The sequence below is a fragment of the Ammospiza caudacuta genome, chromosome 17 (genome assembly GCF_027887145.1).
Source record: "Ammospiza caudacuta isolate bAmmCau1 chromosome 17, bAmmCau1.pri, whole genome shotgun sequence".
Lineage (NCBI taxonomy): Eukaryota > Metazoa > Chordata > Aves > Passeriformes > Passerellidae > Ammospiza > Ammospiza caudacuta.
In genome coordinates, this window is record NC_080609.1 from 16,085,450 (window position 1) to 16,136,439 (window position 50,990).

The window sequence follows — 50,990 nt, forward strand, 5'->3', positions numbered from 1 at the left end:
TTACACCAAATTTTCCCAGCGCTGACTCATTTCTAATTGCTAAGAACGCGAAAAGGCCTTACACACTATCAGTTTATTCCAAAAGGTTGATATTTACAGAGCAAAAATAAAAAATATTATATTGTAATTGCGGTGGCTATTACAACAGTCAGTGCTGCTGTTTGCTTTCCGGCGGTGCTGTAGTCCCGTGTCACGACACACAGTTCGCTTTTCGGCAGTGCTGTAGTCCCGTGTCACGACACGCGGCTCGCTTTCCGGCGGTGCTGTAGTCCCGTGTCACGACACGTGGATCGCTTTCCGGCGGTGCTGTAGTCCCGTGTCACGACACACAGTTCGCTTTCCGGCGGTGCTGTAGTCCCGTGTCACGACACGTGGATCGCTTTCCGGCGGCGCTGTAGTCCCGTGTCACGACACGCGGCTCCCTTTCCGGCGGTGTTGTAGTCCGGTTGCACAACACACGGCTCGCTCGGCGGCAGCCATGGCGGCGCGCTTCAGCGGGGTGCTGCAGCTGACGGATCTGGACGATTTCATCGCCCCCTCGCAGGTGACAGCGCCGGGGAGGGGCCCTGAGGGGAGGCGGCGGTGCCGCCTCAGCCTCTGCCCCTCGGTGTCACCGCACGGGACCGTGCCCGGCCGTAAAACCCCTCCCGCTGCTGGGGGGGAAACGAGGGCTGGGAGCTGATCCTGCCACAGGGACGGGACAGGGCTCGGGGACACCGCGGGGACACTGCGGGGACACTGTGGGTCACCATGGGGACACCGCGGGGACACTGCGGGACACTGCGGGGACACTGTGGGGACATTATGGGACACCACAGGGTCACTGTGGGGTCACTGTTGGACACTGTGGGGTCACACCCGAGATGTCAGTCCTGGATTTGGATCCAGATTCATACCCAGGATTTCTGTCCTGGATTCATATCCAGGATTCACACCCGGGATTTATATCCAGAATTCATCCCCAGGATTCGTATCCAGATTTCTGTCGCGTATTTCTGAGAAGCACAGCAGAAGAGCCGAGCTGGGACTGTGGGCAGGGCAATAGCGAAGCCCAAAATGGTGAATTCTCCCTGGGTTTGGGTTTGTAAGGGAATTCCTCAGGAAATCACCAGCCCTGCCTTTGCTCTGAGTGCAGGATCTGAGTGCAGGGTTCCTGCCGGGGGATCCATTTAGGGGAGCCTCGGAGTGCTCAGAGGAGCAGCAGGACACGGAGCCAGGGGGACTGAGCACCAAAATCAGGATGAAATCAGGATAAAATCCAGAATCCCCCTGGGACTCGTGCCGGGACAGCAGGGCAGGGTGGCACGGAGCCCCTTCTGTCCCCAGAGCCAGCTGGGCTGGGCACTGGCACCTCCCTGCAGCTCAGCTGGGACCTGTCCTGGATGTTGGAGAGGAGGAGGAAGAGGAGGAAGAGGAGGAAGGGGCTGTTCCTGCCACAGCTGCAGAGCCAGAGCTGAGCTCAGGAGCAGCAGAGCCGGGCTGGGATGATGCTGGAGAATTGTTCCTCCTGCTCCCAGGGGGTGAGAGCCTCTGCCTGCCACCCCTCTGCAGGGCTGGGAGAAACTGGGAAATTCCAGCCTGGACTGGGGGCAGGATCCAGAGCTGCTCTTTGATCCCTTGAGTTCTTTATTTTTTATTCAATCCCCTAGAGTTATTTTTTATTTAATCCCCAATATTTTTTATTAAATCCCCTAGATCCCTATTGAATCTCCTATATTTATTTTTTATTTAATCCCCAATATTTTTTATTAAATCCCCTGGATTTATTTTTTATTGAATCTCCTATATTTATTTTTTATTTAATCCCCAATATTTATTCTTTATTCAATCCCCTATATTTATTCTTTATTCAATGTCCTATATTTATTCTTTATTAAATCCCCAATATTTATTTTTTATCAATCCGCAATACTTATTTTTTATTCAATGCCCTATATTTATTTTTTATCCAATCACCTATATTGATTTTTTTATTAAAACCCCAATATTTTTATCCAGTTCCCTAATATTTATTTTTTATTTAATCCCCTATATTGAGTTTTATCCAATCCCCATATTGATTTTTTATTCAATCCCCTATATTGATTTTTATCCAATCCCCTATATTGATTTTTTATCAATCCCCAATATTTATTTTTTATTAAATTCCCAATATTTTTTTTTTAATCAATCCCCTCTTCCTTGCTCAGCTCCTCACCTCCAGGCTCTGCTGCTCTTTCAGGAATGCATCAAGCCTGTCAAGGTGGACAAAAAGCCTGGAAAAGCAGCAGCCAAGATCAGGATTGAAGCTGATGGAAGCTATTTCCAGGTCAATCAGGTATGTGGGGTCTTTGTTCACTGTAAAAACCCAGAAAAATCAGTGTATTTTAAATATTTTAATTATCTACATCCATTTAATGCCACAAAGAGATGCTGTCAGCATTCCTGGTTTTTTTTTCTTTTTAATTTATAATAAATAATTCAAATTTTGTGCCACTTCTATGCTCTGAAACACTGGCATTAATTACTGATTATTAATATAAAGACAGATAAGCTAAGATTCTATTAAACTTTATCAGCATTTTAATTTATAACTTCTTTTCAAAGCAGTCACTTTATACTCAGTAATTCCAATTTATGCCAGTTTTTTATACTCTGAAACACTGCTATTAATTGGTGATGATTTTCATTAGAGAGCAGATAAAATGAAAAGTTTATTTATTTTATCAATATTTAAGGATGGGCAGTTCCAGGTTGGTTGTGACAATGTCCTTGTGCTCACTCAGAGATTTAATCGAGATATTTTTAATAAATCGTGCTGGATTTTAAAAAAATAATATTTCAAATTATTTCTTTAAAAGCTTGAAGAATTCAGGCTGAGTTTTTCCTGTTTTCACCAAAAAAAGTTGGCACAGCTCAGTTAACCAGGCTGGGAATCCCTCTGGGAATGGAACTTGGAACTTTAGGCAGATTTTGGTTTTAAAAAAGGAGGGCACAGCACTTCCTGAGGAGCCTGTTCCTTATTTTAAAATGTTAATAGTGCCTCATTTCCTGGTCTATTCCTGGCTATGATTGGAGGAGAATCTCTTGGGAAAATCAAATTATTCAGGGCAGGTAGAAGGGAAATATTCCCTTCCAGTGTGTGGGATGAAATCTCCTTTGCTGTGCCAAATAATCCCATTAAAAGCAGCCAAATTCTGGTGGCTTTGTCATCATCTCATTAAAAATAAAGATTTAAAAATCAAAATAACAACACCTTCATTATTTGTAACAAAGTGGGGAAACAGCTCCTTTAATTCTGGGCTCAGAACTGAGCCTGCTTTGGGATTTTTGGTGGTTTTTTTTTGTAGGATGGGGAAGCCCAGAAGCTGGAGAAGGCCAAAATCACCCTGAATGATTGCCTGGCCTGCAGTGGCTGCATCACCTCGGCTGAGAGTGTCCTGGTGAGCCAGCAGAGCCACGGGGAGCTCTGCAAGGTGCTGGCCCAAAACAAGGTGGGTTCCCCTCATCCTGCAGGAAAAGGGGAAAAATCCACAGGAAAAGGGGAAAAAATCCACAGGAAAAGGGGGAAAAATCCGCAGGAAAAGGGGGAAAAATCCACAGGAAAAGGGGGAAAAATCCACAGGGAAAGGGGGAAAAATCCACAGGAAAAGAGGGAAAAATCCACAGGAAAAGGGGGAAAATCCACAGGAAAAGAGGGAAAAATCCACAGGAAAAGAGGGAAAAATCCACAGGAAAAGGGGGAAAAATCCACAGGAAAAGGGGAAAAATCCACAGGAAAAGGGGGAAAAATCCACAGGGAAAGGGAATTCCTGAGCCCTCAGGGATTCCACTCCTCTCATGGGGTTTATTCTCATTTTTAAAGTTGTGAGGGTGAGCCTGGGGAGCTCTGTGGTGCTGCCAGCTCTGCCTGTGCCACACTTTGGGGTTTATTCTCATTTTTCAAGGGTTTGGTGTAAATTCCTGCCATGGGGTGAGCCCTGTGGTGCTGCCAGCTCTGCCACTTTGGGGCTGTTTGGTGTTTTCCAGGCGGCTGCTGCCCACGAGCAGAAGCTGGTGGTGGTTTCTGTGTCCCCCCAGTCCAGAGCCTCCCTGGCTGCAAGGTGCAAACTGGGTTTGCTGGAGACAGCCCAGAAGCTGACCACCTTCCTCAAGGGCCTAGGCAAGTGTGGGGTTTGCTGCTCTCTGGGCTGAGCTCAGGTTAAAGGGATTTAACCCCCACAGGGATTCCAGACTGTCCAAAACTTCAGTCACACAGTGAGCTTGGAGGGAGGGGAGGAAAGCTTGGGAAAAGCTTGGGAAAAGGAGGGGAAGGGATTTTTTGTAAGGGCAGGACAAAGGAAGGGATTTAAACTGCCAGAGGGCAGGGACAGGTGGGATTTTGGGAAGGAATTCCTGGCTGGGAGGGTGGGCAGGCCCTGGCACAGATTCCCAGAGAAGCTGGGGCTGCTCCTGGATCCCTGGCAGTGCCCAGGGCCAGGCTGGAGCGCCCTGGGGTAGTGGGAGATGTCTCTGGCTGAGCTTTGAGGTCCTTTCCAACCCAAACCATTCCATCAGTCCATAAAACCTGTAAAGAACCACTGGAAACAATTTAACATTTTGCATTTCCACCTCTCCTGTCACCTTTCCTCCTTTCCCCTGCTGAAAAACACGCCCTGCCAACTGCAGAGCCCTGTACCTGTGCCTGAGCCTGCCCCTGGTTGAAATGGGAGGATTTTTGCTGTGTTTTGCTGTGTCCTGAGGGTTCTAACCCAGCTGCTGTCCTGCCCAGGTGTGCACCACGTGTTTGACACAACCTTCTCCAGGAACTTCAGCCTCCTGGAGAGCCAGCAGGAGTTTGTGAGGCGCTTCCAGAGACAAGCAGAGGACAAAAAGGCCCTGCCCATGCTGGCCTCTGCCTGCCCAGGTATGCCTGCAGTTCCAGCTGCAATCCCAAACCCAGCAGCTGCTCAGAAAGCTGCAGATGGATGTTCTGACCTGCAGGATGATTCTCATCACAGCACAGGTTTAGGTGCTAAAGCAGTGGAGAGACACCTTAAAATCAGTCCGGGCTGACACTTGCTTTGCTTTTTGTGCTGAAAATGGCACCAAACCTGGGTTTGGGGAGGATGGGCAGAGTGAAGGCCTGATTCTTGTTTTTGTAATTAATTTTTGGGTGATGTTCCTTGCAGGCTGGATCTGCTATGCAGAGAAAACCCATGGCAGCTTCATCATCCCCCACATCAGCACCACCAAATCCCCCCAGCAGGTCATGGGCTCCCTGGTCAAGGGCTACTTTGCAGAGCAGCAGGTACAGCTCTAAAAATGCTCTTCTTACTCAGAAACTCCTCCAATTCAACCCTTCAGGCTGATTATTTATAAATTTGCTGTAATACATACTTAAGGGTCAGTATTGTCTTGCAGAAGGCAGAAATCTTCCTCACTTCTGTCTTACTAATGAGTAGTAATTAGGGTAGAACACTAAGCATGGGCTAATTAAATGAAACCTGAATTATTTGGGAGAGCTGAGGAACTTTTATTTTTATTATTTTCAGTGTCTTTGTGCCACTGTTGTTTAAAGTTGGTGAATAATTTCAAATAAGTGACCCAAGCCAAGGCTGCAGTGGGGGCTTAGGTGCAGATCCAAAGGTGATCCCTCATTCCCAGCCTCATGTTCTGCTGCTCTCCTCAGCCTGGAACCTCTGGAATCTTCCCAGGGGGGAGTGGAGATCCCCACAGCCAGCAAGGGGCTGGGATTTCTCCTGGGGGTTGCTGCTTGTGACACTTGCACAGGGCAGCTGCAGATTTGGGACAAAATTTGGCAATTTCTGGGAATATTTGGCACAAGAGACTGAAACAGGAGCCCTGGGTCAGTGACCTGATTGCTCAGCCTGTGTTTATTGCTTGGATGATCCTGAGGTTTTGTGAGATTCCAGATCAAGCCCTGAGGGGCTGGGAGGGAGTTTATTCCCTAATGCCTTCATTAGGGATTATTGGCTTCTCTGCCTGACCTTGGATCATTGCACCAGAGCGAGGGAAACTTCCAGGAGCTGAAGGAGAGATGGAAAGGGATTATTCCTCCCTGGGAGGGTGGGGAGGGGCTGGGATGGGATTCCCAGAGCAGCTGTGCCTGCCCCTGGATCCCTGGAATGCCCAAGGCTGGATGGGGATTGGAGCACCCTGGGACAGTGGGAGGTGTTGGAGTTTAAGGTCCTTCCCACCCCAAACCATTCCAGGGTTCCATGAAACCTCTGAAGCTCCATAACTGCTGTCACTGCCTGCAGCTGAAATGGAAATAATTTCATTTACTCATAAGCATATAAATACACAAATACTCATAGTAGGGCCATTTCAGGGGCACAGTAGCATTATTTCCCCCACTCCTTGCCCCTGGAATGCTCTCCCTGGGGCCAGGGGGATTTGGGCTGCCCCAGCCTTGTCTCCCTTGCAGCACCTGCCCCCTGACAGGATCTACCACGTCACTGTCATGCCCTGCTATGACAAAAAGCTGGAGGCCTCCAGGCCAGACTTCTTCAACCAGGAATTCCAGACCAGGGATGTGGATTGTGTCATCACCACAGGTAAGAGAGCCACAGGAGATTCCCAATTCCAGCAAATTCTGGGAGCCTTGCAGTGTTCCCTGGCTTCACTAACCCTTTGTCTCTGACAGAGGTTGGATATTGATCTAGATTTACATTTAACAGTGCAAATCATGCCCTGGTAAAATGCAGGGGCAGTTTAGGGACTGCTCTGTGGGGTTTGTTTGCCTGTATCCCAAAAATAAGAACTCTTTGTGCCTGGTTCTGCTCTAGGAGAAGTGCTGAAGCTGCTGGAGCAAGAAGGAGTGTCCCTGTCAGATGTAGATCCTTCTCCCCTGGACACCATGTAAGAGCAAAATCCCATTTCAGTCCTGTTCCTTTTCCTCCAGGATTTAGGGAGTTCAGAATTCCCTTTTTCCTTGTTCTCTTTCTTCCAGGATTTAGGGATTCCAGAATTCCCTTTGCTATGTGTGCCCCCAAGCCCTGAGGGTGCTGTGTGTGCCCTGAGGGTGCTGTGTGTGCCCCCCAGGCCCTGAGGGTGCTGTGTGTGCCCCGCAAGCTCTGAGGGTGCTGTGTGTGCCCCCCAAGCCCTGAGGGTTGTTCTGTGTGTGCCCTGAGGGTGCTGTGTGTGCCCCCCAAGCCCTGAGAGTTCTCTCTGTGCCCCCCAGGCCCTGAGGGTTGTTCTGTGTGTGCCCCCCAGGCCCTGAGGGTTGTTCTGTGTGTGCCCTGAGGGTGCTGTGTGTGCCCCCCAGGCCCTGAGGGTTGTTCTGTGTGTGCCCCCCAAGCCCTGAGAGTTCTCTCTGTGCCCCCCAGGCCCTGAGGGTTGTTCTGTGTGTGCCCCCCAGGCCCTGAGGGTTGTTCTGTGTGTGCCCCCCAAGCCCTGAGGGTGCTGTGTGTGCCCTGAGGGTGCTGTGTGTGCCCCCCAAGTCCTGAGGGTTGTTCTGTGTGTGCCCCCCAAGCCCTGAGGGCTCTGCGTGTGCCCTGAGGGTGCTGTGTGTGCCCCCCAAGCCCTGAGGGTGCTGTGTGTGCTCTGAGGGTGCTGTGTGTGCCCTGAGGGTTCTCTCTGTGCCCCCCAGGCTCGGCAGGGCTGCAGAGGAGCTGAGCTCTCACCGCGGTGGGGGCTCAGGAGGGTTCCTGGAGCACATCTTCATCCACGCTGCCCGCGAGCTCTTCGGCATCCACGGCGCCTCCATCCACTACAGACCCCTCAAGTAAGGAGCTGCAATCCCACTGGAAACTCTGGGTTTCTCAAGAATTCTCTCCCTGTTGATATGCTGAACTTTCGGGGGTTTTTCGCAATGTTAAAGTTCACGTCCGGGCTGAGATTGGCTGTTCCATCCTCCAGCTGCTCAGCAATAATTAGCCAATATTAAATAAATCAGCCAATATTAAATAAATCAGCCAATCCAGGGAGAATTCCAGCCCCTTCCTCATCCACACCCTGAAGTTTGGCCTGGTGGATTTTCCCACTGATAATTTTTAGAATAATTATAAAATTTTAGAGTAATTGAAAAGGCAGAGCAGAGATTCCTCACCTTGGATCAGGCCAATCGGGGAGATTTGTCACTGATTATTGATCCCAAAGAACCTTGTGGGAGGGTTTTGGGGCTCTGTTTAACTGGAGTGAGACGCAAAATTAATCACTGAGTTTGGGCATTGAGGTTCATCCACCTGAGATTCCTTCTGCCTTCCCAGCTCTAATTTAATGTATCCTTTAGAATTAATTATATCCCTAATGAGCAGTTTTTATGTTTAGGATTCCCTGGTTTAAGAAGCAGAAAAAGCAGTCTCAAAAACTTGATAAAAATCAAATTACTTACTTTTTTATCAGGACCAGGTATTCCCACTAACCTTAGAAATCTGGAATCCTCAGTCAGGGTTTGTTCCCGTGTTTTATGGTCCAGCAGAAGTCAAAAATCCCCAACTGCTGTTGGCTGAAGGAACTCAGGTCTGTCAGGGAGGGGCTCCCTATGCTGAGCTTTTCAGGCTTTATCCAGCACAGGTGTCCTCCTGCAAACTCTGCTCAGGTGGCTCCAGGAAGGTTCTGGAAGGAATTCCTTCCTGTTTTCCTTGGATGGCTCAGAACTGGGACAGCTTTTCAGTGAGACTCACAAAGAATTTGGGTTTTGCTCTTTGAAGCTTAAAATAGATTTTAATAGATTTGGAGAAGCCACTTGCTGTGCTCTGCTCCCTCAGGAACAAGGACTTCCAGGAGGTGACCCTGGAGAGGGATGGGCAGGTCCTGCTGCACTTTGCCCTGGCCTATGGCTTCAGGAACATCCAGAACCTGGTGCAGAAGCTCAAGAGAGGGAAGTGCCCCTATCACTACGTGGAGGTCATGGCCTGTCCCTCAGGTGAGGCTGCTGCAAATCCTGGGGGAGCTCCAGGGCATTCCAGACAGGAGAAAAGGGAGATTCCTCACCCCCTTGGGCTGTGGCAGCCACACCATCACCTACCTCTGAGCCAGAAATTCCTCAGGATTTAAAGAATTGCAGCTGAATTCCATCACACAACATTTGCATCATTCATTAATTAATTGCTTTTAAGGAGGATTTCCTGAGCTCTGGTACCTGAGGGGATTTTCCCCCTGAAATTGCCCAAACCTGGCATCACACTGACAGAAAATGCTGCTGTGGCTGGTGGAGGAATATTCAATATTTGATTCCATTTTCCCTGTGCTGCTGCTGGCTCCCTTGGGAGAGGGGCAGCCCTGAGGTTCCCTTGGAGCTGCTCCTTCCCAAGGACACCCCCAGAACTCATCCCAGACACTTTTCCCTTTGCTGCAAGGCTGGGCTCACTGGGCTGGGCTCAGGCTCCCTCCTGGGGGCAGCAGATAAGAGATAAGAGCTGGCAGAGCCCCAGCTGGAGGCAGCCCACATCTCCCTGCTGCTGGCAGATAACTGGGAGGGCACCTCCGTCCCTGGGCTGTTTCCATCCCTGCAGCTGTTTGACCTGGAATTTCTGAGGATGTTTTCCCAGCTAAAGTTATTGAAGTTATTAATCTATTTTGTGTTTTTCCCCCCAGGCTGTCTGAATGGAGGAGGGCAGATCAAACTGGAGGGGGAATCCAGCAAGGAGGAGCTGCAGCAGGTGGAGAGGCTGTATGAATCCCTGAGGGCTGAGGTGCCAGAGCAGAACCAGGCAGTGAGGGAGCTCTATGAGCACTGGCTGGGGGGCTGGGGCTCACACAGGGCCCTGCAGGTGCTGCACACCCAGTACCACGCTGTGGAGAGAGCCAGCTCTGCCCTCAGCATCAAATGGTGAGAGCCTCGGTGCCTTCTGACCTCCACTGCTGATCCTCCAGGGACTCTGGGCAGCCCCTGCCTCTGGGGAAGGGCCTGGCACTGCTCATTCACCCCAAATCTGCCTCTGGGGAAGGGCCTGGCACTGCTCATTCACCCCAAATCTGCCTCTGGGGAAGGGCCTGGCACTGCTCAATCCTCCAGTTGGAGAGTGAAGGGATGGGAATAAACCCCAAATGTGAGGTGAGGGCAATAAACCCCAAATCTTCCTCTGGGTAAGTGCCTGACACTGCTCAATCCTTCAGCTGGAACTGATGGGAATAAACCCCAAATGTGAGGTGAGGGCAATAAACCCCAAATCTGGCAGGGACACAGCAGGAGAGGCAGGAACACCTGCCAGGCTGATGGGACAGCCCCAGAGCTGAGAGTTCAAGGATTCAGAGCCCAGCTCCAGGCTGAGCTTTGTGCCACAGCCCAGTGTTCCTGCCCAGGCCCTGCTGGGCTGTCACAGCACCCAGATCTGGGCCCGCCCCTGCTGGAACAGCCTCAGCCCATTGGAAATGCTCTCCTGAGCCTGGAGCTCTCCCTCTCACTGGGTCTGTGGCCCCAGAGAGGGGATCCAAGGCCTGGATCATCCCTGGGGCTGCAGAGGGACTGGAGGGAATGCTGGACAAAACCCTGCGATTCCTTTTCCTTAAATTATAATAATTTATACCAAGGGCAGCTCCTTCTCTGTGTTTTCTTCCTGAACACTCAGCAGGGAGTGACAGAAGTGTCACCCTTACCCACCCTCAGCAGCCACTTCCTGAGGGATAAAATCCCTAAATCCAGACAGAACAGGCACTTACAGCTGGATAACATCCTGAAATTACCACAGAAAAACTCCTGACCTTGGGGCTGGCAGGAACCAGAGCCCCCTCTGCACTTGGTTCCAATGAATCCACAGAGCAAACGGTGAATTTTCATGTTTTTAATTAAAAGCTTTCCATTTTTCAGCTGTTGCTGATCATTCCTGACCTCACAGTGTTCTAAGGCATCAACCCCCCTCTCCTTCCTGAGGAGCAAATTGGTGCTTCCAGAGAATTCCCTTTGCCATGCAGGGGCTCCAGGCTGGGCTCAGCACATCAGCCCAGAAATGCACAAAATCCAGAGAGGCTGAATTGGCTGGGAATGAAACCCCCAGGGCTCTGCCCTTGGGTTCCCACGTCACCAACACACACAGGGGTGACAGGGCCACCCTGGGCTCCCCGTTTGGCACCAGAACAGCTGGAATTGGTCCCCATTTGGGCTGTGGAATTGAATTTGTCCCAGGCTCAGGGCTGGGTCACACACACAGGGACATCCCTGCTCCCAGGAGAAATAAAATCCCAAATGGGACATCCAAAATCCAGCATTTCATGGGAACTGAGGAATGCAGGCCATGGTACCATTTTGCAGCTGGATAAATCTTTTCCCTTTCATGCAAAGGAAATACAAACTATAACTTAGTAAAAGGGAAAACAAACAAATAAACAAACAAAAAACCAACCCAACTAGGTTTGTAGCACAGGAAAAAGGCCCAAACCAGACTCCAGTGGCAACAAAGAAATTCACAGTCCACACATGAAAATCCCTGAAATAACTCTGCCCCAGTGCTGGGAGCTGCCATCAAACACTCATTTTCTTCACAAAAATAAAAAAAAGGAATGACTTCAGTGGTGTGAAGTGGCTCCCCACAGCTGCAAATAAAACTCTGCTCCTTTCTCAGGCAAAAATAAATAAAGCACAGCCCTGGATTTGCACAAAGGGAGGGCTGGGGAGGCCTGGGAGCCCCAGCTGCTCCCTGGCTCTTGGCAAGGCAATGTCCATGGGGTTGGCACCGAGTGTTTCCCAGGTTTTATCTTGGAAAAAGCAAAAAGCAGAAAGGGATGCATGGCAGCACTTTGTTCTGGGCTGCCTGAACTCTGTCCCACCTTGGGAAATCCTCCTGGGGCTGACCCTGCTCCACATGGACACCCCACAGGGACCAAGGGCTCCCCAAGGCAGCCATGGCCACAGATCCCTGTGGGACCTGCTGGAAAATTGGGAAAATGGGGGGGAAACCCACCCAAACCCTGCTGTGATGGATTTGTCAGCACAGGGCTGGAGCTGGGTGGGTTCTGGTGGCACCAGTGCCACCAGTCATGTCCCAGCGTCCCATGGGGGGGATCCAAGTGTCCATCAGCCAGGACACTGGGCCAGGAGGGCTCCAGGAGTCCCAAAGCCCTGGGCTGGGATGCAGGGCAGGCAGGGGCTCCATGGGGCACAGCACCACAGTCCTGAGCATCCCTGGCTCCTTCCACGACTGTCCCCTGCTCCAAGCCACGTCCTGACCCTCCGCCAGCCCCCCAAGGGGGTCCCACAGCCTGGGATCCCCCCAAAGGGATCCAGGAGCTGCACAGGAACCCCAGGAGCCAGGGGGGAGCAGAGCGGAGCAGAGCAGCCTCACACAAGCAGCCTAAAGACAAAATGCAGCCCCAAAACCCAGCTGGGAGCCAGCCTGAGCTGTGCCCAGCCAGGGGGAGCCCTGGCACCTCGGGGTGTCACTTCTTCTCCAGGAAGGGCCCAAAGAGCCCCCAGTCAAAGGCCAGCATGGCCTGGGGGTTGGGCCTCTCCTTGGGCTTCTTGAAGGTGTCCCTGTGGGAGCGCAGAGCCCTGAGCACCTCCACGGGCTCTGTCCTGCCCGTGAACCTCTGCACGGCCTCCTCCCTGCAAGGGACAGCCCTGTCAGCCTGGGGACAGCCCTGGGGACACAGGGGACACAGCCCTGGGCTCCTCCCTGCAAGGGACAGCCCTGTCAGCCTGGGGACAGCCCTGGGGACACAGGGGACACAGCCCTGGGCTCCTCCCTGCAAGGGACAGCCCTGTCAGCCTGGGGACACAGGGGACACAGCCCTGGGGACTCCTCCCTGCAAGGGACAGCCCTGTCAGCCTGGGGACAGCCCTGTCAGCCTGGGGACACAGCCCTGGGGACTCCTCCCTGCAAGGGACAGCCCTGTCAGCCTGGAGACAGCCCTGGGCTGGGATGGGCACTGGGGCACTGCCACCCTGTGCTGGCATGGACAGTGGGCACACGGTGGCTCTGGGGTGACACCAGGCAGCCTCCTCTGGCCCCGGGCTGGAATTTCCCAGCAGGGTTTTGGGAGCAGGGATGGTTCAGGAGGGTTTGGGAACAGGGATGGTGCAAGAGGGGAAGGGGAGCAGGGGTGGTTCAGGAGGGTTTGGGAGCAGTTTCGGGAGGAGCCCGCAGCGCTTACGTGACCCGCAGGAAGGGGTTGTACAGGAACTCCTCCTGCAGCGTGGAGGGCACTGTGGGCAGGTCCTCGTCATCCCTCTGCTGCCAGGGGACAGAGATGTCCAAATCCCGCTGCCAGGCCACCCCCTGGCACCCCTGGCACATCCCATCACTTACCTTGGCCCACGCCAGCTTCTCCTTCACCACCTCATTCTCTGGCTCCACCTTCAAGGCGAATTTGAGGTTTCTGACGGTGCATTCGTGGCCACAGAAAACTTTCTGTAGGAGGCAGCGGGCATCAGACCTGCTCCCAGGGCAGGTCCCAGCCTGGGATCCCTGCCCCAAATCCAGAATCCCTCCCCTGAGCCCCAGATGCCTGCCCTGAGCCCAGGATCCCTGTCCCAGCCCCAGATCCCTGCCCTGAGCCCCCTCCCGGCCCCAGGAGCCCCCAGGCAGGGAGGGGAGGGCTCTCACCGTGTCCTTGGGCAGGGTGCCCAGGATCTGGGTGAGGTTGGTGTACATCTGCTCCGCTGTGCCCTCGAAGAACTGCCCGCAGCCCCCCACGAACAGGGTGTCACCTGTGGGACAGGGGTGGGCACCAAGGGACACCAGGAATGGGGGTGCCAGGGTCACCCCAGCAGTGCTGAGTGTGGGGACAGGCGGCACACAGGGAGTGTGTCCCCAAAAGCAATGGGGGGCACGTGGGTACCTGAGAAAAGAGCTGGAGCATCCGGGGAATCGTCCTCCCACATGAAGTAGCACATGTGGCCCGAGGTGTGGCACGGCGTGAAGAGACACCTCACCCTGATGGTCCCAAACTGGGGGGACAGAGGGTCAGGATCCTCCTGAGGGGGACAAACAGACCCCCCAGACCTCCCCACGCCTGCCTGGGGCCCAGCAGGTCACAGATCTGAAGGGGCTTTGGGTGGGTCCAGCTGTGTCTGCCCTGATGGCATTTGGGATCTAGGAGAGGGTGGGAGCCTCCAGCACAACCCCAAATAGGCTGGGGTTGGGATGAGCTTCCTGGAATCTGTGGGGCCACATCTGCACCCACCCCAGGACACCAAGAGCTGAGCACGGCCCAGCAGCACCAACCCCACTGGGGACAGTGTGACCATCCCAATGCATTCCCCACTGGGGACAGTGTGACCATCCCACTGCATTCCCCACTGGGGACAGTGTGACCATCCCAATGCATTCCCCACTGGGGACAGTGTGACCATCCCACTGCATTCCCCACTGGGGACAGTGTGACCACCCCAATGCATTCCCCACTGGGGACAGTGTGACCATCCCACTGCATTCCCCACTGGGGACAGTGTGACCATCCCACTGCATTCCCCACTGGGGACAGTGTGACCATCCCAATGCATTCCCCACTGGGGACAGTGTGACCATCCCAATGCATTCCCCACTGGGGACAGTGTGACCACCCCACTCCGCTCCCCACTCCCCCCCATGGGGACCCCCCACCACCCCATGCAGCAGCAGGAGCCGTGTGTGTCCCCACCCGGTGTCCCCAGCCCTGCAGCCCTCACCGAGAGCTCCTGGCCGTGGCTGACCCTGTGTGTGAGGGCCCCGATGCGCTCGTCAGCCCCGAACACCTGCAGGCCTGGCAGCAGCTGGGCCAGCTCCTCATTGCCCCTGGCGTGGTCCCTGGGGCACAGCAGGGACTGGGATTGGGAATGGGACTGGGAACGGGCACCGTCCCCGTGGGGACACGGCCGCCATCCCTGTGGGGACATGGCCACCCCGAGCGGGTCACACCTACCAGTGGTGGTGGGTGGTGAGGATGGCCTTGAGCACCACGTCCTCCTTCCTGATGATCTCCAGCAGCTGAAAGGGAGCAGAGCAGCGGTGAGAGGGCACGGGAGGTGACACACACCCACACAGTGACCTGTCCCCTGTGCCACCAGGCAGGGCAAACCTCCAAAAGCACCCGCTGAGGGTGAGACACAAAGATGTGACCCTGCCTGGAGCAGGGGGATGGCACCACGGCCTTGGGGGCAGTTTTGGCCGGTGCTTTCTTAGGGAAGGCACAGAGGAGGGCACGGTGCCACCGGCACGGCAGGGACACGGCGGCCGTGCCACCCACCCTGGCACAGGCCACTGCCAGCCCCGCTCGGTGCCAGGAGGCTCCGGTGCCAGCTCAACACGCAGGGCCAGGAGCAGCTCCGGCTCCGGGAGGAAGGAAATGCCCGAGTCAGCCCCGAACGCCGAAAAGCCGCGACAGGGAGGGCTGGGGACAGCGGGACAGCGACACGGGGGGCACAGCGGGCCGGGAAAGGGGGTGCCCATGGGGTCACCGTGCACAGGGCTGGCTTTGGGGAGATCCCGCTGGATGTGGGGGCCGCGGCTCGGGCTGGGGGCGGCTCGGGGACCCGCAGGGACAGGGCAGGGCAGGGCAGGGGTCCCAGCACAGCCGGGGCATGGGGGGCTCTGTCCTGCCCGGGGATGTCCCACGGATACCCCGCCATGGAGCCACCGCCACCCCCGGACCCGCTCACCCGCTTGGGGACCGCGGCGTCCACGGCCAGGGCGTGCCGGGTGCTCTCCTCGATCACCAGGTACATGTAGTTGTCCTCCAGCACGGAGATCACCTTCACCTTCATGGCCCCGGGAGGCTGCGGGACCCCGGCGCGTCCCCAGCGCCACCCCCGGGGCGGTGCCGCGTGTGCGGGGCGGGACACGCAGCGTGGGGCGGGCACAGCCCGGCCATGGGGACAGGGGGGACACGGGGACAGCCCCAGTGCCAGCCTGGGCGCATCGTGGCACCCCCGGCATGGAGGAAGGAGGGGAGCCCTCAGCTCTGTCCCCAAAATCAGCCCCTGCCTGTCCCCAGGGCCAGCGGGGACAGGGGGAGGGATGGGGGGCTGGCACTGGAGGGACACACCAGCGGGGACAGAAGGTGCGGAGCGGTGCCGGACACTGGAACTGCTGCAGGGGGGTCCCGCAGGGTCTCTGCCCCAGGGACAGGGTCCCACCCCGAGTGCAGGAAGCCCCAAAGGCTCAGGAAACAGAGCTGAGCTTCCCCAGGGCTGGCCATGGCTCCCACATGGAATTATTGAGGCTGGAAAAGTCCCCCGAGACAGAGCCCAACCATTCCCCCCAAAAACCAGTGTCCCATGTCCCCAAGTGCCACATCCACAGGGCTGTCAATCCCCTCAGGGATGGGGACCCCTGCCCTGGGCAGCTGTGCCAGGGCTGGGCAGCCCCTCCAGGAAGGAATTTTCCCAAAATCCCACCCTGAGCTGCCCTGGCCCAGCCTGGGGCCGTTCCCTGTGCTCCTGTCCCTGTTCCCTGGAGCAGAGCCCAACCCTCCAGGCTGAGCCCCTTCCCAGCTCCCCCAGGAATTCTCCAGCCCTTCCCAGCCCCGTTCCCTTCCCTGGCCATGCTCCAGCCCCTTCATGTCCCTCTTGTCCTGAGGGGCCCAAATGCCCCTCCTGAGGAAGGACTGGCACTCGCAGGCAGCAGAACCAGGGCTGAACCCTCTCTGTGTTCCCTTCACAAAAATGCAGCTGCCACTGAAGCCCCTGGGGTCCCCACAGTGCCACCCACTGACCCCAGGATTAGGCAGAATGACACTCCCAGCTGGTTGACTTCAATCTCTAGTGCAAACCCAAGAAATTCAGGAATCTGTGAGTTAACAACCTCTGCTTCCAGCTGTTCTTTATTTCCCCTCTGCCCAGCCCTCAGGACAGTCACACTCAGGTGTGGCAGCACGGCTCTAGGTAACACTTTTCTCTCTGAACCACAGAAAATAACAGCATTTTAAAGCAAATGGAGACCTGGTGCCACCCCCCATCCCTGCTCACCTGGGGACAGGTAACAACTGCTCAGCTGCCTGTGACTGCCAGGCCTGCTGCAGGGCTGCCACCACCCTCAGGGGGACAGGCACCGACCAGGAGTGGCTGCTCCTGCATTCTGAGGCACCAGCCAGAGCCTGGCACAGCTCACACACAGGGGACAGCAGGGAGCAGCTTCATGCAACAGCTTGGGGCTCAAAGGGTGCAAGCAGAGCATGCCTGGGGACAACAGAGCAGCGGGATGGCCCCAGAGCCACCCCCAGAGCCAGGGCAGCCCGTGGGGCTCCCAGGGGACACCCTGAAGCAGCACTGGCACGGCAGGTCTGTCTCTGGAGGACACCCAGAATGTTGAAGTAGCAGCATGGAGGAAACATTGAGATCTTCAGCTCCTGTGTTTGGTCTCTGCTTCACACAAAGACATCTCAGTCCCACCTTGTGCATCCACAGCAAGGACAGGAGCTGCTTCCTGAACCCCCAGGCTTGATCCTGCCCAGCCTGGGGTCTCACACCAACACTTGCACAATGATCTGCAGGTGACACGTGACAGCTTGAGAGAGCAAGAGGAGGATAAATATTCTTCATCATAATATAAATATGCTGTAGAACATCTCAACAAGGGCAAAGTGCTTTTTTTTTTTTCTGAATTAAAACAAAACAAAAAACCTAAAGAAAACTTCAACCATGACAGAAGATTTGACTCCTAAAACATCTGAAAGGTCTAAGTGACACCTGAAGTGACATTAAAGTGATGCAGGCAGGGCTCAGTCCCTGGGCACTCTGAAGTTGTCCTTCTCTTTCCTGATGGCGCCCATGACCCGCACAGGGTCGCTGTCCCCAACGTGCTCCTGGACTGACTTCTCCCTGCCAGGAGGGAAGAGCAGGGTCAGGGTGGGATCCTGCAGGCACCAGGTCAGGGCTCAGGGCTGCACTTCAGCACCAAACACTGGCCTTTGGCACAGCTCCCAGCCTGGCCTGCAGGCTCAGGAGGAAACGGCACCTCTGTGCCCCAGCAGGATGAGGGAAGCTGCTAGATGAAGGAACAGACACACCAAAGGCTGTTCTGCCTCCTGGGTCAGGGAATGAGGCTCAGCACAACTCCCAAATGCAGGAACCCTCTGCCAGGACAGCCAGTGGGAGCCCTGGAGGCTCCCAGGCAGGAATGTGGGAGGCACTGGGACGGTTCCCTACCTCACTCTCATGAAAGGGTTGTAGGTGAACTCCTCAGCGATGGTGGAGGGGATGGTGGGCTCTCCACTGTCGTACTGGGCCTGCAAAGAGGGACACAGGGCTGCTCCACCAGGAATTCTGGGGAGCAGGGAGGGTCCTGGACACAACAGGAGTTTCCAGGCAGGGAACTTCTCCCCCAGACAGCAAACTGTGGGCACAGGCAAACCCTGCTCCCCTGGAACAGAGCATCCTGGCTCTTAACTCCCTCTGTTTTCCCAGCCCTGTCTCCTCTCCTGCAGCTCCTGAGCAAGGCTCTGTGTGCAGGGAAGGAGGAGCAGCTCAGCTCACCTTGGCCCAGGCCAGCTTCTCATGGATGTTGGGGTTCCTGGGCTCCACGTGCCGAGCAAACTTGAGGTTGTTGATGGTGTACTCGTGGCCACAGTAAACCCTCTGGAAGAGAAGGGACAGTGACACAGTGACACTGGGCACTGCAATGGCACTGCCAGGTGCCAGCAGCACAGCAGGAACAGCACACTCCACCCAACACCCCCAAATGGAGTCAGGCACACGTGCCAGGACTCAGCAGGCAGGACAAGCTGCCAGCTGAACAGATGAGAGCCCCATGTCCCAGCCCAGCAGCCTTGAACCACCAGCCCCTGCTCCTTCCCCACACAGCACAAACACATTTGGGGCAGGCCAACCCTCCCCAGGGCCCTGCAGCACCACAGGACTCCTGTAAGCATCCATTCCAGTCTCTGTGCCCAGCAGCACCCTCAGGGTGTTCCTCTGCCCTGGGTGCTGCTCTGGGCTGCTCACTCACACAAAAGCAGAGGTTTGTACCGTTCTGGGGTCCAGGCTGCCCAGAATCTCAATCAGTGCCCTGTACATCTCCTCTGGGGTGCCCTCGAAGAACTTCCCGCAGCCAGCCACGAACAGGGTGTCACCTGCAGGGGTGACAATGGCATCAGGCCACAGCAGGCTGCCCACACCAGCCTGAGCCCCAGCACAGCAGCTGAGCACGGGCACGGCCACAGCAGCACTGCTGGCACACGTGGGAGCCTCACCAGGCACCTCCTGCCAGCACCTCCGAGCTGTGGGCAGCCCCTGTCCCCTGCTGTCCTTTCTATAGGGGACAAGGAACACTTTGCTGTGAAACTGAACAAAGATGAGTCACCTCTATTTTCTGCCCAGTGCTCCCTAAAATCTTAAGGCTCTTTCTCTTCCATGCAGGAGCTTCTGGAGAACACAGGGATGAAGCAGAGCCCCAGGGAAGGGGAATCCTTCTCCCCAAAGCAGGATCCAGGCCCCAAACCAGCAGTGGAGCACAAGCCCTCCCTGACTCCCCTACTCTCTCCTCTCTCTGCTGTCAGACCTGAGCACAGATATATGGAAAAGCAACAGGGTTTGGGATCAGCCAACAGGATTTGGGATCAGTTTGGCCTCAAACAGGAAACCAACAGCTCTTTTGTCCAGGAAAAAAAAAAAATGCTGGATGTCGGACTCATGCAGGGCTCGCTGCTGATGCTGCCTGCAGGGTGTGCAGCCCTGGCTCACAAATCCACAGGGGCTTCCCCAGCTCCACCTGCTTGGAAAGGGGAGCAGGGTGTGGATATCCTGGCAGGAAGGGAGGGAGGGATGCACATCCAGAGGCACCCAGGCAGAGGGGGAGCTTCTGTTTTTTGCAAGGGAACCTCCCAACTCCTCACCTGTAAAAACTGCAGGTGGCTCGGAGCTATTTGGCTTAGTCACATAATAACAGATGTGGCCCGAGGTGTGACACGGCGTACTGAGGCATTTCACACTCAGAGATCCCACCTGGGAAGAAGGCAGAACACTAAAGCTGAAGCTGCAATGGCATGGTTAGAGAAGAATTGCTACTCTCAGTGCTCTAATGGCCCTAAATGTGCCCCAGGCTGGCAGGAAGCAGCAGCTCTCTCCTGGGAGAGCCCGGGGGGGAAGGGAGGGCTGGCACGGAGCTGTTTCCTCAAGCAGGTGTCCTGACAAAGGGAACTGCCACATCCTTTCATGTCCATGCACTCAAAGCCTGGCTGGCAGCAGGAGCCAACAGAGAATCCTAAACAAAGCTGATGGAGCGTGGAAAAAACCCCAAACAGAAATGGAGCTGAAGGGGAGAAGTGGATGAGGAAAAGGCAAGGATTCAACACAGCCTCATGTGCCCCCCTTCCTGTGCTCCCTCCTGTGCTGTGCCCCTCCTGGGGTGCACCCCAGCCCTTCATGCCTGCCTGCACCTGTCCCAGCAGCGCTGTCACCTGTCCCAGCTCCCTGCCAGCCGGGGACAGCCAGGCTGGCACTGCTGTGCTCAGCCCATCTCCCAGCTGGCATCCCACAGGAACAGCTGGATCTGTTCTCCTGGATCTCACTGTGCTCCTGGCAAAGCACTGTCCCTGCCCTGTCACACTGACCCTGCTCTGTCACACTGTCCCTGCCTTGTCACACCGACCCTGTCACACTGACCCTGCCCTGTCACACTGACCCTGCTCTGTCACACTGTCCCTGCCTTGTCACACCGACCCTGTCACACTGACCCTGCCCTGTCACACTGACCCTGCTCTGTCACACTGTCCCTGCCTTGTCACACCGACCCTGTCACACTGTCTTTGTCCTGTCACACAGCCCCAGCCCAGTGTGACAGGACAGTCACACTGTCCCATCCCACAATCCCTGCCCTGTCACACTGTCACACTGCCCCTGTCACACTGCCCCTGTCACACTGCCCCTGCCCTGTCCCCCAGCTGCACAGGGACACCCAGCAGGTCCCAGGTGTCCCAGAGCTGTCCTCACACAAGGCAGAGGCGTTGCAGTCCCAGGGCTGGAAAATGGTGAAAGCTGCATTTCAGATACCCCCATGTGCTGAAAGGCACCAGAGGTGCCCAGCCCAGGTGGGACAGAGCTGTGCCACAAGGAGGGGACACCCAGAGCCCCGCAGTGCCTCCCTTTACCTTGAGAGATGTCAGGTGGGACACTCTGTGGGTCAGGGCCCCCACCCTGCTGTCCCCTCCATACACGTACAGCCCAGGCTCCATCTTCACCAGCTTCTCATTGCCTCCTGCATGGTCCCTGCAAGGGGAAAAAGGGGTTTAGGGAGGGATGAGCACAGGTTTGTGGTCACTGGGAGGGCAGTGGTGAGCTCCGGGTGATCATTTCTGATCCAGCCTCTCCCAGGATCATCGCTCCTCACAGCCAAGGACAGGCACAACAACAGGAGTGGAGATCATTTCTGCAGTAACTGGGGCACTCAGAGGGGGAATCAACCCCTGACAGGTCCATCCCAGGTGGGAAACAGCAGCTTAGGGGCTCCCAGTAACCTCTGCAGTACCTGGGGCAGGGAGGGAATGGGAAAATGGGCACTCCAGCACCCCACAAAACACCAGGGAGCAGGCACAGAGCCAGCCCAGAGCCCAGCACTGCTGTGCTGCTGCTTTGTCAGCTCAGGGCTGCTTGTTTCACTCTCCAGCCACAGGGGTGGCTCCACTCTGACCCACGCACAGGTTACTACACAAAACCTTCATGTTAGACCCTGGCAGAGCCAATTGGTACCTGTGTGATCCTCCCACAGTGCTGACTGCAGGACGCCTCACGGGCCTGTCCTGGCACCTCAGCACAAATTTGCTCCCTCCCACACCCACAGCTGCCTCCACACCCTGCACTGCACTGGCTGCCTGCAAAAATCACCATTTCAAAGGTGAAAGGCACTGACACACAGCTCAGAGCAAGGCCAAAGGATGAGCTCTGGTCCTTCTGCCTCAGCTGCTGCTCAGAGATCACCCTGGATCCTGGCTGTGTGTGTGTGAGGGACCAGGACAGGGTGGTTACCAGTGGTGGTGGGTGGTCAGGACAGTGGTCAGCCTCACTCCATGCTTCTTGACTGCATCCAAAACCTGCAGGAGGGACACAGGAGGAGAGTCACACCATGGGATGAGCTGGCAGCACCCCTGGTGGCACCTGGGCACAAGGAGAGAGAGCCACAGCAGCCCTGCAGCAGCTCATCCCACACGGGCTGGAGGGAGAGGACAGCACACGAGCCCTGACCCAGCCCCAAGTGCCATTTCCCTTTTCTGCCCTACATCAAATTAAGGCTAAAATCCCAAAACAGGCCAATAATTCCGGGATGGAGTGAGGGACACAGCAATCCCTGAAATGAGTGAGGGACACAGCAGTCCCTGGGGTGAGTGGGGGACACAGCAATCCCTGAAATGAGGGACACAGCAGTCCCTGGGGTGAGTGGGGGACACAGCAATCCCTGAAATGAGGGACACAGGAGTCCCTGGGGTGTCCCCAGGCTCTCCCTGTGCCCAGCCAGCCCTTCCAGCCTTTCCTCCACACCTGAGGCAGCCTGGGGCTCGTTCCCTCCTGCAAGGCCACCCCAGAGCAGGGGGGTGTTACCTTCTGGGGCTGCACGGGGTCCACGATGGCAGCCTCCCTGGTGTCCTGGTCGATGAGCAGGTACATGTAGTTGTCAGTGAGGGCGGGCAGGATTTCCACCTTCATGTCGGCCTGGCTCACTGCCTTGGGCTCCCTCAGCTCGTGCTCGGTGTGCAGGAATCCAGCTCGCAGCTGTGCTGCACCTGGGCACCAAAAACAGCCAGAGCTCAGCCCTGGGAGGGGACAGGAGGGACAGGGCATGGCAGGGGCCCCAGCTCACAGCACAGCCCAACCTGCCCCCTTCAGACATGAGGGGAGAGGCCACCATGGGACAAAACTCTGGAGCTCTGGGTGCTCCAGAGCTGCCCCAAGAAGGACAGGACACTTTGCTTTCCATGCAGGGACAACTCTGCACTTGCACCAGAGAGGAGATTTCAAGGGGCAGGAGAGCAGAATGGAGCTGGGCAAAGGTCAGCCTGGGACAGTGATTTTGCAAAAAAGGCACAAAGGACACGTCAGAGCCAAAAAACCAAAAGGAAGAAGGGCAAAAAAAAAAAAAAAAAAAAAAAAAAAAGGGAAATACAGAAATACACTGCTCTAACAGAAATATCCAGTTTGTATTTCTGGGGGAAATGTCATCCTGCAGTGTACATGGACAGCAAACAGGCTCTCCGAGGGAGGAAGGGTTACCTGGCCAGGTAACACAGGGCCCTTGCTCATGCCTGCCCTGATGCAACACCAGAGCCTCCATGTTTGCTTTGGGTTCAATGTTTAATCAGATCCAAGAAGCAAACTCCAGATGCAAATAGCCTGGGCTCCACTGCTCAGTGCACAGGCTCTTAAAGAAATAACCAACCCTGAGACGTGTTACCACAGGAACTGAAGGAAGGGAAGCAAAGACAGCCAGGCCTGGCATTGCTGGGGCGCTGCAGCTCAGAGCTGAGCTCAAACACTCGCAGGGAAAGAGGTGCCAGTCCCTGCAGGTCAGGAACTGCTGGCTGAGCACCCACGAGGTGTTTGCACAACCCAGAGGTGCCTGTGCTGGCTCAGACCCATTTTATTCTGCACCACTGACTCTCCCAGAGGCTCCTGACTTTCCTGCTTGGCCACCTCCCTCCGTGCCACAGGGAGGGTCCCTGTGCTGGCGCTCACCCTGTCCCACTGTCCCAGCCTGCCCACCCCTGATAAGAGCCCCACAGTCCTGCAGATCTGCTCCTGCTGCCAGGCACAGGGAGCTGTCAGGGCCCTCTGGCACAACCATCCTGCCCAGAGCTTCTTCCTCTTCCACCTCCACCATCCCTGCTCGTGAGGGATGGGGAACCACTGAAATTAAACACAGTGCTCCAAAAGCAAACCCAAAGCACAACACAACAGGCATGCACTGAGTATTTACAGGATTGGGAGAAGCATCCCTACCTGCAGTGCTCCTCTGGAGAAGACTCCTTTCAAAAAAAAAGAACACAAAAAAGCCCTTACTAGTCTTTGATGAGGGGAAAAAAATGCCCCAAAACAACTGCTCGCCAACAGGGAGAACTTTTGGATCTGTCAGTCACAAGAGTTATCTATACTGGGTGTTTGTTTGCACACCAGACACCAACTAGGAAAAAAATACAACCAAACAAAAGGAAACAACCCAACCTTAACTTCAACTCAAAGGAAATATTCACATACTTCAAACGCTTCTTTCCTATGAACCATCTCTAACCTCGGCCCGGATCCCACAGCCTCTTTGCATGTGTAATTTGCAATTCCTACCAAACAAACAAACAAGCTGCACCACATAAGGAAATGTTTCCAAACATGTAATTTCAACAAAGGAACGAGAAAACATCCACCAAGAATGAAACTCACGCTTTGTGAGTTGCCATGTGCGGCTCCGGAGCAGAGCAGGGAGCTCCTCATGCTCCGCTCAGACCTGTCCAGCCCAGAGGAGCTCCCTGGCCATGCTCAGATCCTGTCACACACACAGCTCTGCCCCAGAATTCATTAATGCCCAGTGATTCATTCTCGCTCAGCTTTGTCTGGAGCAGAGGAATGGGACAGCAGCTCTGAATCACCCACCCGGGCTTGTGGAATGATAATGGGCACAGCTGGAGCAGCCCAGGGGAAAGGTTTTGCAGCTGGAGGTGTTAATGTCAGCAGGCAGGTTCCCTCAGAACCCAGCTGATTCCTGCACTTCCTCCAGAACGTTTGGGGTTACTCTATTACATAAAAGAGTGGAAAATTCCCGTTCCAAGCAGGGCTGTCACTCAGAAATGACTGCACGCCCAGCTGCTGTGCTGCCTCACAAGAACCACGCTCACTCTTTACACTCTGCGAGGATTTTTGGGATACCCAGCGAGTTTGTGGCTCCAGGACATGCGTCTGAAGCCAGGGCAGCTCCCAGGCCCGGCAGGGGAAGGTGCAGAGCCCACCCTGGGAGCTCGGGACCTGTCACAGGCTCGGTCTGGCACTGCCACGCTGCAGCTCTCGGCAGCGTCCCTGCCACAGAACCCCGGCGATTCTCGCCCATCACAGCCACGTCTCAAAACCCCAGCGATGCAAAACCACCTGAGGAGATTCCCAGAAAGCCCAGGAGAGGCGTTGAGGATTTAGGCCCGAAATGCAACCGCAAGCTCGGACCGTTTGGGGTCGGTTCCATCACCGGTACAAGCTGTCACCCGCCGAACGCAGCCCGGCCCCCCATCCTCCTCATCCTCCTCCTCCCTGAGCACTGACCGCCGGCCCGGGGCTCCGCAGGGCCTCCGCGATGGGCTCGGCACGGCACGGCACGGCACAGCCCAGAGCTGCCGGCCTGCTCGGGCGGTGAGTCAGCCCCGGGGCCCGGCACGCCCGCGGCCGCGAGGCACGGCCCGAGAGCAACCGCCGCACGTACCGGCTCGGAGAACGGCCCCGAGGACGGCCCCGGCTGCCAGGGCGGTGCCGAGCCCCCGCCAGCCCCCGCGGAGCATCGTGCACCCCGCCCGGCCCGGTTACCTTGGCTGTCCGCCCCAGGAGGCGGCGGCAGCGCCGGCACGGCCCGGCCCGGCCCGGCCCGGCGTGCGGGGGGCGGCGCTGCGCCCGGCCGGCCCCGGGCCCGGCCCCCGGCCCGCCCGCTCGGCCCGCGGAGGAGGAGCGGGAGCAGCGGCGGCGCCGTGCGGGGACCCGCAAGGACGCGGCAAGGGCGGCCATGGCCGGCTCCAAACCGCTGTCCCGCTTCTGGGAGTGGGGCAGGAACATCGTGTGCGTGGGACGCAACTACGCGGAGCACGCCAAGGAGATGGGCAGCGCCCTGCCCGCAGAGCCGCTCTTCTTCCTCAAGCCCTCCTCGGCCTACGTGCGGGAGGGGGCCCCGATCGTGCGGCCCTACTACTGCCGGAACCTGCACCACGAGGTGGAGCTGGGCGTGCTCATCGGCCGCAGGGCTCAGGCCGTGCCGCAGGAGCGGGCCATGGAGCACGTGGCGGGCTATGCCCTGTGCCTGGACATGACCGCCCGCGACACCCAGGAGCAGTGCAAGCAGAAGGGGCTGCCCTGGACCTTGGCCAAAGGCTTCGGCTCCTCCTGCCCCGTCAGTGACTTCGTGCCCAAGGAGAAGATCCCAGACCCGCACAAGCTGCAGATCTGGCTGAAGGTGAACGGGAAGCTGAGGCAGGAGGGGGACACCTCGTCCATGATCTTCTCCATCCCTTACCTGATCAGCTACATCAGCCACATATTCACCTTGGAAGAAGGGGACTTGATTCTCACGGGGTCTCCCAAAGGAGTGGGGTCCGTGGAGGCCAACGATGAGATCGAGGCGGGGATCAGGGACGTGCTGTCCATGAGGTTCAAGGTGGTGCAGGGCACGGAACCCCAGAGCCCAAAAGGTGTTTGAGTGCCACTGCCCCATCTCCATGGAGGCTTCAGCACACCTGGAGTTCGGCCCAGCCTGGAGCAGGTGGAGCCCAGAAGCTCCAGATTCCAACATTTAATTCCAAAACCATACCTGGGAACTGGAGGCTGAGACATCGGAGAGGGCAATGGGCGTGGCTGTCCTTCTGCATGTGCTTCTCTTCTGCTGATGCTTTGAGTGTTGCCTTAAAATAAAAATTACTGATCAAAACAATTCAAATGATGATGTAGGAGCTAAGGCTCAGCTGTGCTGTGGAAAATCAAAGGTTTATGTGAAGATGTTCAGCCCTAAATCAAGAGTTGCAGCTTTGCAAAGAGTTTCCTCTAGAAGAGAAAGATGTTTGATTTTTTTGGATTAGTTTTGCGATCCTCCCTGCTTTTTTCAAACATACAAATTAAAGAAGGATGGCTTTTCCTTCCACTCCAGGGGGCAAAGGCAGCAGGAAGCGTGCCAGATGTTTGGCAGATTGTTTTTTGCCTAAACTGAGATTTTAAAATGTTCTAAAAGTGAAATAATGTAAAATGATCAAGAATAAAGAAGCATATGAATAAAGATCACCACCAAACTTTTCTTTTGAGTGATTTCAATGTATTTTTAGTGAAACAGTAAGTGCAGCAGTTGCTGTTACCCAGTGCAGTGCAGCATTTTGAGTTTTAAGTGTTTCCAGCTGCTGAAAGCCACACTGGGTAACTTTCCCCAGTTCCCAACTCCAGCTGTTGCAGCACTCCCCACCGGTTTGCATGACAGCGAGTTCTCTTTCAATTCAACAGCAAGTTGTAAAATATAATTTAAAAAATCCTCCCCATGCAAACATCAAAACCTTGATTTTCAAAGGTTGCACAGAACTGGCTCACTTCTAATAAAAACAGATGGAATTTTTTGGTTTTGTTTTTATATAAATGCAAACCAGCAAAGTTAAACACTTCCATTTATCAGAGCCAGATCTTAATAACTGCTAGGAAAAGCTTTGGTTTAAAAATGGGGAGTTCTACAAAGAAAAATCCTGTCTCCCAAAGAGAAGCAGCTCTGTGAGAGCAGCACAGTCCAGGGTGCACACCACACTGGCAGAAGAAATTAAAGAATTCCTTTAGAATTTCTTCAGAATTAAAAGAGCCATTAGGGTGAACAGTTCTGGAAGAGGAAGGATGGAATTAAAGTGTCTGTACTGTTTGCATTTCCCATCTCTGGCAACAGCAGCAGGGCACCGTTTTCAGTTTGGTCTCCAGCCCTGGGTATTGACAGAATTGGGATTAAGTTATGGGAAACATTCCCTTCAGAATGGGAATTGTTATGGCTGGGAAATGTTGAATCCTTTATTGCTACAAGAGGGATGCTGTGACCCAGCACTGGCAGCATTTTTGGGGTCTTTATTGCCACCCATGAGCCAGGGGTGCAGTCTGGGATTGCTTGTCAGGATTTCCTGTTTCTGGGGGTTTTCTCTGTGCCACGTTGCTTTAAGGGTCGGGAGGGCACCAGGGGGATCAGAGTTCCCTGGGATGTCCTGCCCTGAAACCCTTTGGCAGAGCAGGGCTGGGGGATCTCCCTCTGTTGGAAACAGGCTGAGTCCCAACATGCTCAGGAGTGAAGCTATGGACAGGAATATATTAAAAACAGGGGAAAAAATACATGGAAGAAGGCACAATATACATACCCGGGTTCTTTAAATCCAGCTTTGGAGACCAGAGTCCTGCTTACAGCCTCAGCTTGATTTTTGCTTGTCAGAGGTCACTGCTAATTGATTACTCTGCTCTAATTAGACCTAGTCTGCCCAAAGGGAATCAGCCCTGCTCTGCCCACAGCTCCATGTTTGGCCTCAGCCAGATGCAGCACAAACCCAGGCAGTGTTTCAAGGGGGGGGGTCTTTATTTCTTTCACACAAAAACAGTTAAAACCACACAAGTTCAATAGATCTCTTTTAACCTATTTGTTATTTCTGATTTTTTCAAAGATCTCAGCTGAGTGAGGAAATTTCCAGCCCCCTTGAAAGGAGTTGAATTTTTAGAATTAACATTTAGGCTGAGGCCCAAGTATACTTTTTAAAGTAAAATCACCCAAAAATATTAACTCAGAAGCTCACTTAGAGGTATTGTAACGTGCACTTCTCCTTTAGCATCAGAACGGACTTGGCAAAACCTAACAACAGCAGAATTCCATCTCTAACAAGAGAGTGAAGGAAGCCTTTCCTAGCATTTATAAATAATTCCAGTCTCTTCCCAACAAGCTCTGACTGGCCTCTATGGGATCTGCCAGTTTGCAGGAAAGAAGATTCACTTTTAATCCAGTTCTCCAATTGGGTGATGAAGTAACCTGGAAAAATAATTAAGGATCTTTGTTATCACAGCACCTTGACAGAGATTATTTTCAGATGTTTGACAGGTTTATTTACATTATTTCCTGTGTGAGTACACAGTTATGCCATCTGCCTGTCACTGCTGAAGTCAAACACTTTCATTTTGTCCTGGAAATAGGGACAGAGAAAGGGGAGATGGGAGAGTAAAAAGAGTTTTGCCCAAAAGGACAAGTATAAAAGTGAAAACCAGCTACTGTTTTGAATTAAGCATTAAATACTAACTTTGAAGTAAATCTTGCTTCGTTCCAAGAGGAGTTGCCATTTCATTGCAGTCCTCTGGTCATCTTCCAGCATGAGGAATTCAGTGACCTGTTAACAGGACACCACAGAGCACTTCAGCAGGTGGTTAAATCATCTCCACAACAGAATGATGATGAAAAGAACATCTTACATATTTTTATACATTTCTAAGCTGTATTTTTCTATTTTAACCTAGTGCTTGGTATGAGATGTGTACCAAGACATTAACCAGATAAACTACAGGGTGTTTGAAAATCAGTGTTAGGGATTTCCAGCCACGTTCTCAGAAAAAGAGTGTTCTGAACTGGGTTCAGTCTTACACTGAACACAATTCCTGTTGGCATCTGGTGATTTCCAACTTCTGCCAAGCTCTGTGTGTCCGTCCATCCGTCCGTCCATCCCTCCCTCCCATTTTTGTCACTCTTGCACCCACACACAGAGAACATTTTCAGATATCTGTAATTCCCCTCAGGCTCCCCAGCTGAGCAGGAGCAGCCCAATCCCCCTTACTGTGCAGCCCAGGGTGTCCTCAGCCACACAGTCAGCCAGGTAGCAGGAGCGCAGGGTGCCTGTGTGGTCTGTCACATCCACCAGGATGTCAAAGCTGGCAAAGGTGGACTTGGCCTCTGGAGAGACGTGGGTGCAGAAGGTGCAGGTGTTTGACACCTCATTCACGATGAACCGGCACACTGAGCTGAGAAACAAGGAGAAAATTTGTGCAGATGTGCAATTTGTTCTTCCTGAAACATTTTTCTAGACTGAGATTTCCCAAGAGACTTTGTCTTTAAAAAATTATTCCTCTTCTAAACTCTTGAGTCTGTCTGAGACAAAGTGACCTCTTTCTTTTTCACTCTAGGACCACAAAGAACCCTCAACAAAACCCCACAACAAAATCCCCCACCAGAAGCCCACATGGCATCCTCCAGAGCAGTTTTATTTCTTCTCTGGGATGAGACTAAAACATTGCTCCATGTCATGTGGCTCTGGGGAGAGGGACAAGCAGTTTCAGCACACACTCCAGGCAGGCAGTCACTCACCATCTGTTGCGCAGGACTCTGGACACGCTCTCGTCGATGTCCAGGGTGGAAATGTAGCCATAAATAATTCCATGGACAGGCTCCAGCTTCCCATCACTCTGGAGAGCTTTTTCTTTCAGCTGTTCCACTGTGTAGACATCCACTACAGTCTCCACTACAAGTTTAAAAGACAAGTTAAGTGTGTCTGAGCCAGAAATTATTCAAAAAGCAATGGCAATAAGGCAATAAAAAGGAGATTTAAAGCAGCAGTAAAGCTCCCCTCAAAAAAAAAAAAAAAAAAAAAAAAAAAAGTAAAACAAAAGGGGTTCAGATCAGGAATATATCTATGATTTAATCTTTGCATCCTCCAAAAGGAGTTTTTGACAAAAGCTTTCCCCCTCACTTCTCCAGCTGTTTGCAGACAGAAAGAACACAGCAGACAGGCTGCAGCTGGCACAGGCAGCTGAGATACATAAAGATAAAATAAGGGACAGCCCCAAGAAACCATCCAGACTTTACCTGCTCAGTCAGGCTGGACCTGAGCTTTGTTTCTGTGAACACACAGAGCAGGAACTCTTTCAGCTGCACTATGAAATGAGTCTGTGCAGGTAAATAAAATCAAATGCTTACAGTTAATGGTTTCATTTGGCAGCTCCTTCATGGGGCTGGGCAGAGCTCCTGCCTGGGCACTCTCTCTGATGAAGCTGAAGAGAACATTTGCTTCTGCTGTTTCTGAAGATGCATTTTTAAAAGTTATCAGTATATGTTGCATGTAAAAGCACGGCATTTTTATATTTTACAAGCTTTTATTCTGGTAGCACAAACACATTGGAATTAGCCAAGATTTGCTTTTCTCTTTTTTATTTTTACTGTTAATCCTGCATGGAATAAACATATGAAGGTTGCAAATAAAATAAATAAAATAAAGAAATAAATAAAATAAAAGTAGAAGCCAAAGGAACTGGTCATCACATAGCAGACAAAAAGCAGGGAGCTTTGTGAGGAGCAAGCAGAAGAAATCACAGTTCCAGTAGATTAATTAATGCATTCTAGACTAGAATAATTACTAAAAACAAAGAAATACTTGAGCAGCTCTTACCTGGGTTAGTTGTAATGATGGTTTTGGATATCACAGTTGCAGTCATGCAGTTCCTAAATTTGTCAAAATTGATTCTCACATCTGATGCAAATATAACTGTGCAGAAAAACACCTCCATGTTACTGGAGAATAAATGTCACATGAAGAACTTCAATAAAACCATAAACCAGACTGCTTTACCTGTTTCTTGGGGGATCCAACTCTGTGCCAGCTGGATGGATTCATTATCCCAGCTAAATTAAACAAAAGTGGATGTATCGAAACATTTTTGAAACAGCACTCAAAGTGTTTAGTACTAAATTACTAAATAATGTAGTTGTAATAAAATTGGCCAAAGGGGACACAACTCCTTTGTGACACACATGGCACTGAAATTCCATGTGCCATGAAATTCCTGCTTTATCCCAAACAGGATAAAATAAAGATGGTCTAAATGCAGAATATACCAGGGAAAATGCTGTGTTTCAGCTTTTATCCAAGTCATTTCTAGCTAAAGCAAATCCCAGTTAAAGGAGCTGTGTGTGCTGGGCCAGGCTGATTGCTCAGATCCCCAGGCCAGATGTTCAGCACTTCCAACACTGGGATCTTTGTGGCTGGGGATGATGGGACTGGAGTGAGGTCAGAAACATCCCTCAAAAATGGTAATTTCATGGTCTCTTGATAAAATCTCATTCAGCTCCTCCTAAATTTGACTGGCAAGAGCACAGCCAAAGCACAGACTTGTTCTGGTGGGTTTTCTCCTTAATCCTTGGGAAAAGATTTAAGATATTTCCTTTTCATCTGATATTGCCCAGGCAGCTCTTGACTGCTGGGCTCCGGAATCCCCTGACAGTGCCCAAGTGCCAGCACCGAGAGGGCTGATGGAGGAGGTAATTTCCAAATTAACCCTGGGCTGGAGGGGCTCACCCCAGAGCTGCTTCTCTTGGTTTGTGGCCATGAATTGTGTTAAACATCCCTGGTGGCAACACAGTTCCCAGCCCACAGTGCAGGGCTGGCTGCCTGCTTCCCCCGGGGGAACAAAGGGCCCTGAAGTCACTTTTTAACCACCAAAGAGCAATCCCAGGGCAAGGGGACACCACAGCCCCACATGCCCCTGCACTTGGAAAAGCCACGAGTTTATTGAACAAACTCTGGGCAAAATGCAAAGGTTCCTCTGTGAACAAGGCCCTGTTCAGGGATGGGCTCAGTGGAGCTGTGTTTGTAAACAGGACAAAGTTTGAAAATACAGCCAAAGTTGCATCATAACGTTCCTGCATTATTTTAAATATTTAAAAACTATTTCAACCTTTTTCTACTCCACTTGCAGTTCTGCTTGGCTTTAAAAATGGATCATGCTCTTCATTTTCCTGCCCTCGTGCTTGTGGAAGAGACAAAACAGCCTTTGCAGCTGGTTGTAAAAGTCATTTCCTGAATTAGCTCAAATGTCCACATTTAAAAAAAGGAATTATTTGGAACTGAGCTTCATTTTGCCATTCATGAGCCAGCAGGCTGTCAGCAAGCCATAAAACTGCACAAGATATATAAGGCCATTCTAATGAATCTCTTCTTTAAGTCTCTTTTCAGTGTACATTGTTGCCTCATCTCAGTTGCCTTCTAAATAACAATATATTTAAATTAAAAGACGGGTTTATAGTTAATTAGTGTGTGTGGTAGCTAATTTCTTTATGCATGTTTGCATTATATTTTTAGTGAATTAAAGAACATTTAGTGAATTAAAGAACATCTTACCATACTATTGGGAAAGACCTCTCTGTTTCATCATACAGCTTTACTTCACACCTCTGGCCTTTCCTTTTGTCCGAAGTCATGAAATACTTTGGCTCCCCAACCTTGAGGAAGAAAGAGAAGTCACTTGTGTTCTATTCAGTGTTTGGAAGAATAAAACTCATAACCTAGAGAAGGGTTAGAAAAGGGAAGAAAGACTCTAGACTACTAAAAATGGGATCACTTCATTTTCCCTTTATTTTGTGGATAAAAATCTCATCAAAAGGTGTGTGTGGTTATTGTCACTCAGCTGCCAAGCTGAACAAATGGAGTCCTGGCCACTGTGAGGCCCAAAATCCACATTTACACAGGTTTACAATGAAGCTACTCGTGGTAGAGCACAGAAATGCTCCTCACTCACTGCCATCACAGTCCAAAATCCACATTTACACAGATTTACAATGAAGTTACTCATAGCAGAGCTCAGAAATGCTCCTCACTCACTGCCATGACAGCTGCCAGCACATTGAGGACTCTCCCATGGAGGCTCTGTCCATTGGCCACGATGTCCCCCAGGGAATAATAATCCTGAGGGTCCTTGACAGGCAGGTGCAGCAGGGCCAGGAGCCTGGTGTCTGTGTCGTAGCAGGAGGAGGTTTTAACCACAGAGTGATTTTCACTGAGCAATAATTTGTAGCCACTAGAACAGAACAAATCCCATGGATCAGCACAGCACTCACTGAGGTATCAACAGTGTAAAATGTTCATTCATATGGAAAAGCAACTTTATTCCAGTATAGTTTTTCCTAAAGGTATAAAAAAAGCTTGTCAATTTTACTCAAAGAATGAAATTTACTCTGTTTAGTAACAAAGAACATTATTGCTTTATGACCTTTTGTTTATTAAATATATTCTCCTCTGAGATTTGACCAGACACTGTTGAGCACAGGAGGGAGGTACAGCTACACAAGAAGCAAACACCAAAAATTTCTACCAATTTCATGTGGCTGGAAATTAAAGCAAGTCTTAACTCTGATCTTTCTAGAAAGAACTACCACTCTATGCTTTAAGTTTACCTAGGAGTTACAGGGTTGAATTTTTCTTCTCTTTCTGCTTCCTTTGACTGAATTAATGGATTTTCAATTGTAACTAAAATAAAACATTGATAAGTAATGTTAGAAATTGATTATAGGTACAGTTATAGATATTTTTGTGTGCACAGTCTGTATGCTCACAAGTTTTACTCTGACAACCACAGGCAGCAAAATCTTTCAATGAACTTAAAAAAGATAAAAATGCATCCTGTAAATAAATACAGGATTTTTGTTGTGGTTTTATCAGCAATCATAGTAATATCTATAACTGAGGGAAGACAAACAGCAAACTGCTTTACAGCTTATTTTTCATCATGTTTAAGACCTCAATATAACGTGAGCTTTGACATTGATTAACTGCAGGCCAGCTCTGAGCTGCTGCACCCAGTGGGTTTCTTTTGTTGACATATTTACTGGGCTTCAGTTGAAATCCTTGGAATCTTGTTACTTTCCTCTTTCTATTGAACAGAACTGAACAATTTGTTTCCAATTAGGCTGTTTGTGAGTCCTCAGAGCAAAACACAGCAAAGCCACCAGCACAACCCTGATTACCATGCAAACAGAAACGTGGTGGGAATAAATAAAATAAAATAAAATAAACAAGCTCACCACAGTCACCAACCCTGAAGCTTTCTGAGAGGGATCTGATGTACTCTTCTCTGCCCCAGGACTGGACGTTAATGAAATAAGTTGGGGAATCACGAATGGTGAAATTGAAGGTGTATCTCTCAGTGCCAATGTCTGCAAAAACAAACAGGGCTGCAGCAATTGCTCAGCACAGCTTGATTTCTAACTAGAATATGTGCATAAAAACCACTATTTTGGGGTTTTCCTGTGTTTGAGCAGGAATTTTCTCCCGCTGGAGGCCAGCAGGTGGTGCAGGAGCACGGTGCTGTTTGGGAATGGGCTGCAGCTCCTGCTGTGGCTGTACCTGAGCACCCCGCAGGTGTGAACCTCAAACAGGAGAGGGGCAGGAGCTGTGGGAGGTGACACCAGGGCTGGCACACAGGCAGGGCTGTTTGTGTCACACAGCCCCAGGTCTGTGGGAGCTGGGCTGGCTGATGGCCCAGGCTGCAGGGTCACTGCCAGCGGGGGCAATTCAATAAAGCAAAATGTTTCCAGTGCTGTGGAAAATTCAGGATATTGGTGTCTGCATCCCTGCCCTGTCACATACAGGTAACTAATAAAGCTTTCCAGGATCACAGCATGATGCAGTAGATGACCAAATTATCCAGGAAAACTCGAGTGATCTCCCAGAGTGCCCTGAGTGCAGGCCCATGGGGCACACACACCAACAGCCCTCTGTGGACTCTGCACTAGGCTGGCCCCAGTTCCAGGTGACAACAATGACTTTCCCCTAAAACCCCAGCAGGAGCCAGTGGCAGCAGAAAAACTGAGCCCTTCTCCTGGAGCTGGAATGGCTCTCCAGGGCTGGAGGTGCTCCCTGACAGTGTCTGCACCAACCCTGACTGTAAATTTGTTATTTCAATTTCCAATTAACATTATTAATAACATATAACTCCCATTTTGTCCCAGATGAAGCTGTTGCTACTCAGGCCAGAAATTACTTGTGTCACTCCACAAGACATGTCCTCAACATTTCTGTTTTAAGAGAGAACAAATATGAAGGCACCAGCTCCATCCCAGCAGTATTTATGGAAGAGTGGGTTCATATTGGTTCCATCTTCAGAGCATGAAACTCTTCCATGACAGAGATTTTCCAATTTCTAATTGTTATGGCTCAGCCAAACCAATGCTGCTCTTTCATCTTGGTTCTCAAACAGACACCACTTTTTTGAGTGCATTTTATTCTATCCATTTTACACTGAGAAATCTGTTTATCATTTAAACCTTGATTTCAGTCATCTCTGCCAAATTATACCATTGAAGAAAATGAAGTAAAAAGAGTTTAAAGGGACTGTACTTTTTCGGTCTGGAAAGCTTCTGACATCTGTTTTCCCAATAACCAGCCCGATTACATTCTGAAAAATAAAAAGATTATAGAGTACAAGTATTAAACCCAGATGTAGATGATGAATTAGATTTCATGGAATTATACTCTGCTGATGATAATAAACATATTTCTGGCTGGTAATCATTTTAATCTATTTATCCTACAGTACTGTATGAGCTAAAGAGTAAAATATAAACACACAAGTTTACTTTAGGAAAAAATTGTGACTAATAAAAATATTAAAATAAATTCATCTGTTTCTGTTTGTGAAGAAAATGAGAGGACAAAAGTTCACCCCAAGCCTTCAGAATTTTGGCTGTTTTACAGCAATCTCTCCTCAGGTAGGCAGCAATGTTGTTGTTTCATGCTCTCTGCACAGGTCTCAGATCTCCTCAGATGCTCCATGGAAAGTCTGGACAGGATTTATTTCACGGTGAAGTGCCCAAGGTTTTCCTGGCTCTCAGCACCACTAGCCACATGTGTGCACCTACAGGAGCTTGTCCTGCCTCAGCCAAGCTGCCTAAATTTCTACAGGTGCCTCTCTCTTGCTATCTTTCAAGTGACTCCAAGGGAGCCGAGGCAAGGAGCTTTTCTGTTGATTCAGACCAAAATCAATCTTATTCTGCTTTGCTAAACCTGTGTCTATTATGTAAAAACATCCTGTTCTCAATTGTCAAACACAACTACTGGGAGCAAACACACACATGTAGGTACAGATATATTATCTATCTGTCTATTTACAACATAACTTAACAGCTCTGTGGTGGGTTGTTGTTGTTTTTCGGGTGGTCCTTGGTGTAGAGAAGAGTTTTGCAGTGCTCATTTGGGATTTAAGAGTTCAGCAAGGACAATCAGAGTGGGACAAGGGCTGGAAGAACAGACTGACAATGCAATACTGCCAGGATCCTTCAAACATGAAGCATCCTGCCTCAATTCCTCATCACAGAATCCTGGAATGGTTTGGGTTGGAGGGACCTTAAAGCCCATCCAGTGCCACCCTGCCATGGCCGGAACACCTTCCACTGTCCCAGGGGGCTCCAAGCCCTGTCCAGGCTGGCCTTGGTCCCTCCCAGGGATGTGGCAGCCCCAGCTCCTTCACACGAGCCCTTCTGGCAGTCCTGAGTGTCCCATTCCAGCAGAATTCCAGAGCCAGCTGGGAAGGGCAGGGCTGCAGGTCAATAACGCAGTCAGGATTCACTTTGTACCTATTCCCAAACCAGCGTGACCTGCCTGACTTCACTGCAACGATATCGAGGACGCGCTCACAAACCTGCAGCTCTCCTGTTTCCTTGGGATCACTAGAGGGAGCACGGGAACTGCCTTATGCTGCAGGGAGGGACACACTCGGGAAGAGGCCACTTGCGTGCAGCACTGTAATATCCCCCTTCCAGACCGAATGCTTTATGTCCACTGCACGCAGTGATCCTGATTAGGATTTTTTCTATTTTGGGTTTTGTTTCTTAATTAATAATAATAATAAAAAAATCTATTAAATTAGAGTGCAACATTCCCTGTATTTCACCACCAAATGTCAAAAGAACTAACATTTAGGATCAGTGCCTGCAGAAATTAGGCTGATTGTGCCTAATTTCTGGTGTAAATATCCAATTTCCCAAAGAAATCTGCCCTGGCCCTGCTGTAGAAATATTCACCTCTGTGTCTCCAACCCCAAACTTGCATGGGGAACTGGCAGAAGGAATTGATCTGGCTGGAAACTATTTTGGACTGAGGAAGGCAGAAAAACTTCCAGAGATCATTTCCTTGATCAGCTCATTGTGCAACTCATTTCCCAAAAGAGGAGGGGAGCCCCCCCTATGGTGCCTATTTTGGCACAGCTCTGCTTGAGGCTGCTCAACCAACTCCTGAGCACTGCAAGTGTTTACACTTGAATCTCTTTCACTTTTTAAAATAAACAGCAAACTCATAAACTGTGCCATTTGGATACTTCAAACTGTGTGTTCAGCTGTTTTCACAGCCTAACACAACACACACTGATCATTCTATCATCAATTATTATTTTATGAAAATACTTTCATTGCTGTGTGTTGCTAACTGCAATACTCAAGTTTTATTTGTGAAACAAAAGCTTTTATTTGCAAAATAAAAGCTTTTAGCTGGATTAGTGGATCATTATTTGGGAGGAACTGTGAATGGCAGGTTAGATTAGCATTGCTGAACTCCAGTTTGGATCAGTATGGCTCTAAGGAGATAGAAAACTTCTCTTAGATCATCCCTTTTCTGTGAGTTCCTCTTTCATTTGTTTAAAGTAAATGAGAAAATAAACTGTGCCATCCCAAATAAAAAGTGGTGGAAATAGGAAAACTCCCTATTTTCACTCTTTCCAGGAACATCAGAGTTTCCCTGGGGCAGGGGAGGGGGGATGCTGCCTCTGCTGAGGTGAGACCCCACCTGCAGAGCTGCCTCCAGCCCTGGGTCCCAGCACAGGGAGCACCTGGAGCTCTTGGGGTGAGCCCAGAGGAGGCTCCAGGATGTTTGGAAAGGCTGAAAGAATTGGGATTGCTCATGCTGGAAAAGAGAAGCTTTGGGGTCACCTAATTGTGGCTTCCAGGGGCTGAAGGAGCTGACAAGAAACATGAGAGAGACTCTTTACAAGGGATGGAGGGACAGAACAAGGGGCAATGGCTTCAAACAGAGAGAGTGGGCTTAGGATATTGGGGAGAAATCCTTCCCTTGGAGGGTGGGCATGCCCTGGCACAGGTGCCCAGAGAAGCTGTGGCTGCCCCTGGATCCCTGGCAGTGTCCAAAGCCCCCCTGGGACAGTGGAAGTGTCCCTGCCATGGCAGGGGTGGCACTGGATGGGCTTTAGGCTCCCTTCCACCCCAAACCAATCTGTGATCCTATGCAAACCCATTTTTCATCCCAAAGAAACAGAACCAGCCCTGCCATGGAGCTGTGAGGTTTTTACCCTGCCTTCCCAGTGTGCCTGAGAGGCTGCTGAGGTCCCAGATGATTGTGGCTGCATAATGCTGACTCTGTCATGTCCTCAATAATGTCTTCACTAATTCAGCACATCCATTTCAAGTGCTACAAAAGAGCCTCTGATACATGGAATTGTCCAGTCAATATCTGTGCCTGCGGTACCCATGGGCTGTGCACTGCAACAGCATCAATTTTCATTTTGCTGCTTTGCACACAAAGAAGGGAAGGTCCTTTCTACCCAACAATTGCACTAATGCTATCTGTACCTAAATACACATCAATTACATAATTTTGAAGTAATATAAGACACTCAGATACAATTTCCTCTGGGAACAAAAGGCTGTGAGACTTACAGGACGAGCAAGGTTTGGATGCAGATCTGAAAGTGCAACAAAGTCCCGTGCTGAATGAGAATGAGCCATTCTTTATCTGAAACTGAAGGAAACTGACTCATATTTTGTAAATATCCAAACAAATCACTTAAGACCACTCACAGTGAGAATAACAAGTTATTTTTTAACATAAATGTTTTGACCTAATAGCATCTGTTTTCAATAAGAAGCATTTCAAGCCATCTAAAGTAGACAATTCTTTATTGTTTGGATTTGGCGATGGAAGTTATGAATTTTACTGTGACAGCTCTACCTAAGCTTCTCAAATAGAGGCCTGTAATTTTTATTTATTATTCATCATTAAATGACTCCATTAGCACCAGGCTCTGAAAAATATTTACCCTCCTTCTCTCTGGGAAGCCAACTGAATTTAATGAGGCAGCTCATATTTAAAAGGCAATTTATATGTGAGAAAAGAGAAGTGTTGCGTTGCAAAGCACCTTTAACTGAGGTTTTGGACTAAATATTAAACTACTTTAAAATGTGAGTTTATTGCTTCCTGAAAATAGAAAAGTTGTGAATTTATTAAAATAAAATTTGTGAAAACAAGTTTTTTTCAGGCTGCCAATGTGGCATTTACTGCCCAGCCCTGAGAACACCTAGGATCTCTCTGGAGATGCTGAAGTGGGGCCATGGGTGCTTTTTTAGCCCCTCTGAATGCCTCTTATTATTCCATGGGTTCCTCAGAGACATTTAGATACTTAACAAATGGTTGTCAAATTCTGGTTTTTGTTGTAAAAGGAACCATGGCATTGTCCAAATCTTAATAACCTTTAATAGGAGAGAACTGCTGACATTTTTCAGAGGATGCCTGTTCAATCTTTAGAAGAAAATCCTGAATGGCTTTCACAGTCTTTATACCTGGAACCTCGTGTGAGAATTGTTAACCATTTCATCAGGCATTAGGATAAAGGTCTGTTGAACTAGAGAACAAATAAGTCTACATTTTAAAGAAAAATAAGCAGTTACCTGAGAACCAAGTGATTTTTCTAAAAGAGCATTTCAAACTACACTCTCACAGAGAGACAGACCAAATTTGCTTTACAGAAACCACTGAACAATGGGGCCCTCAAACCTATTCCCATCCCATTAGATAGAAGAATTTTTGTTTCCTTCTGTAGGAAAATTACCTCCAAGGCAGGGTAATATTCTCACCTCAGAAGAAGTTAAATATTGTTACCTGCTGTACCCCACACCAGCTGGGTCGTGTCAAAAGGAACCACCACTGGAACACCTGTATCAGAGGCAGATTAAAACGGTCATTTAGGATTTTAAATTCTCTGGGTTCTGAGAGCTGGAGCAGAGCTGCCCCACTCAGGGACCCCTCAACCCATCAGAGACCTCCTCACACATCCGCCATTCCCCTCAGGTGCCTCTCACTGACCCTTCAATCTCCTCCTGAACTCTTCAGGTTCTCCTCACTGACCCTTCAGCCTCCTCCTGGACTCTTAGCCCCTCAGGTTGCCCTCATTGACTCTCCAACCTCCTCCTGGACCCTTCAGTCCCTCAAGTGCCCCTCACTGACCCTTTGGTGTCCTCCTGGCTCTTCATCCCCGCAGGTACCCCTCAGATGCCCCTCATTGACCCTCCAACCTCCTCCTGAACTCTTCGGGTTCCCGTCACTGACCTTTCAGCCTCCTCCTGAACTCTTCAGTCCCTCAGGTTCCCCTCACTGACCCTTCAGCCCCTCAGGTCCTGAGGGAGACAAGATGGCGCCGGCGCAGTGGCGGGAAAAGGGCCCCGCGCCCCCTCGTCCCTCAGGGCTGAGGGGAGACGCTCTCCCATCCCGGCACGTTCAGTGGGAGCTCCAGCAGGCCTGGAGTCACTGGGTTTGAGGAGGTAACAACAGGGTTAGATAGGATTTTGGGCTGGAATTGTACCCAGTGAGGGTGGGCAGGCCCTGGCACAGGGTGCCCAGAGAAGCTGTGAATGCCCCTGGGTCCCTGGCAGTGCCCAAGGCCAGGCTGAAGCTCCCTGGGGTAATGGAAGGGTTTTCAAAATCCCTCCCAATGCAAACAATCCCATGATTCTGTGACTTACCATATCAGGAATTAAAAATCAGGTTCATTCTACAAATATAAACACACAATGCACCAGCAAGACAAAGCAAGTCGCAGAAATCTCTGGAGAAACCATTCCCTACTTCCTTTTTTTTTAAATGTTAGGTGTAAGGGAAAAAAAGAGTTGCAGCCTGTATTTTATAAATGAATCAAAATTTCTGGGTTAAAGATATTATTTGTATTGATTTACACCCAATAGTCCTATATTTTCAGGCTCTGCAGAAGGCTGGCTTGAGCGGTTTTCTCCATTTATATTGAATATAAAATTATATTTTATAAAATCAATACCCTTCACTTATGCGCATAAAAAAACTTTACTCCTGATGAGTAATTTTATAACCCCAAGGTCTCAGCTATTGGAAGTTTTCAGCACAGCCTGACAAATTCTCTGTGTTGACTCTGTCTTACAGGATCTTTCATTTCTTCAATTAAACAGCTGAAAATGGATCCCACCTGTGCTTTCGCATTTATTGTGTCACAAAAATCCACGATAATTATCCCGTGCTGATGACAAATAGGATGCCAGGGAACTGACAGCCTGGGTGGGTTTTTTTCCTTTTTAGGTCACCTTTTATACAGTATGATCCATGGATCTAATTTTGTTTTGTAGGTTTGATGTCTCCACTAAACAGAACATGGCACTTTTTCCTGTCAGTTCTGTTGTTTTCATTATCTCAAGCTAATGAACAAGCAGAAGGTAATGAGCCTGGTGATAGGATCCCAATGGAATGGGAACGAGAACCTGGACACTGGCTGGGAAATGCTGGCAAAGGCACAGGTCTCATTCTTACAGCCACCACTCAATGCAAAACAGGAAAAAGAATCCCTGAAATGAGACCTGTGGGGTGTCCTCTGCTGCAAGAGGTGACAAACCAGCACCACAGCCCAGGGGCTCGCAGGAGCTGAGCTGGGCCAGTATCTCAGCAAGGTTTTGGTGGGACACGAGCACCTGCTGCAGTGGAGCCTTGCAGGGATCCTGTGCATGGGTAGGTCCCCAGTTCCAGTGGGTTTTGTCCAGGTGGAGCTGCTTTTCTCCCACAGGCACAAAGGACAGGTGAAACCCAACTCTGCCGTGTCCCCTCCAGGCCTTTGTTCCATTTCAAAGCCACCAGAACAAGGGTGCTGTTGTGCCTCTCCTGGCTCCCCATAATCACCGGCAGGGTTTGCTTTGTGGGCTGCTTCCACTCCTATTTTCAATGTACTTTTGGGGGGGGAAAAAAAAAAAAGCTGCTTTTTACTTTCCCAGGATAGCTCCTGCTGGGAAGACGTTATCAGGGCCATCGTGACAGGAGGCACAAAGGCAGGGGACAAAGTGAGACCCGGCTCTTTCCCTCTGAGATGTCTGATTAGATGCTGAATTTCTGCCTTGCAGATACTGAGCCAAGGACTCATTTGATGCCCGTACCTGTCTCAGGTGACACTGTGAATTCTGCCATTCACACAGCACATGGCACCTCAGAGACAGCCAGGGACTTCTGTGGTTACTGCAAACAAATAACACCTTTTTTAGTGTTTATAACCAACAAATGTCTAACCTGCCTTTATCCCGCTGATTTACAACGCCAGCTGATTCTCCCAGCCAGGAATTTTCAATACAAACACTGGAGAGCATCTGTAAAAACAACTGTTATTCAACTTGTATCCTGCTTTACTCAGCCTTTCCTCCTCAGCTGACCTCAAAGTGGTCTCAACAAGAAATCAGCATCGTTATCTCCCTTTGACAACTGGGAAAACAGACAAGAGAAAGGCCAGAAGAGGTTTCCTACAATCCATGAGCCACACAGAACCAGCTCCCCTCTCCAGCAGCAGCCCCCGCGGGAGAGCACCGATGTTAATTCAGTGCTTTTCTGATCTAGTGCTTGATCTCTGAAAGCTCCAAGTGGTTTGAACTCTGCAGCACTTCAGCAGCACTCAGCGCTCTGCCCATTCCTCCTGTGATTGGCAGAGCCTCCCCGCACACTGGGCTGCAAATTGCCCAGTCCCTGCTAATTAGCCTTCATGAATAGATTTATTTAAATTACACTCATTGGCATGGCCAAGCAGTGCAAATGCCATTTCGTAATTCACTTTAGCAATTTGTTACGTGACCATCAGTACACTTTGCGTTCAGGGGAAGAAAGTCCAGCACTAGCAGGGACATTTCAGAAATCATTTCCAAACCCAGAGCAATATAAAAATATTTGCTCTGTGCATTTTCCACTGCCCACAGCGTTTACTGAGAGGGCTTATTGAATATTTATACATCCTTAAGACCAAAAGAACTGGTAAAATGGAGAGGGCAGACATGCAATTTTATGTAATTGGCCTGACTGAATGCATTAAGAGCAGCAAATTATTGAAGGTGCTCAGTGTTCAGTGGTTTTGGCTGATACCTGAGCTGGCAGAGCCTCGGGAGCACTGATGGAGTAAGGATGGACATCTTCAGCAGCAGCAGTGCAGGTGCTGATGCAGCCAACAGGTGCTCAGTGTGTGTTTAGGGATATTTAATCCAAATTTCTCCCAGTCTTTGTTCAGCTCTCACTCCAGCCTGGTTCTGCCCCCCAGCACTGGAGCCATCCCAGTGCTGTTTCAGTGGGAGCAGCACCACCACCACCTGCAGCATGAAAAAACACAACAACCCAGAGCCTTGTTGTAAAATTAACATGACCCATGGTTGGTTCCCACCTCACCTGGGCTAATTCTGCCTTCTTGGGGCCAGGGAGATGCCAGGACCTGAGGCTGGTGCATACATGTGGCAGCAGCACCAGCCTGCAGGGAGCTCAGACCCCAACATAGGCATGAGCAAAGAGAACCACAGGCCAGGGGCTCTGCTGGGAATGCCAACAGCTCTCTCTGCACAAGAAAAGCTCCATTTCTGGCAAAGACCAAAATAAAAAAGCTTTTTTTTAAGGTGCAAATCCCTGTGGGCCATGTAGCTGCTGTGCCCACGGGCAGGGAGGGAATGGCATTGTCAGGGCTGGAGCCTGGCACGGCATTGCCCCTCTCCCTCCCAGGCTCATCATGTCTGCTCATCAGTGAGCTCAGCTCCTCATGATTCCATCGCTAATGAATCCCTTCTGCAGCAGTGGTGGAGCAGGAATGTCACGGAAAGGATGTGGCACATCCTGGGGAGGAACAGGAGCCATCTGCACCAGCCCCTGCCCCAAAATCAGCTCCCCTCAGGTGCCAGGGCAGAGTGACAGCCCGACAGAAACACCACAGCTGGCATCTGAGACCTCCTGGATCATCACTAAGCACTCAGCTTATTTTTAGTGTGTAATTAGCAAATAAACTTACCCCAGAACCAACCTGTGTAGTTTTCCTACCAAAAAAGCAGAATAAGATGCCCATATATGAACTCACTGCTTGAAAGCATTGACACAAGGCCTTTTTTCTTCAATTTTCTCCCTTTTTTGAAGCTCAGGCTTTGATTGCCCAAGATTTAAAGCCCTCAGTCTGCTGTTCAACTTGACTGAGACTACAGAAATTCAAAATTCTTCTTTTTAGAGCCTTCAGGCAACAGAGAATAACTTTTCCTGCACATAATTCCAAAATAATGTGAGCTCAGTGAAATGACTTGGATTTTCATCACTTTCCCCAAGACCAGAATTTCCTCCTCCCTCTCTGAGCAAACAAGTGATGAATATTTTCCAACAAAACATCATGAATTAAAGCACACAACAATTAAAAATAGTTTTAGTGACAGCTCCCTGACACAGAGGAAGAATGCGTTGAGGGGGGAAGAAAAGGAGATATTTAGCATTGTTGGCTGCCATTCAGACAGTTCCAGCCATTCAAATCCATGAAACCAAACCCAAATTCTATCTGGATTTCAGCTGGAGACAGATGAGGCTGACCAGTACCAATTAGGACACATGGAATGAGCATCTCCCACTGACAATACTGGGAAAAAACCTTCCAAACTCCAGTTGCTCCAGTTTCCAACCAAGTATAAATTTGGTCCCTGCATGAGCAGTTCACAAGGAAACTTTAGGATATAAATCCCAAAGACATATGAGGGTGGCTGTAAAGGAAAACTGGGACCTTAGAATAAATCAAATTTTTCCTCACCACAGAACTCAGTGAAGGGAGCACCAGAGCAATCCAAAGGGCCCATCCAAGCTAAACTTTGCAGCACAAATCCACCTTTGATCTCCTGGCAGAGCGTTTGGCCCTGGCCTGGCGGTGGCAGGGCTCCCGCTGCAGGGAGAGCCAGGACTGCATCCCGCCCTTCCTTCCGAGGGAATCATGTGTCAACATTTCCACAGCCCTCCTGGCTGCCCGTCAGGCAGCTCGTTAGAGAGCTCCTGCAGACCCACACTGACATTTGGAGGGTTTATCCATTGGAAAAACAAAACCTCCCCTCAAAGCCTGTTCAAAGTGCAAAGGTACGAGGCTCGACCAAAACGGGACTGGATCGTGGAATTCTCCCTTAAGAAAATGAACACTAGAGGTCAATCTAACAACTTGTCCCGGAAATATACATCCCTGGAATAAAATATTACAGACTGCTGTGTTCTGTACAGCTCTAACCACCTCCAGACCCCCTGGCTCGGCCCGATCTAACAAGGGTTTCCTCTGTTCTTTGGGATTTGCTCTTGTCTCGCTCTCCATTAGCATTTCCTTTCCAGAGCTCTCCCACACGGTCCCTGTCCCATCATGGGGCTCCCTGAAGCACTGAGCTCCCTGTTTGTGGGAGGAAAGGGTGAACGGGCCTTCTGTGAGGAGGCTGGAGGCCAACTGTGTCCCTGATGGAGCTCCACTGCAGCTCAGGTTCGATTAAGGATCAGGGCAGAAGCAGAGGAGCAGCTGGGGCTGTGCAGGTGAAAACCCAGAACAGGCAGGTCAGGATCCCATCCCATGGATAAACCCTGGAATGGGGTGGGTTGGAAGGGATCTTAAAGCTCACAAAGTCTCATCTCTCCTGCCATGGCAGGGACACATTCACTGTCCCAGGCTCCTCCAAGCCCTGTCCAGCCTTGGGCACTGCCAGGGATGAGCAGCCACAAACCCGTGGTTCAAAAGAGGCAGCAAAGAACAGGGCTGGGATGCAAGGGTTGGTTTGGGACTTCCAGATTTCAATTCTGATTCCCTTCCAATGCATCTCCCACCTAACAGCAGCAGAGTGACTTCAGTCCTGCACCTCATGCTTTCCTCATCTCATCTCCCATGCTCAGATTCTGGAGAACCTTGAGACTACAAACTCCCACAGACTTTTTCAGCTTAAAATCGCTTTTGGTTGAGCTTTTTTTACTTTACCATTCTGAAATGCCCAATATTCCAATTCCAGCCAGTTTCTTCCTCCCCGTTCCCTGCTCTTATCACCAGAAATAAAACACCACCCTGCCAGCCTGTTTCAGCCTCCCCATCGCCACCTTCCTCAGCAAATCCCAAATTCCCTTCCACAAACCTCCTGCCTCAGGCAGACTCCATGGAGCACAGGAGGCCACTGCACTGGGAAAGCCAAGGGTGATCCAAGGCACAAAATCATGCCAGATGAAAGCTCAGACCCAGCAGAGAGCGAGTTTAAGACAAGACTTCAGCTGGGGAGTCTCATTTGCTGCTCCCCTGCAGTGGGGCCAAATCGTGGCTCTTTCTGCCTGCAGGCAGATCCTGCAATCCCAAGTACCCCGAGGAGTAACATCTATTTATCCCCACCCAGGGGCTCGGTGCAAGGAGTAACCTTCATTTATCCCCACTCAGGGGCTGCCAAGCCCTGGCCCCGCCAAGCTCTCCGTGAGCGAGCAGCTCCATATGGCAGCGCCCGCTCCTCACTCAGCAGCTCGCCTGCTGCCAGCTCCTCTCGCTGCAAACGGCCCAGAGCAGAAATGTTCCAGCTCCACCTTGGCATGGCCATTACCTTTCCAAACCTGCCAGATTAATGCCTTCAAATCCTTCCCAGGAGTTTCTTGCTGCCTGGATGAGCGCAGTGGTTCTGTCTGCAGCCTGCCATGCTCCTCCAGGGCAGCAGCCAAAGCATTCCCAGGTGGAAGTGTGTGCCAGGCCACATCCAGAGAGTGTCCAGCCCTAGTGTCCAGCTCCTCAGAGCCCAGCCACACCTAGAAGTGATGAAAATGCCTCATTTTAAAACAAACTGCCCCTAACACAGAGCTGAAGCTTCTTCAGGGACACATCTCTGAGGCCTTCCCAAATAATGCGGGCACAGGAGAGATTTGGGAGGGGTATGAGCATGGCTGGGACAGCAATGGATGCCTTGTGCTACTAGTGTGCATTAACATCTTCTCTTCAAGGCATAAAAACTGGGCAGAACTGAACAGAAAACCTCTATTTTTGGGGCACTCAACACCTCACCTTGGCAGTTTTCCATCTATTAAAATGCACAAATGCAATTCCTTGGCTGATGGAGCTGCCCCTCCCAGTACCCCCATCCATCCCCATCCCCTGGGAGGTGGCTCCCCAAAGACCCTTCCCAAGGACCAAGAGCAGCACAGCCCTCAGTGCCACCACCCCATGGTGGCTCTGGGCACATGGCAAAGTCAGCAGTGACAGCAGAGGGGTGAAAGGCCCAGCAGTACCTCAAATGGTGCTCAAATACCAGAGGGGTGAAAGACACAGCAATGCCTCAAATGGTGGCCTTAGCCCAGCCTTAACCCCAGGTTTGCAGGGATCCCACTTTCAGTCCCTGGATCCATCCACCCTCAGCCCTGCCATGTGCAGTTCCTGCCAAATCAATATCTGCGCCTTCCGGGTGAATAATTGTGTCAGTGGGACGTTAATGGGGCACAGTGCTCGTGGTGTCGAGGCTCTTTTAACATTTTTTTTGTCAACGAAGCAAAGTCATTCGTTTCCCTCCCCCTTCCCCCCCTGCCAGCCTTCCCAAATGCACAAAATGGGCTCCAGACCCACCTCCTACAAGGAAATGAGAACCAGCCCCAGAGGATCACCCAGCAAGAAGCCTCTGTTCGGAGATCTGACGCCTCTTCAAAGCCAGGGGAGCAAATGTGCTCCTACCTCGGCTGATTTATGGGGAACGGCTGCGTCACCCACACGGGGGAAACGCTTAAACGCTACCAGAGGGAAGGGAACCAGCCCTGGCTGCCTGCTCCGAGCAGCCCCGCTCTTCAGGAGAGTTTGTTTTCATCTCATTACAGCTCTATTGCATTTTCAAGGAAAACAAACAACCTGGAGGCTGCAGCACATGCTGCTGGATGTTTCCCTCTGCTAGGAAAACAAACACCGGGGTGGCAGCGCTGATGGCAGGCGGGATGTGCCAAGGGGGGCTCTCAAATGGTGGCACCAGCCTGGCACTGTGTCCCCACACACGAGGGGATGTGGGCAAAGCAGGTGGCTTCCCAGAAACAGTATTCCCTTCCCAGAACCAATATCCCCTTCCCAGCCAAAACCCCCTCAGCTGGAAGCAGGAGCAAAGCCAGAGGCACCAGCACCCCAGGAAAGGCAGGAGCAAGGTTTAAGTGGGGTGGTGTTTTTTTCCCTTCCTTTCTCTGTTGAAGAATTCTGGGTGTAAATCGTTGTGTGTGTTTGGTTTTAATTTCTGCTGCTGCCCCACTGTTATTTATGCTCTTGAAATATAACAGCAGGCACATGGAGAGCGTGGTGCTCATGAAATACAGCCCAGTGCCCAGAGTGTTTATCGACCAGTGCAGTAAATAATTCCAACAAGCACAACTCATCCAAGAGAGCAGGGCCATGCATGAAGGCTGCCCATCTGCCAGGGCCCTTCCAGCGCTGCCAGATCTGCCCCAGAAATGCTCTTTTCCATCCAAAATGCAGCCAAGACAGCCAAGTGCAGCTCCCAAGTGGGTCCTGGTGGCAGCTGTGCCCTGGGCTGGCAGGATGGCCAGTGCTGCAGGGACATCCCTCAGGACACCTTTGCCCACCATGGCACGCTCCCAGTTCATGCCAGGAGGACTTTAACAGAAAACAACTGCTCATCTGCACCCCAGCTGGAGCAGAGGCACCCAAGGGACACAGCCACACCAGATCTGGACCTCCACAGCACCCCCAGTGCTCCAGGACAGCCAGGAGGCCACTGCTTGACATAAAACCTCTCTGCAAGGACCTGATCTGGTCTGATGGTTGAGGAGAAGGCAGCAGTAACAGCCCTGTGCAAGCACTTACTCATTTAGCATAGGTAATGGCTGTGGAATTTATTCAGGATCTGAATTCTTGCTTTTTTTTCCCAAGGAAAGGCCAGAGGGGACTCTGCACACTGCTTCCATGCAGAGCTGTGTCTCTGAGCCATCCCAAGGATTTCCCTGGATGCTTTCCCTGTCCTGCAGCACAGGGAGCCCTGGGAAGCCCAGCACAAGGCCAGACAGATTTAGTGCTGCTGCACTGGGACTCGTTCATCTTCCCTCCGAGGTGAGCCCACACTGTCCTCAAGGACGGGAGCTTAACAAGCACAGAGGAAGATCTGAAGCAGATCTTGACCTGATCTCAATCACACAGCTGCTCTGAACCAAACAGGGTTGATTTATGCCCAATGTGCTGGCTCCAACCCATTCCCAGCTCCCTCTGTCCCCCCAGGCAGAGCCATAAAGGACATCAGCACTCACATCCCATCCTGGGACACTCACACCAGGCATTGCACCACTGACGTGGGCTGCATGAAGACCCTCAGGGTAAAATAAAGCCCCTGAGACAGGACTGTGCTGCAGCAAACCCTGCCCTGGGTGTGCCAGGGCTGCCCTGGGTGTGTCAGACACAAACCAGGCTGGGAGAAAGCCCCTGAGCAGGGATTCCAAGAGACAGCACCCCCAGTGCTGCTGAGAGCTCCGGCCCTGCTGGTCCCAGTTCATCTCAGGGCAGCATTTCCCAGCAGGGTGGTGCCCAGCACAGTACAAAGGACACTTTCAGCCCTTTTACCCGTGGGCAATCCTGATATCCCAACGCAGGGAACAGCTCCTCCAGTTTATCTGGAGTCTGAGACACCCTGCGAACCCAGAATCCTCAGGCTGGGATCCCCAAATCCAGGCAGCGTGAGGTGCCAGAGGCTGGGCCTCCAGCCAAGCCCTCACTTTGCAGCACTGCCTGCACGCAGCAGGGCCTTTTGACTTCTCATCCTCCACAGCAGGACTTTTTACCTTCTCTTGCTCCATGGGCAGACAGCAGCAGACACCACTGACCCCATTTCCAGCCCAGCTCCCCAGAAGGCTCACCCAGCCCCAAAGAATTCCACACCTTCCCCACCCTGCAGAGCATCCCCGGGGCTGGAGCACAGCTCAGCCCCCAGCCATGGAGCTGGCAGGAGGGGGAGCAGCCCTGCAGCCCCACGGATCCCCAGCACAGCCACTCCACCTTGGCTCCCTCCCCACGCAGGAGCCGCTTGCCAAGCCCACATTTGGATCGAGCAACAGACTTTTGTGCTTTGGCTCAGGGATCCTGCAAACAAGAGCTTTAATCACTGCTTGCTTTTATGTGCTGAGAGCCAAAATTGTCTTGTTAAGTACAGTAAGTGATCAGTACTCACAGCACAGAACGTTTCAATGGCTGCTTGTGTGGGTAATTATTCCAGGCTTGCCTCTCTTCCCCTCTTGAGAAAAATTACGGAATGTGGAAATTATTGCGAAGCCTCTCCGGACTTGGAATGTTTTCCACCGGTTCCTTCAGCCCTGCCTGCATTCTGCTGCCTGGCTGTGCCCCTTGCTGAGGGATGCCCAGGACCTCACCTTCCACAGGCAGGGTCACATCTGGGCTTTCCTCAGACAGAACAACCCCAATACCTGTCCTAAAAGTAATAGGAAGCTCAGCCATGGCTCCCACCCCGTCCTCCCCTCCTGAGCACAGCCCAGCCTAGCAAACATTGATTTAATTTGGTTTTCCCCCCATTTTCCCCGTGCATCCCTAAATGGAAGCGTGGATCCCTGCTTGGGACCCCAGCTGTGCCATGGCCCCAGGCAGGAGCCTTTCCCTCCCAGCCCTCTCTAATATTACACTATTAAAGTTGCCTTTTGGCTTT

At 51.3% G+C, this 50,990-nt stretch overlaps 5 protein-coding genes across 16 annotated transcripts; 2 read left to right on the plus strand and 3 right to left on the minus strand.

The window, feature by feature from the left end:
• Nucleotides 1-443: 443 nt before the first annotated feature.
• CIAO3 (cytosolic iron-sulfur assembly component 3) lies at nucleotides 444-11,389 on the plus strand. Of its 5 annotated transcripts, none has more exons than XR_009275428.1 (12): nucleotides 444-544; nucleotides 2,222-2,317; nucleotides 3,330-3,473; nucleotides 4,009-4,141; nucleotides 4,751-4,885; nucleotides 5,151-5,269; nucleotides 6,410-6,539; nucleotides 6,771-6,843; nucleotides 7,574-7,708; nucleotides 8,694-8,851; nucleotides 9,523-9,982; nucleotides 10,078-11,389. XR_009275428.1 is itself a non-coding variant. In XM_058815750.1 (11 exons), exons 1-11 carry the CDS (start codon nucleotides 479-481, stop codon nucleotides 9,759-9,761), a joined length of 1,428 nt encoding a protein of 475 aa, XP_058671733.1. In that variant the 5' UTR covers nucleotides 444-478; the 3' UTR covers nucleotides 9,762-11,389. The 5 variants fall into 5 exon arrangements, 3 of the variants coding, with proteins under 3 accessions (XP_058671733.1, XP_058671734.1, XP_058671735.1); XR_009275427.1 differs by having other exon boundaries at nucleotides 9,523-9,821; nucleotides 9,865-11,389; XM_058815750.1 differs by having other exon boundaries at nucleotides 9,523-11,389.
• LOC131565078 (hydroxyacylglutathione hydrolase-like protein) lies at nucleotides 10,531-15,716 on the minus strand. 2 transcript variants are annotated; one of them, XM_058815754.1, is made up of 8 exons: nucleotides 15,500-15,716; nucleotides 14,764-14,828; nucleotides 14,531-14,648; nucleotides 13,702-13,810; nucleotides 13,467-13,570; nucleotides 13,170-13,271; nucleotides 13,015-13,091; nucleotides 10,531-12,466 (listed from the first exon to the last, which is right to left on the minus strand). In XM_058815754.1, the coding sequence occupies exons 1-8, from the start codon at nucleotides 15,602-15,604 to the stop codon at nucleotides 12,301-12,303; spliced, it is 846 nt and encodes a 281-aa protein (XP_058671737.1). In that variant the 5' UTR covers nucleotides 15,605-15,716; the 3' UTR covers nucleotides 10,531-12,300. The 2 variants fall into 2 exon arrangements, with proteins under 2 accessions (XP_058671737.1, XP_058671736.1); XM_058815753.1 differs by having other exon boundaries at nucleotides 13,015-13,094; nucleotides 15,500-15,707.
• Nucleotides 15,717-16,644: 928 nt separating this feature from the next.
• On the minus strand, nucleotides 16,645-25,382 carry LOC131565107 (hydroxyacylglutathione hydrolase, mitochondrial). Of its 6 annotated transcripts, none has more exons than XM_058815805.1 (9): nucleotides 25,325-25,382; nucleotides 22,370-22,551; nucleotides 21,800-21,864; nucleotides 20,926-21,043; nucleotides 19,672-19,780; nucleotides 18,806-18,909; nucleotides 18,314-18,415; nucleotides 17,987-18,066; nucleotides 16,645-17,659 (listed from the first exon to the last, which is right to left on the minus strand). In XM_058815805.1, exons 2-9 carry the CDS (start codon nucleotides 22,472-22,474, stop codon nucleotides 17,560-17,562), a joined length of 783 nt encoding a protein of 260 aa, XP_058671788.1. In that variant the 5' UTR covers nucleotides 22,475-22,551; nucleotides 25,325-25,382; the 3' UTR covers nucleotides 16,645-17,559. The 6 variants fall into 6 exon arrangements, with proteins under 6 accessions (XP_058671788.1, XP_058671786.1, XP_058671789.1 ...); XM_058815803.1 differs by lacking the exon at nucleotides 25,325-25,382 and adding an exon at nucleotides 25,224-25,302; XM_058815806.1 differs by lacking the exon at nucleotides 25,325-25,382 and adding an exon at nucleotides 25,067-25,224.
• An 80-nt stretch (nucleotides 25,383-25,462) lies between these two features.
• Nucleotides 25,463-26,777, plus strand: FAHD1 (fumarylacetoacetate hydrolase domain containing 1). The gene has a single exon (XM_058816140.1). It carries the CDS (start codon nucleotides 25,518-25,520, stop codon nucleotides 26,202-26,204), a length of 687 nt encoding a protein of 228 aa, XP_058672123.1. The 5' UTR covers nucleotides 25,463-25,517; the 3' UTR covers nucleotides 26,205-26,777.
• Nucleotides 26,778-28,248: 1,471 nt separating this feature from the next.
• On the minus strand, nucleotides 28,249-39,041 carry MEIOB (meiosis specific with OB-fold). Of its 2 annotated transcripts, XM_058816231.1 has the most exons (13): nucleotides 38,973-39,041; nucleotides 35,650-35,707; nucleotides 34,335-34,466; nucleotides 33,708-33,780; nucleotides 33,136-33,331; nucleotides 32,656-32,756; nucleotides 31,108-31,160; nucleotides 30,928-31,023; nucleotides 30,459-30,560; nucleotides 29,850-30,003; nucleotides 29,323-29,506; nucleotides 28,795-28,881; nucleotides 28,249-28,529 (listed from the first exon to the last, which is right to left on the minus strand). In XM_058816231.1, the coding sequence occupies exons 1-13, from the start codon at nucleotides 39,039-39,041 to the stop codon at nucleotides 28,413-28,415; spliced, it is 1,422 nt and encodes a 473-aa protein (XP_058672214.1). In that variant the 3' UTR covers nucleotides 28,249-28,412. The 2 variants fall into 2 exon arrangements, with proteins under 2 accessions (XP_058672214.1, XP_058672215.1); XM_058816232.1 differs by lacking the exon at nucleotides 28,795-28,881.
• Nucleotides 39,042-50,990: the final 11,949 nt, after the last annotated feature.

Excerpts from the sequence above, each read along its gene's own strand:
- LOC131565107 (XM_058815803.1), bottom strand. The coding sequence starts at position 25,299 with ATGCTCCGCGGGGGCTGGCGGGGGCTCGGCACCGCCCTGGCAGCCGGG. Across the intron at positions 21,044-21,799 it reads CTGACCACCCACCACCACTG|GGACCATGCAGGAGGCAATG; the intron begins GTAACCACCCTG and ends TTCCCCTTGCAG. Across the intron at positions 19,781-20,925 it reads CCCACCTGACATCTCTCAAG|GTGGGATCTCTGAGTGTGAA; the intron begins GTAAAGGGAGGC and ends CCTTCTTCCCAG.
- MEIOB (XM_058816231.1), bottom strand. The coding sequence starts at position 39,041 with ATGGCTCATTCTCATTCAGCACGGGACTTTGTTGCACTTTCAGATCTG. Across the intron at positions 34,467-35,649 it reads AAGCTTTCCAGACCGAAAAA|ACATTGGCACTGAGAGATAC; the intron begins GTACAGTCCCTT and ends TTGTTTTTGCAG. Across the intron at positions 31,024-31,107 it reads TTGGATCCCCCAAGAAACAG|TTATATTTGCATCAGATGTG; the intron begins GTAAAGCAGTCT and ends TTTTCTGCACAG.
- CIAO3 (XM_058815750.1), top strand. The coding sequence starts at position 479 with ATGGCGGCGCGCTTCAGCGGGGTGCTGCAGCTGACGGATCTGGACGAT. Across the intron at positions 4,142-4,750 it reads CACCTTCCTCAAGGGCCTAG|GTGTGCACCACGTGTTTGAC; the intron begins GCAAGTGTGGGG and ends TGTCCTGCCCAG. Across the intron at positions 4,886-5,150 it reads GCTGGCCTCTGCCTGCCCAG|GCTGGATCTGCTATGCAGAG; the intron begins GTATGCCTGCAG and ends TGTTCCTTGCAG.
- FAHD1 (XM_058816140.1), top strand. The coding sequence starts at position 25,518 with ATGGCCGGCTCCAAACCGCTGTCCCGCTTCTGGGAGTGGGGCAGGAAC.
- LOC131565078 (XM_058815753.1), bottom strand. The coding sequence starts at position 15,604 with ATGAAGGTGAAGGTGATCTCCGTGCTGGAGGACAACTACATGTACCTG. Across the intron at positions 14,649-14,763 it reads CTCACCACCCACCACCACTG|GGACCACGCCAGGGGCAATG; the intron begins GTAGGTGTGACC and ends GCTGTGCCCCAG. Across the intron at positions 13,272-13,466 it reads GCACCCTGCCCAAGGACACG|AAAGTTTTCTGTGGCCACGA; the intron begins GTGAGAGCCCTC and ends TGCCTCCTACAG.